At 39.1% G+C, this 72,089-nt stretch overlaps 1 long non-coding RNA gene across 2 annotated transcripts; it reads right to left on the bottom strand.

Annotated features, from left to right (window-relative positions):
* Positions 1-29,580: 29,580 nt before the first annotated feature.
* LOC121102279 lies at positions 29,581-53,988 on the bottom strand. Of its 2 annotated transcripts, XR_005834374.1 has the most exons (4): positions 53,735-53,988; positions 48,355-48,449; positions 38,858-39,173; positions 29,581-30,477 (listed from the first exon to the last, which is right to left on the bottom strand). It is a non-coding gene; the product is annotated as an uncharacterized LOC121102279 (long non-coding RNA). The 2 variants fall into 2 exon arrangements; XR_005834373.1 differs by lacking the exon at positions 38,858-39,173.
* Positions 53,989-72,089: the final 18,101 nt, after the last annotated feature.

Raw genomic sequence — 72,089 nt, 5'->3', positions numbered from 1 at the left:
GTATCTGATGGTGAAGTGAGAGAGAGATCTCCTTCCCCATTTTATTACATTCTCTGAAGTCCTGTTAGTCTTATTTCCCAGATCAGAAATTGTCTAGCAGCTATCCATTGACCAAACCCTTATTTCTCGAACATCTTCATGGCTGCAGATATAGAGGTTGGCTCTGACCATTCAACTGTCACTAAGACCTGTTATAAAAATAATGGCTTTGTCTAATATTTTCAAGTGATAGAGACATTCCTTTGATATATCTAAATGTTTTTAAAATATTTTTAAGCATATACATTTTAATTCTGCATATGTTTTCAACTTGTGCGATTTCTTAGAATAATGATACCATAAGCTTATTGTCCATTTTGTAAATGTAGAGAAGAGAGATTTGGGGTAGTGAATGGTCCTAAAGGAAGTTTTTGGGCTTGTTCCAAATGCTGAAGGCTTGATGGAGTCATACAAAAGTTATGGAGAAAATGAACATTTAGTTAATGTTCCTTCCTGAGACAGTTTGTGACTGGAGTTAGACAAGAGAGAAAAAGAATAGTTTTGAAAGTCTCAGGGTTATCTGCAGGATAAAGTTATCTTGTGGGAGACACGTAATTACTGAGCACGAAAAGTAGCCCAGCACTCACTTATATACCACACTTCCATGCCAAGTGAAGATTCAGTCATACCGAGATGATATTTAAAGCATCCCAAACTGTAAAACTGGTGTCCATTGTTTAAAAACTTGAGCCTGACTCTTTTTGCATATGGAACAAATTCTGTATAAATATTAATTTGACGACTGTCAGTGCAAACACATTCAGAGTTAGTGTTACATAAACTGTCAACCCACAGACAGGTTGAAGAGGGGGTAGATATGCTCTGGGGAACCCATCTTATCAGTCTGCCCCACAGCCTTTTTAAAGCAAGGTTGCTGACAGAGTCAAGGGCAAAGTAAGGAGAGCTGCAGACTTTATGGATCCTCTCAGGTTAGAATTTTACTGCTTCAGCACAGATGCAACCTTGGCTTTAAAATTCCCCCTTCACTAGCACCATGATTTTACCACTGAGGCCTAAGATCAGTAACAAGTTCCAATTCAGGACACGAAGACACTTCCCGGGAATAAGGATATGATACTACTTGTAGACAACGAGGCGTTTTCCCAACATTCTGAACCTTTTAGACTTGAGAATTCCACTGCATGGGGGAGCAGGAAAAGCAAGAACAGAGCAACCCTTAACCAAAAATATCAAGGTCAAATACCCCTCCCAAAGCCATAGGTTCATGGAGCTCTTGCCATGCTTGCCTCTGCCCCACCTGGCTGACCTACTTGACTTGGTGCCAGTTCAAATCTTTCAAACCACCTGCTCAGTCCCTCCCTAGAATCTTGATCTAGGCCGACTGCAGTTTCCCAGCCCCAGGCAAGAGGCTAGACCAGCTCTTTAGCTCACACCAAGGAGCAGCTGGCTAGTCAACACTCGCCCCTAACTCCTGCTGCTTCCCATCCACTCGAAGCCATCAAAGCTGTGGGTGCATGAACTCGTCCTAGCTTTGAAAGCCATAAACTCAAACACAGACAATTCTTTGTACAGAGCCTTACCCTGGGCACACAGCTCGACTTTATACACAGTTGTATCAGCTCAAAACTTTTCTTGAAAAGAGCTGGTTTGTATTTTGTGCCTGTTCTTCTTTCTGCCAAGGTTATGTTTTAGCTGCATCTTACTGTACCACATCACTTCTGTTTATTTTTCATCAACTCCTGGTGAAGCTTCTCTACCTCAACCCCCTAGAGTAGGAATTTAGAGACCCTAAACTTATTAATTACCCATATAACACCCTACCTAACAAAGTAGTGTGCGATAGCATCATTTCTTCGCCCAAAAAGTGTTGAGACTGTCACCACTTGTCAGTTCATATTAATTGTGGTTTGGAGATGACAGTGATAAAAATATATATATATATGGTATATTTAGCAGATACGGCTTACTAAAGCCTATACAAGATTAGAAAGTACTATACTATCCAGCCTGAAGTGTTACTTCCCTGCATGAGTGGCTATTTGCAAGGCTGATTTACAGTGTGGCAAATAAGAAAATGGCATGATATACAGCAGGCGAGATGCTGTACGAATTCCCACGCAGGCTCCGTTCTCAAGTACTACCTACCATAAATTCTCACAAGATAAAGTATATACCAGAGGAAGCAGTGAACCATTTTCTTTATACTTCTTCCATTCTGCCAGAACTTGAAAATTAAAAGAGGAAAAAGTGAAAAAGAGTCTCTACTTTGAAATCAGAGTGGACAGTATCAGACAAAGAACAGCTCTGTGACTGGTGTCAACTCTGTATGGGTTTACGTGACCTTGGGCAAGAGTGAATCTTAATCATTTAAAAATATGTCTGAAACCAATAAAAACATACCAAAAAATAGAAATTAATAGTGATCTGGTCAGTTGTCCCTCAGCTCTTGCTGATATATCCTTGAGATGATCTTGATAGAAGGAACAACCAAAAGATACCTTCCTATTTCAAACTGGTGAATGTATAGTACATAGAAGTTATTAATACTAGTCGTGTTGGTGAACTTTGATGCTCACTTATATTCTAAATTTTTTATATAAAGATATAAGTAATCCCAAATGTTGGGTGGAATTTTGTTTCTTAAAATTCCTAGGCAATAATAAGTCAACGTTCATATAGCCACATTTCAAACAAATCTCTCAAAAGCTGTTAGGATATTACGCAATTTTAAAATAGTGGATAGGAAAATACAGTAAAATGTGCAACGAAATTAAAAATTCAGGCTTTCTTCAAGTTCGGTGAAGATTGGCATGTAAAAAGTAAATTTAAGGAATACATTATTTGGGAAAGTCCTACACTGCAATAATTCAACAAAATGTCTGATATGCACAGGGCAAAATGTTAAGTGTGGGATGTGCATTAGTTAAAAAGACAAAATTCCTACCTTCCTGGAGCTTATACCAGCAGGGAATGTACACATTAAACAGATAATTACAAGAGTTGAATAATTACAAGGGTTCAAAATGCTGCAAACGGAGTGGTTGAAATACATAGATGATCACTACACAGCAAATGAAGTTTTAATTGGATGAAGGGAGTTAATAACAGGGACTATGAGTCACCTGAGCTTCTTGGTTCATGAGATGAGAATTACACCACTAGGAGTAAAGATCACATCAGAGAGCAAAACTGGCCAGTGGATGCAGAGACCTTTCCAATTCAGGTAAGAGCTGAGAGTCTCTTTCAGCAAGACTTCTCAAAACCTAGTGGGAAAGGACCTATTGCCATCTGTATCTCCAGATTTATGTTAGTACAAAATCCTGAAATTTAGTGATCACAAGACAGGACAACTATTTCCTGGATAGTGAAATTTATATATGCAGTCAGTTGTCTTTAGCACCGTTTTCTGAAATTGATAAACTTGATGCAATTGCCCCCATTAAAGCAGAAACATAAGATTATTCTTCGCTTGTGTGTCAATGATACTTAAAAATTTTTTTTTTTTTTTTAGGGGCGCCTGGGTGGCAGAGCGGTTAAGCGTCTGCCTTCCGCTCAGGGCGTGATCCCGGCGTTCTGGGATCGAGCCCCACATCAGGCTCCTCCACTAGGAGCCTGCTTCTTCCTCTCCCACTCCCCCTGCTTGTGTTCCCTCTCTCGCTGGCTGTCTCTGTCTCTGTCGAATAAATAAATAAAATCTTTAAAAAAAAAAAAAATTTTTTTAAAGATTTTTTTTCCTAATACTAAGTTAAACACAATTTTTATTTTTTTTTAATCTTTTTAAGAATTTATTTGAGAGAGAGAGAGTGTGCGTGCAGGTGAGGGGCAAAGGGAAAAGCAGGCTCCCCTCTGAGCGGGACGCAGGGCTCCATCCCAGGACCCCTGGATCATGACCTGAGCTGAAGGCAGACGCTTAACCAACTGAGCCACCCAAGTGTCCCCACAATTTTTATATTTTAAGTAGCATACAAGAAACTACCTTTCCAGACACCCTCCAAATACATGCTTACACACACAATTTCCCATGGAGACATAATTTCACTCTTCTGACTTTAGAGATACTGTAATTGAAAGTTTTCTAAGAAGAATTTTACAGTCTATATCCACCTTTGCAATTAGGTGGTTTTTTGACCTTCAACAAGTTACTTACTTTTTGAGTCTCAGTATCTTCATTTGTAAAACGGAGTTAATAATCCCTCCACAGATTTGTGAGTTTCCAGCCGTGAAATGCTAACCCTTGCCTAATGTAAAACAGGTACTCGATGGAAGTTTCCCAGTCTCTTTTCTTATCTCTGTCCTGCTCGCTTTGCTAAAAACAGACAAGAGAAAGGGGGAAAAAGAGAGAGAGAGAAAAGGAAAGACTAGAGTAGAAAATTTGCTTCTCTTTCTAACAGAGCCAGAGTCAGAATGAGAGACACCTTCCAGGCACAGGAGAAATTAGTGAAAACAGATTTGCATTTTAGGTATCACATGGTGATTGGGGGAAGAAGCTCTGCCCTTAATTTAGTGCCAAATACGAAGTAGGTGCTTAATATTGAATTAACTGAATGTAATGAGAACGACTAAACCGAGTGCCTAAACTGCAGGAATAAATAAATGAATGGCATGGCATCCGTCTCAAAGTGTCTTTGCACCTCTACACATTTTTTTTTTGGTGTTGTTTTCTCTTAAATCAGTGGCTTTTCACCCTGGCTACATAATAAAATCAACTGGGCAACCTTTAAAATTGCCCAGACCGGGGCACCTGGGTGGTTCAGTCAGTTAAGTGTCTGACTCTCCATTTCGGCTCAGGTCATGACCTCAGCTCAGGTCATGATCTCAGGGTCATGAGATGAAGCCCCCACATCAGACTCCATGTTTAGCAGGGACTCTGCTTGAGATTCTCTCTTTCCCTCTCCTTCTGCCCGTCTCCCTCACCTTGCATGCTCACTCTAATAAATCTATAAATCTTCAAAAAAATAAAATAAAATTTTCTTTTTTTTTTTTTAAAGATTTTATTTATTTATTTGACAGAGATAGAGACAGCCAGCGAGAGAGGGAACACAAGCAGGGGGAGTGGGAGAGGAAGAAGCAGGCTCATAGCGGAAGAGCCCGATGTGGGGCTCGATCCCAGATTGCTGGGATCACGCCCTGAGCCGAAGGCAGATGCCCAACCGCTATGCCACCCAGGCACCCCTAAAATAAAATTTTCTGATCAATTGCCTTGGAATCTTGGGGGAGGGGGACATCAGTTGTTAATGTTCCCCAGGTGATTCCAATGTAAAGTCAACGTTGACCACAATAAAGGCTCAGCTCTTTTATACCAGTCTGCGCCCTACCTCATGTATACTAACTTGATGACAAACCGCACCACTCCCTTTTCACCCATCTTTAACCCGTGCCTTTGAGTTAATAATTAATCACTCTGTTTTGCCCTAGTTTACTGCCCAGTGAGCACTAAATGATGCAGTCCTTGTTGGATCTTGGCCCTTCTAGAAACTAAGCTACATGTGGAATGGTGTGTAATAGCAGACACATTAGATAGATTTGAAATTGATTACAATTCTACAGTGCCAGCTGAGCAATAAAAGGACCTGGGGATTAAACTCTCCGTCTCTCCATCTCTGGATTACTCTATCACTATATCTCAAAAACCCAGCCCCAATCATCATACCAATGGAATCAGAATCTCTGCATTTGGGACCCAGACATCAGCATGTTTTTTTCAAACCTAGCAAAACTTTCTGCAAAGCAGGAATTTGTTCATATTCTTGCACCTAGATGGCCACTTGTCAGAGCCCTTCCACACATTTGGCTCCAGCTGTCAATGGAGAAAGCAAAGCAGAATGATGAGACCCTTGTGTAAATATAATCCTGTTGGTTACTTCTGAAATGTGTAGTTTCTCCCTTTGGAGAAACCCAAGCCCTGAATCCATCACTACTGTTCCGGGTAAGGTAAGGTCAAAGTAAGGACAGCATCTTGCCTATGCCCTCTCTGATCTGCAGGTACGAATGTAGCCTAGACATACCACACCCTTCTTAAACCCAAATTTTCCATGTAATTCCACATTCTTGGAGCCTGATATTCTGATAAAGTAAGGCTGCCCGCTCATTATTGGGGCTTTCATTGCATCTATAAGTAAGCCTATTAATGGTGAAATATCAATCTATCTCTTCTTCTAGAAAGCTTAAGAATAGATAATGCTAATTTACATAGAGGAATAAATGTGACCATATCTTGGACACTTGGGTTTCTTATGGTCTGTTATTGTTTGTTTTTCCTTTTCTTTGTTCTTTTGTTTTTTTAAGAGTTTATTTATTTGACAGAAAGAGAGAGAGAGAGCACACGAACAAGCACGGGGAGCAGCAAAGGGAGAGGGAGAAGCAGGCTCTCTGCTGAGCAGGGAGCCTGATGGAGGGCTCAATCCCAGGACCCTGGGATCATGAGCTGAGCTGAAGGGAGATGCTTAACTGACTGAGCCACCCAGGCGCCCCTCCTTTTCTTTGTCCTTGATACCACCTTTCCCTCCCTCCCTTCTTTACAGCATTTATCCTATCCTTCCTCTCCAAGAAAATCATGTTAAAATGTAGTACTATTCCACCATATTTTTCAGTACATACATGCATAGAGAGATTATTTTCATGATTTGCTACCAAAAAAATCTTATTACATATACTTTTCTGATTCTTTTCCTTTTAACCCAATAATACCACATAGAAATTCTGCAAAGTACCTCAATCTAGCTCTAATTCATTTTAATAACTGCAAAATAATTCATTACATGCAACTACAATAATTCAACCATCATAGTGGATATTTGCCTTTTTCCCATTTTTTTTTTTAAGATTTCTTCATTTATTTGAGAGAGAGAAAGAAAGCTCAGGAGCAGAAGGGGCAGACAGAGAGGAGGAGAGAATCTCAAGCGGACTCTCTGCTTAGCATGGAGCCCAACACAGGGCTGGATCCCACAACCTTGAGATCATGACCTGAGCTGAAACCAAGAGTCAGATGCTTGACTGACTGCACCACCCAGGCGCCCCATTTTTTTTTAAGTAGGCTCCATGCCCAGCATGGAGCCCATTGTGGGGCTTGAATTTACAACCCTGAGATCAAGACCTGAGCTGAGATCAAGAGTCAGATGTTTAACCAACTGAGCGACCCAGGCACCCTTTTTCTCCTGTTTTCGTGGTACTGTGAACAAGTTTAATTAATCATCCTCGTATATTTATACTTACATATTGTGCCTTTAATTCTATGGCCTAAATGCCCAGGATGAAATTGCTGGGTAAAAGGGAATATGAGGGTTTTTTTCCTTTTTAATTATGATAGCTGTTATTAGATATCCTATCCCCTCAAAAAGGAAGAATTCACACATCCATTAGCAATTTCTGAAAATACTTTTTTCCACCACAAGCAGTAGGAAGATACCAGTGTTTTGGTATTGTTTTGCTTTTGTTTTTTAATTTTGGCCAATCTAACCAGGTTATAATGCTATCTCAGTTCATTTACTTTGCACCTCCAACTCCTAGCGAGTTTGATCATCATTTCATTCATTGACATTTGGGATTTGCTGTCCTATGAATTCTCATGTCCTTTGTCCATTTTTTTCATTAGAAACACATACCTTCAATGATTTTGGGGGGGAATTTTTAACATTTTATTTTATTTTATTTTTTATTTTATTAAGTAAGCTCGACACCTAATGTGGAGCTTACGCTCACTCACGACAGAGATCAAGAGTCACATGCTCTACCAACTGAGCCCGTCAGGTGCCCACTTTTCAGGGATTTTTAGCCTTTCACCATTTAGGAAAGAAATAAGCTTCAGCTGTGTTTTTGGTAAATGGTCTTTTTAATTGTAATGTGGTGGTTTTTTCCGTTTTTTCTAAATGTTTTACTGGAAATCCCTAATAAATTTTTTAAATGCTGTGTTCAACATCTATTGTTATGACCATGCTTATTCTCTTTAAGATTGCTTTATATTAAATCATGGATTAAATTCTGGTGGCAGATCTCCTGATAACAAATCACCATCCATTGCTAAAATAAAACTTTTATCATAGCATATTACTTGATAAATTGCAAAATTCTTTTTCTAATATTTCATTCTTTTACCCGATAAAATATAATATATATAGGATATAATCTTTTCTTTATTTAAGGGGTATAAAAATTTTATATTTATGATCCCACACATGTACACATATGTACATGTTTTACTCAAAACAATTTTTATTTTTTCTCTACCAGACCTATTGAAGATTGAAAATGGCTAAAATTTTGTTATAAATTCTGCTGGATTTAGTTTCGAATACATTTTAGTTTATCTATGTAGTTGCTATGCTGGGTACATAACAGGTATCAGTATATCTCCTTTATAAATAGTAATTTTATTATTATAGAATATCTTTCTTTATTCTGATTAGTGCCATCATCCTTAAATTTCAGCTTTTCTGATATTTATAATACTACTCCTGCCTTATTTTGTTTGAATTTACCTCATATCTCTCTGCTCATCCGTTTGTTACAATGTGTTTCCTGTAAAGTCGGTACAGAGCTGTGCTTTTTTTTAACCTCAATTTGATGGTCTCTTTCTTGTAAAGGGAGTGTTCAGTCAATTAACATTTAATGTAATGACAGATAGAACATTTTATCCCTTATGTTACTTGTTTATCATATAGAGTCAGTTCTGCTATGGTGATTATTTTAAAATATGAATTTGTTCCAACATGCTTGACATGTTAGAGGAAAATTTGGAAATAAATTTCATGTTTTCTTTTGAATCATTTCATGAATATCCTTAAAGGCAGAAAACTACTGGTTGACCTTAACCAAAACTAAATGAATAAATGTTTGTGCCTGGAAGGACTCCAAGTGCTATGAAAGTCAGTAAGAACAAGAAAGAGAAAGAAAGAAAGAAAGAAAGAAAGAAAGAAAGAAAGAAAGAAAGAAAGAAAGAAAGAAAGAAAGAAAGAAAGAAAGAAAGAAATTGAAAGATTGTTGAGCATGTGAATTAAAGATCAAATAGTACAATGAGTAATCACAATCAAAGAGAAAGCATTACTATATACAGAGACCTCAGTCACCACACCAGGCAGAACTGGCTCCTTCTCACACTACTAGCAACTGTTTTGGTGGTTCCAAACATCACTACAATTCCCTGTCGGTAAAGCTGTGAGTGCACGTGAGAAAACCACAGATGGTGTCCAGCAGTGATACCCAAGTCAGTCAAATAGAAGGCCGGGCATTGGATCAAATTTTGAATAGTGATGAAACAAGTATCTATTATAAACATGTACCTTGAAGGACCAACATCTCAGAGGCAAAAATTCTGTAAAAGATTCAATGCTGTAAAAGACTGCCAATGTTGATAGCCCTCCTTCGACTCCTTCACAGAAACTCAATCAGCAGCTATGCCAGCTCCCACTTTCACAAGCAAACTGCAATCTTTTTCAAGGTAATTTGACATATTTATTGTAGTATGTATTATTTTAACAATTTGACATGTATAAAGCTGTCCTGCCCATTTTTATTAGGTTCTAATCTTCTTGTTATCGCTGATAAAGGTTTTGAGTGTGGTACTCCTCACCCCACGTTTCCCATAAGCCTTGCAGTTTTTTAATTCCATGATTTTGCAGAAGGCAGTCATTTTGGGAACAAATATGTTGAGTCACAGAACTGACTGCATTTTTATATTCTTTTTCCTTTTCCTTATTTTTGCTGGTTAGATTATGAACTTATTTCTGCTTTTATTCATGTTAATTGATCTATATTTTTCCACTTTTTAATGGTTATATGAATGAGACTCTTAATTAGACACATATCTTTCCTATCTTTCTACTACTATTAAAAAGCAGATGGCTAGGGGCACCTGGCTGGCTGGGTGGGCAGAGCGTGCAACTCCTGATCTCAGGGTTGTAAATTTGAGCCCCACATTGGGTGTAGAGATTACTTAAAAATTAAATTCTTTAAAAAAAAAACCCACAGATTTAGTATTTGTGCACTTGTCATATTTGTATCTCTCTATAACCTAAAATAAAGGATGAATATTTAATAATAATATTTTTTTAAAAAATCAGATGGCAAGTCTTTTTTCAACCAAGATGCTGTAATTCCATCCTAGCTCCTGCTTTTCTACCCTTACTCATAAACATACACACACACACACACACACACATACACACACACACACTCAGACCCACATCCCACACCAAGGAGCTGTGCTTCGCTTCCCCCCTCTTCTGCATGCCCCAGATAAAGCTATTTAAATGCTTTTACTTTCTCTTCTCCCACCCACTGCAAATTCTTGGGTTTTGCTCACATAATGTAGTGCTTTGGGTTGTAGGCTAATATTCAGTCCCCATATTTCCTTCAGTTTCAAGACTCCATAATTAATACTTACAAATCAATAGGATACTATTATCTATACAGTGCTAGCCATATGGCTACATACCCTCTCTATCACAGAGTCTCTCTCCTATTTTACCTATGGTTTGAATACATTGTTTTCTCAAGTATTTTCTTCTAATGCAGCATATACTCCATGGTTTGCATAGCCATAAGTATCTTTCTCACACCCTGAAATATGAATATGTTTTATGAGTACATTAGGATTCCTGGCTTGAAGCCTTTCTCCCTTCAAGATGTTATTCCATCTCTTCTATATTTACCTCTTACAGATGAGGAGTCCATTGATAGTCAGATCATCTTTCCTTGTAAGAATTATTTTCCTTTTTTTGGATAGAGGCTTATAAGGATCTCTCTCTTTTTTTTAAAGATTTTATTTATTTATTTATTTGAGAGAGAGAGAGACAGAGATAGTGACAGAGATAGTGAGAGAGCATGAGCAGGGAAGAGAGGGAGAAGCAGGCTCCCCACTGATCAGGGAGCCCTGATGTGGGACTTGATCCCAGGACCCTGGGATCATGACCTGAGCTGAAGGCAGATGCTTAACAGACTGAGCCACCCAGGTGCCCTATAAGGATCTTTCTTTAAACATTATACCATGACCTTAATGTCCATGTCTTTTCTCATCAATTGTAATTGAAAATAGCTAAGTTCTATTGGGTCTCTTCATCTCAGAGCAGTTTTTACTATTGGTTTAACCATTTCTCTCCTCTCTCTGTTCTTTGTTCTCCTTCTAGAACTCCATTTGTTTACATTTTTTTAAAAAGATTTATTTATTTATTTTAGAGAGAGTGTGCATGAGTGGGTAGAGGAGCTGAGGGAGAGGAAGAGAATCCTCAAGCAGACTCCCAGCAGAGTGCAGAGTCTGACATGGGGCTCGATCCCAGAATCCTGAGATCATGACCTGAGCCAAAACCAAGAGTCAACTGAGCCATCCAGGTGCCCCTCCATTTATTTATATTTTATAGTTATCTTCCAAATGTTGTACAATTAATACAAATCTACTTTGATAAAGTATACATTGAGATATTTCTTTCCTTTGATCTTTCAGGTCATTATTTTTCAGCTCACTGTATTCATTAGGGTATTCTTGAAACATTACAGATCAACTCAGTTGCTTAATTCAATTAAGCATTGTATTTCTTAATCATATAAAGTGTAAAGTAGGGGCAGTCTGCTCTGCTCAGTCAACCTGGTCTGATGGAGATTAAAAAATTAAATGATGGAGACTTCTCACCTTCTACATAGGGCTTCCTAGGTCACCTCAGGCATCCAGCTAAAATATAGGGAGAGTGGGGGATCACCATTAGAAGTTGGCATGTCAGTTCTATAATTGGTACCTGTTACTTCTACTCGCTCTTCATTGGTAAGAACTCGACTGTCTGTACATTTGTAAGTGCAAAAGTGGGTAGGGAATGAAATCTACTGTATGGACCAAGGTCCGGCTGTCCCAAGATGGGCCACTTTGGCATGAACGTTATTATGAGCTAAAGGCAATCAAAACCCTGCAGATTCAGGAAAAGCTATTTACCTTCCCCTCCATTGTCTGCTTATACCAGGAAGAGAGCTATTAATAAATTCTGCTTTATCTAGGAGAGTTATCTACATAATATGGCAACTTTTGTTTTCCAAACATCTCCTCTCACCTTCCCACTAATGATCTTTCTCCCCTTTGTTTCCCTCAAATCCCTACCCCTCTCCTTAGCTCATATAAGCATCCTGTTGCCTCACTGTCTTTACAATTCCCATGTCTGTGTGGATTCTCTGTACGTATGCCTAGATTTTTCTCCCATTAATCTGTCTCATGTCAATTTAATTCCAGATCCAGCTAGAAGGAATTTAAAGGGCAGAGCATTCTACCTCCCCAATGCTACGGTACAAGCCCAGAACAAAGAGAGGCTGGGTCTTATGGGATACGTAGCAGTCTCTATCACCTTCACCAAAGACTATACCACTTCCTCAATTCTTCTGATAAATTCTTTGGTGAAAAAATCTTTTTTGGGGAGGGAGTGGATTTTATTTTTGCTTGTTTGTTTGTTTTAGCCCCCCAAAAAAGATGTCTTGAGAAGTACTTCAATCTCCTTGAGTATTCTGTATTTCAGTTCAAATTATTGTCTACCTCTTCCAGGAGCTCACTTTCATTTTCCATGTTTTGTTTGTTCTGAGTGATCTTCCTCTCCTTGGCTACCAGGACTTTTTAGATGTTTTTGGCTTGTTTCATTTTTTTTCTGCTCAGTGGGACTCGAGGCTGATTGGAGTGTACCAAAGTAGAGAAAGGGGCACAAATATCAAAAGCCTCTCTGGTGGCCCACCAGCTGTTAAGAAGTCCTTGCTAAAGCACCTGTCATTCTCTCCCTGGCTTGAGTACATGGAAGAAGTCTGAAGATAGTCCAATTCTCTTTTATTAAAAAAAAAAAAAAAATGACTTCCTCTTTAGAAACCAATGAACATCAGTCCCACAAACATGTTGCTCTTCTCCCGGGTTTCCACTAATCTCTAAGGGTAACGCTCTCTACAGATTCCAGGGATTTTAACAGTTTAGCTCAAGGCTACTTTAATGGTCTTGAGTACTTGTCCCACCAGAAGGGGAGAGATGAAAACCTTTCCACCCACCTGTTCTATGGGTTCCAGCAGCCATTTGAATTGAGAGAGATAGACAATTTGGATGGAGTAGATAGTAGAAGGGAGGAACACCAGTTCAGGTCACTGTCTTCCTAGAACTTCCCGTTTTGTTTTTTGGGGGTTTTTTGCTTGTTTTTTTTTTTAAGATTTTATTTATTTATTTGACAGAGAGAGAGATAGCCAGCGAGAGAGGAAACACAAGCAGGGGGAGTGGGAGAGGAAGAAGCAAGCTTCCCACTGAGCAGGGAGCCCGATGTGAGGCTAGATCCCAGGACCCTGGGATCACGCCCTGAGCCGAAGTCAGACGCTTAACGACCGAGCCACCTAGGCGCCCCTAGAACTTCCTGTTTTGAATCACTGCATACTAACTTGCAGAGGTATTTTTCCCAGCAGCAAAGATTTAATGTTAATCTTTTAAATGCTGTGTGCTTGTCCCTTGTTTAATGAAGAAATATATGAACAAATTGCAGAAAAGTAAGACTCTATGATATTTTAAAAGAAATGTAATTGCATCCACCCCAAGTATGTATAATAATAGAAACTCAATTATTGATGTATCAAATCCTATATTTACATTGGTAAATAACTACAAATCCTCTGTTATTGACATTAATTTCATAAAAAGGACTATGCATTTTTTTCTTTTTAAACACTAAGTAGGGGCACCCAGGTTGCTCAGTCGGTTAAGCATCTGCCTTAGCTCAGGTCATGATTTCAGGGCCCTGGGATTGAGCCCTGCATCATTCTGTCTGCTCAGCGGGGAGTCTGCTTCTCCCTCTTTCTCTCCTTCTGTTCTCTCTCTCTCAAATTAATTAATTAATTAATTAAACACTAAGTAAATAAAGATTCTGAAATTTCATCTTTAACATCAACATCTTAAACTTCAGACTAAAATATTTGACTTATTGAGTCTAAATGATTACCAATTTAATGAGATTTACTCTGAAAATAAAATATAAAATAAGATTCTATATAACAATGATATTCATATATCCTCATATTAAATTTTAGTAACTAGTACTTCCTAACTCTACTTGTACTAATTACTTTCTGGAGTAATTATGGATAACAAAGGAATTTTCTGTTCTCTATTATTTTAACAATCATTTATTATAATTAAAATGGCTTGAAAATATCTTATTTGCCCTGAAATGAAGAGAAAAGCTTAGAAAGAACTAAAAGAGCTATTATTTTGACTTGAACAACAATTACCCTTTTGCTCCCTTCACAACTCTTACTTCCAATCTAGGGTTTGGTCATTTAGACAAAAGAAGAAACAGGTAATGAAAAGAACTGTATGAAACTACCTCTTTTTACCAACAATTCAAAACTTCACTTTTAAAGGCCAAATGACTACTGTATTTATTATTCAATAAACTTGTAATTTCTAACAATGACTCCAAATTTTATTAACTATCAGGCCACTTGTTTTTCCTAGGAAGTTTGCCATAATGGAATTACCTTTCAAATTGCATACTGTTATATTCAATAGCACTAAAACACTCCGACTGTGAGCATTAATTTGCACAAACTACCATCACTTGCAACAAATGAAAATACAAATGACAAATTATACACTTTAAAACTACATTTGAGTTTGAAAATCTGTCACTCATTATTCTGAATAGAAGGAACTGTCTGTAGGAACTGGGTAAACATATGACTGCTTATATCTGATATGTTTTCTATTTATTTATTCATTCATTCATTCATTCATTTGTTTATTCATTCATTTATTTTTAAGTAAGCTCTGTGTCCAGTGTGGGGCTTGGACTCCCAGGCACAAGATCAAGAGTTGCCTGCTCTACCAACTGAGTCAGCCAGGCATCCCCTGATATGTTTTCTAATAAGAGAATTTCATGTACAAAAAAAATCTGGTTACTTATAATTATGAGGATTGTTTTGTTTTTATGAAACCGACCCCCAAAAGATAATTTGAGAAAAGGCCAATATAGTAAATCATGGCTCTCACATAAAATTTAAGTTTTGTATTTTTAAAACAATCTATTTTGTACCAGATATTAGGGGACATTAATAGAGATTATGTCTATAGGACAAGCACGGTCGAGATGGAAAACAAACATATCCACCAAGTATTACAGTCTAACATAATGAGTTATAACGGAGGTACAAGATGCAATGAAAGCTATATGAATTCAGATTACATTAGTAGTGTGGGGCTAGAGAAGTTTTCCATTCCTGCCTTCTAGGTTCTTTGGCTGGTTTAATAATTAAATTGGTATTTGGGACGCCTGGGTGGCTCAGTCGGTTAAACAGCTACCTTTGACTCAGGTCATGATCCCAGGGTCCTGGGATCAAGCCCTACCTTGGGATCTCTGCTCAGCGGGGAGCCTGCTTCTCCTCTCGCTCTGTCTGCTGCTCCCCCTACTGTGCTCTCTCTCTCTCTTTCTGTCAAATAAAATAAATAAAATCTAAAAAAATTTTTAATTAAAAAGAATACACATACACAAAGAATATAAACACACACATATAAGAATTTCACTAAATACTATATATTTCATGTTACACATGCATATGTTACTTGTAATATGTATATTACAACTTTCTCATCATAATTGTAATATTGGAATTTATTTCTTGTTTACTATGTTAATATTTGCTGAGCACATGTTATTACCCTCTCATTTTAATTCTTACAATAAATCTGTGAACTATAAAAAAATAAATAAAATAAAAGTAAAATCATCCTCTTTTCCAAAAAAGATAGACAAATTAAGACGAATTTGTTTGCCAAGTACATTGAAGTTTCAATAAACTTGGCCTGATTATGTAAGTGCAGCAAGAATAGCAATTGTCTATATAGGTCCTTTTTAAATCTGCTTTTCTGGAACTTTTCATAAGGGAGTCTCAGATTGAACTTTTAAAAGCCTCTCGAGGCCAGGAAGCCAAGCCAAGGATCTGCTGTTAGACTCACATGCAATGCATATAGATTGGGTGAATTCGAATCTTTTCGAGGTCCCCAAAATATCCTAAAGTTTCCTGCACCTGGCAGGAAGTGACTTTCCTCATCTGGTAAGGGAGATAGAAACCCTGTAAACAAGGTACCAGGCTGTTTTTCCAAGGAGTTTTATTGGCTCCATAATGTCAACCTTAGTTCCTTAAAGGTGCCTGTCTCATTCTTTAAAGAGCATGTCTCTCTCAAATACAACATTCCATAAAGCCTCGGTAACATAACCAATGTTTCCAATTGTGTTCTATTATAAGGAGAACAGATTCTTACTGAACTTATACAAATAAATATATAACCATGAAAATATGAGTCCTCACTGAAAGTTCCAAATTCTGGAGGGATAAGGTAGGGAGAAAAAGATAAATGATTGATTGTTCACAAAGGCATATTTTACCAAACTTCTGTAAGTTATAGTCAGCTTAAGAGAAAAATTTTCCTTAAATTGAGAAAAACAAAACATTTTAAAAATCAACAAAAAGTCAAAAAAACTACAATCATCTTCATTAGTTCATTCAGTCCCAGGTACCCTCTAGAATATCCCAAAGTTTTTTCTAGGTCCAAAAGACTTCGTTTAGTATTTATTTTGGGAGGGGTGCCTACGTGGCTCAGTTGGTTGGGCAGCCAACTCTGGTTTTCGGTTCAGGTCGTGATCTCAGGGTCGTGGGATTGAGCCCCTCGTCGGGCTCTAGACTCAGAATGGAGACCACTTGTCCCTCTCCTTCTACTCCTCCCCTTGCTCTCATGCTTTCTCTATCTATCTCTAAAATAAATAAATATAATCTTTAAGAAAAGAGAGAATTTCTTTGGGGAACCTTGTCGAAAATATGAAAAGTTTTGGAAGCTTGAATAAATGGGATCATAGGCCACTGTGAAACAATACTTAGTTATCTATTTAACCAAAGCAACAAAGACTTCACAGGTAAATATATCATAAGGCTAAATTATTCTGAGCAAAGCTTAGGTCTTTTAATATCGAGAGAATTAGGTTTACATAAGTAATTAAAGCCCTGATGATAAAGGTAACATGAAGCATAGGTAATTATTTTGATAAAACATAAAATCTTTGCCTTTTAGGCAGATTACTTTAAAAGGTAAAAAAAATAAAATAAAATAAAATAAAAACCTTTTCCAATCTCTCATCAAATGCAGACCAATAATACAAGGCAATGTTGTCCTTTTAACAAAGAGAAAACCAAATTCTAATTTTGCACCAGTTTACTTTTGATATTAAAATTCTTTCACTCAATTAATTTAATTGAGTCTGAGCCAGTCCTGAGCATACATAAAATTCCTTTCTAAGGATTTCTTTCCACAAACCTACAACTTTCAGATTTTGTCCCATGGTGTTCTTTCCCATTTTGAAATAACCAATTTTATTTTAGCACAAATTTACTTTTCTTTCCTCCAACAAAAATGTGTTTTTATTTCTCATGCTTTCTTTTACTCAAAACACACATCCTAATTTCCTTGCATATGGAGATGTTTCCCTTAATATTTCTAATACTTTTAGTTATATATACTAATGAACACTCTTAACTCTTAGAAACCTTAATATCTAGTAAAAACTAAGAAGTAAGCAATTGTAAACTGTTTGCTATACCAGTATTCTTTAGATTGGCAAATTTATGAATATATTTTATAATTTCTAGAGGCATGTGCTACTTCATAGTATAATCTTCCAATAAAGCAAAGGCATGTTTACCTTTAGTTTCTCTGTAATAAGGAAGCCAAATGTAGATAAAGTCTTTGTTCAGTAATTAATGGAAAGTAGAGTAATTGGAAATGCTCTAGATAGTCAATGATTTTCTATTATTTAACTTAGTAAAACTCTAAAGTTTCAAGTTACCAAAAAGATTTTGGAACAGCGTGAAAATTAATTAAGAGAAACCTCACTAAAATTGAGCCTGGAGATTTGGCAGGGCGAGCTCTCCCGCCTTACCACTCATCCTCAGTTACAAATCCAACTGGAATAGAGGGAGCTCGCACATGGTCCTTCTCTAGATCCTATTATACTATCCCAGCAGGAGGGAGAAACGGTTTCCTCATCCCTCCAGCAACAGACCAGCCAATGATAGCACAACTCATCCGGTGAAAAGCCACTATACCTCCAGCTCCCAGTTTACTCCATTTTGTCGATAACCTCCTTCCCAACTTCCTGCTCTCCTCTATAAGAGCATTCCATTCCTTTGTTTTTTGGCAGACTTGCCTGTGGTTTTGCCACAGCTTGCTTGTTTGGATTGCAATTCTCTGCTCTTCCTGAATAAACCCATCTTTTGCTGGTAAAATCACTGGCAGTTTGATGTTTAAGTTAACATTACTTGCTGGCCCATCTGAGGATCCAGAAAAGACCCCCAACAGCTCTGAGGCTGGTGAACAAACAGGTTACTGTACCCAAGAGGCAACTGGGCTTACTGCTTTCCCTCCAACCCTAGGGTTTGAAGGTAGGTTTTCCTCCAGATGTTGAGCTCCATGCTTTGTGTCTGAGTTGTCCAGGCTTTACTGGGGATCTGCTTTAAGGCCTTTGTTTTGTTTTTCTCTCTGAGAGTACTCATTTGGGTTTAGTCCCGCTCCTCTTTCGAATCAGACTGCTCCTGATGGAACGGGGCTAGGTTTTGATCTGACTCCTTTGGGGGACTAGACTATTTCTGTTGGAACTGTGCCTGTTCGAAGAGTGCTAGCCTTCCATCCAACTCCTGCTTGGGATCGGACTGCCCCTGCTGGAACTGTGCTGCCCTTTTGTCCGATTCCTTGTAGAATCAGCTTGCTTCTGAAAAACCTCTAAGACATGGGATCCCAGTCATCAAAATGCCTTGATCGTGTCCCTGGCTGGGAGTCCGGCCAGTTTTATGTTTAAAAACTCTAGTCCCTCTGTATGCACATTTATAACTAGTGGACTGACTTAACCAAAAGTAATTTAAAACTTCAAAGGCTACTACAGGGAATTTTTGATCTCCCCACACTTGTTTTACTCAAAGTTAAATTAGAAAGCCACGGTTCCTTAAAAAAAAAGAAAAGGAAAAGAAAAAAAACTGAATATGATGGCTATTTTATTTTTCTAAATATTTTATTTATTTACCTTTGTTTGGTGGGGGAGGGGCAGAGGGCGTCACAGAGAGAGAATCCCAAGCAGGGTCTATGCCCAACACAGAACCCAACACCCCACTCAATCTCACAACCCCGAGATGATAACCCAAGCCGAAATCAAGAGTCCAATCGTAACTATGGAGCCACCCAGGTGCCCCAGAATGTCTACTTTTATTAAATGCTACCTCAAGGCTTCCAGATGTTTTCAGGATTCTAAGTTTGCCTTTTTGCAAAAGACTATTTCTAAATTGACTGAGGCAAACAATTGAAAGAGGCAAAAATGGCTTCTGAGGCCCCTTTCCCCCCTTTTCCATCTTTTTTGTCTGCAGAGAGGCGGTGGCCACCTTGTGCTCAGGCCCCACCTCCAGGCCATTTTGCTCTATTTTGTCTGCTAAACTTACTTCTCTGAATCTTTCCCCACCCCCTTGTCTCCTGAGCCAAGCAAAACTGCCTTTTTAAAGTTAAGTCTTCTGAGGAGCTAAATAAATCTCAAATTTCTTATGTTGCCTAGACTAGGGCCAAATTGTGGGTCATAGTTAAGGAGTTTCCTAAAGTGACTGAGGACCTCCATAAATTTGCTGAAGAATTTAACACAGTTATTCAAACCGGATTCTCAGATTTAAATTACTTAGTCCACATGCTTGTTGGTGAGGACACGGCCAAACACTGGATGAAACTAGCCTGAAAGAAACATCCCAAAGGGGATTTAGAGAAATAAACCCCTCACTTTTGGCACACTCCCTGGAAATCTCCGCTGATCAACTATAGGAGCTTTTTCCACCTGCTGATTGGAACAAAATTCAGGCTTGCACACAGAAGCCTAATGACCTGTTCATGACTATTACAATCAGTTTTAAATTCTTTTAAGAATGTTCTGATCCTCCTGGAAAACAGTGTGGAGGTCCCTTAAAAAGTTAAAAATTGAGCTACCCTATGATCCAGCCATTGCACTACTGGGTGTTTACCCCAAAGATACAGACGTAGTGAAGAGAAGGGCCATATGCACCCCAATGTTCATAGCAGCAATGTCCACAATAGCTAAATCGTGGAAGGAGCCGAGATGCCCTTCAACAGATGACTGGATTAAGAAGTTGTGGTCCATATATACAATGGAATATTACTCAGCTATCAGAAAGAACAAATTCTCAACATTTGCTGCAACGTGGACGGGCCTGGAGGAGATAATGCTAAGTGAAATAAGTCAAGCAGAGAAAGACAACTATCATATGATTACTCTTATCTATGGAACATAAGAACTAGGATGATCAGTAGGGAAAGAAAGGGATAAAGAAAGGGGGGGTAATCAGAAGGGGGAATGAAACATGAGAGACTATGGACTATGAGAAACAAACTGAGGGCCTCAGAGGGGAGGGGGGTGGGGGAATGGGATAGACCAGTGATGGGTAGTAAGGAGGGCACGTATTGCATGGTGCACTGGGTGTTATACGCAACTAATGAATCATCGAGCTTTACATCGGAAACCGGGGATGTACTATATGGTGACTAACATAATATAATAAAAAAATCATTAAAAAAAAAAAAAAAGAATGTTCTGATCCTCCTTTATTTTTTTTTTATTAAAGATTTTTATTTATTTATTCGACAGAGATAGAGACAGCCAGCAAGAGAGGGAACACAAGCAGGGGGAGTGGGAGAGGAAGAAGCAGGCTCATAGCGGAGAAGCCTGATGTGGGGCTCGATCCCAGAACGCTGGGATCACGCCCTGAGCCGAAGGCAGATGTTTAACCGCTGTGCCACCCAGGCGCCCCTGATCCTCCTTTAAATGTTGAATCCACCCAGGTAGCATTTAACTCTATGTTTATTAATGAGCTGAATGGTGATCTTTCTCTTTTAGTTAAAAGGACCAGGATGGGAGATGGCCCACTCCAGATTTAGTTAATATGGTAAACCAGCTTGCTCACATGCTAGAGGACTCACCTAAAAGAAAGACCACTAACATTCTCAATTTTCAACTCTGGCAAATGAAGGCCCCTAACCAAAAACAAAAACCTTCTAGTTTTTGCTGCTATTACAAAAGGCCAGGACACAAGAAAAAGACTGTCACAAATGTAAGTACTTTGGTGTCTTCAGCCCTCCAGCCAGCCTTTCCAATGTCCTCCTAATCCCCAATGATGAGGATCTGAGAACTACATGGGTTTTTTTTTTAAGACTTTGTTTATTTATTTATTTACTTATTTGAAGAGGGGAAGAGGGAGAAAAAGAATCTCAAGCAGACTCCACGTTCAGCATGGAGCCCGACACGGGGCTCGATGCCACAACCCTGAGATCATCACCTGAGCCAAAATCAAGAGTGAGACCCTCAACCGACTTAGCCATACAGGTGCCCCTACGTGGGTTCTTCCCAGTCCTTTCTCTGAATCAGCTTAGAGAATCCAGTCTTCAGATTGGGAATGAATGTCTGTATTGACTCCAGAGCTAGCTCTCTGTGCTCCACTCCACTGCTGTCACCCTGCCTCAGGGCCCTGAAGCAGTTCACCAAGAGGAAGCCTCTACTGAACCTCCACAGGTTCCTGTTTCTGAACCTATTCCCTTTGGCTTAGGCTTTTTGAGAGATGCTCATTGTTTTTTCCTTAATTCTTCCATCCCAATTAATTTACTGGGCTGAGATTTCATAGAAACCACCATGCCAGAATTTCTCCAAAAGGGAGAAATAATTCTAGAATCTGACAGTAGTAATCAAAATAACCAACCAGGAGAGGTAAATGTCTCTTCAGCATCTTTTCTATGCTCCATCTTTGATGGCACTCTACATGAGTCTGGGGACAAAGATCATTTGTTCCTATTGGATCAGCTACCATTCTCTTTAGAGGCAAAATCTTCAACTGATATTGGTAGAATCCACAGTGTACCTCCCATCAAGATTCAAACAGATCCCTCAAAACCTCTTCCCAGAATTAATCAAGGCCCTGTGGTAAAGAAGCCCTTCAGGCCATCAAGCCCATAATAGAAGATTACAAGGCTCAGGGCCTCATTATTCCCTGCACTAGTCCCTGTAATGCTCTTATTTTACCTGTGAGAAAACCCAACGTCTGACGATGGGGTTTGTCCACAACCTCTGAGCAATAAATAACAGTTATCTCTTAGCATTCTGTTGTTCCTAACCTCCAGGTGCTACTAATATCCAGTTCCAACAAAAGCAGGTTTCTCACTGTAATTGATCTGTGCCTCGCATTTTTAGTATTCCAGTTGATAAGGATAGCCAACTTCTTTTTGCTTTCCCTCGGGAAGGATAGAAATACGCTTGGACAGTAATGCTCAGGGGTTCTAGAGTCCTTATTTTTCACAAAACGTAGAAGCTGATTCGGAGGATATAAAGGTTTCTGCAGGACCTACCTTCTTACAATACATAGACGATTTGCTTCTCTGCTCCCCTTCTCAAACCTAATCACAGGAGGCAACACCCACCTGTTAAAACTTTTGGCCTTAAAGAGACATAAAGTCTCTGAAAAAAATTGCAGCTTGTTCAAGCTCAGATTAGATACTTAGAGCATCCGATATCGGAATAGGGCTACATTTGCACCCAGGTGAAACCTCTCATACCCGCTTAACACTGACAGATTGCCTTTTGACTCCCCATGGTAATTTATAGAAAATTTTCTAACCAATGCAGATTTTTCATGGTTTACTGAGGATCCTTATTTAAAGTATAAAAATGGTAAACATCATGCTGGGGATACTATTACAGCTTCCTTTGAAGTCATTGATGCAGCACTTTTACCCTTGGCCACTTCAGCCAAAAGGCTGAGTTATATGCCCTTACCCAGGCTTGTACTTTAGCCAAGGGGAAAACTGCTAACATTTATACTGATAGTGGGTATGCCTTTGGGGTAGCTCATGATTTTGGAATATTATGGACATGAGATTTCCTTACCTCCAATGGGAATAAGATTAAAAATGGCTCCTATGTCCAAAATTTATTAGGTGCCATACTTCTGTCAGTGGCTGTAGCTATTATTAAGGTCATGGACACTCCAGACTTAACTCCCTGGAAGCCAGAGTAATCCAACTCACTGATATTTCCACTAAAAATGCTGCTCTCAAGGAAACCAAGAGCCAAGCCTCTGTCACAGTACAAGAGGATGTTCCCCTAAATGATAATTTGGACAAACTGACCACAGCTGCCCAGCAATTGGCCCCAGAAAGGAAAAACAGTAACAGAAATCTAATAATTGTTGGTTCAATAAAAATGAAGAACTATCCAAATACCAATCTGGCTCTACCAGAAATCCTAAGATCCCCAATACTTACAACTATACATGCCTAAAACCATTGGTCTGCAGACAAAATTATAACACTCATGAATCAGTGTTGGTTAGAAAAGCTAATAAGACCACAAAAAGTACCTACCTTTGCTTGTCCACCTGTCCAAAGTACATTCTTAGGAAATCTGTCCATAGCACCCCTGGGTATTTTTTTTTTTTAAAGATTTTTTATTTATTTATTTGACAGAGAGAGACAGCCAGCGAGAGAGGGAACACAGCAGGGGGAGTGGGAGAGGAAGAAGCAGGCTCATAGCGGAGGAGCCCGATGTGGGACTCGATCCCAGTACGCCGGGATCACGCCCTGAGCCAAAGGCAGACGCTTTAACGACTGCGCTACCCAGGCGCCCCACCCCTGGGTATTTTAAATTGCCCAATGGACCATTTGAGTTTTGGCATATGGATTTCATGCAGTTCCCCCATCTCATGGATACAAATATGTTTTAGTCATGGTTTGTGTGTTTTATCACTGGAGTGAAGATTTTTGTTTTTAGATAGGCCAGTACCTCTTCTGTGGCTAAAAGTCTTTAGAAAAGATTATCCCTACCCGGGGAGCCACTCTCAGACCACATAGTGATCAGGGAACCCACTGACTGGTCAGGTGCTTTGACAAGTCTGTGCTACCTTCACAGCACTTTCATTGCACATGCCATCCTCAGTCCTCAGAGTTAGTCAAATGCACTAACAGCATTATTAAGACTCAATCGGCAAAAATTTGCAGAACCCCCCACCCACACACACATACTGTGGACTAAAGCGTTCCTACTGGTCCTCTAAATCTTGGGGCGTCTGGGTGGCACAGTTGTTAAGCATCTGCCTTCTGCTCAGGGCGTGATCCTGGTGTTCCGGGATCGAGCCCCACATCAGGCTCCTCCGCTAGAAGCCTGCTTCTTCCTCTCCCACTTCCCCTACTTGTGTTCTCTCTTGCTGGCTGTCTGTCTCTGTCAAATAAATAAATAAAAATCTTAAAAAAAAAAAATCTCAAATTCACCCCCCTTGGAACATGTGGACTCTCAGCCTTTGAGAAAGTCACAGGACATCCAGTATACCTGGCAACTGCCTCCTTTTATCCATAGTTAATAAAAGGAGATAGACTTCACTAGCATGAAGACCCAGTTCCACCTATAAAAAATAACCATGCTTTGGCAGAGCAATATTTTTACAGCACACTCTTGGGAGATGATGACAAGCATCACGCCTTGCAACCTGGAAATATTGCGTGTTGAAAAAGACATCTCTTGAAAGACACTTCAACGTCACCGGAAAGGCCTTTACCAGGAACTGTTAACCAAATTTGTGCTGCCAAACTCCAGGGAATAGACTCGTGGATTCACATGACACGTGTAAAGAAAGCACCAAACCCTGACTGAACTCGCACCCCACCTGCTGACCTGAAAGTAAGGATTTCCTGGAACTGAAGCAGATGACATCTGATGAGGCAGCTTTCTCAAGATGTTCAGACCAGGCCTTTTTCTCACTGTTGCTTCCGCTTCTCTTTCATGGAAAGGCAGGACCCTTGTCTGTGTTTCCCAAGCCCTCGTGAAAGGGGGAACCTCTTCTTTTGTTTCTTTTTTAAAGTAAGCTCTACACCCAATGTGGGGTTTGTACTTAAAACCCTGAGACCAAGAGTCACATGTTCTCCCAACTGAGCCAGCCAAGTGCCCCAAGAAACTCTTTCTTTTGTTTATGAGATTTGGAAATGGCCTCATGTTGATCTCAAAACAAGTTAATTTTTCACTTGCTTTTTCCAAAAGCTTAGAACATTCTGAATTCACAAAAGTCTTCTTTCATCTGTACTATTAACTGGCTTTGGATTCTTATCCAAATGTATTGTCTCTGAATTTGTAAACTTACACGTTCTATTATCCATAACACATTTTTTCCCAAATAGTTCTTTTGAAATAGCAATACTGTTTTAAAATATCTTTGAAATGTTGCTCTCTTACCAGAAGTTCATCAGCTATTGCTTCCTATTTATACCTACACTGTATCTTCCCACATGCACTCGGTTAATTCTTCCAGCGTGTTCTTGCTGTATTCACCATTCTGCTTTCATCATTGCTCTTAGAGCTTTCTTTGGGATGCCAGGTTTGCCTTTATAGGGAAAACCGTTCTCCTCCGTGTCTGAATAAGTGCCAATAAATATTTCAGTTGGTTGCTTTCACAGCTAGAGTCCTGGTTTAAAACCATTGTACAATTTTGAATTGTTCTGTTACTTCTTCTGTTTCGCAAAATTATTTTAAGTGTCACATTTTGTTGCCTGTTGATTTTTTTTAAGATTTACACTGTATGGTGATACTAGCTCAGTGTTTCAAGATGATCCCCAATACTTGTAACCTGAGAAAAAGACTTTAGGTGAGAAGTACCTAAGGCTTCTTCCTCTTAACCTTCCTTGTTACTCAAATACAACCTTAAGTGGTTTCCAACTGCTAAGCACTTTCCTCTGACATAGGTTGGACATAACAACCAGCAAAGGTTCATCCTGGCACTGAGGTACAAAACCACTAATATAAAGAACCTGACTGGGTACCTGGGTGGCTCAGTTGGTTAAGCGTCTGTCTTCCGCTCAGGTCATGATCCCAGGGTTCTGGGATGGAGTACGGCATCAGGCTCCCTGCTCAGCAGGGAATCTGCTTCTCCCTCTGCCCCTACCCCCACTCGTGCTCGCTCTCCCTCACTCTCTCACACACAAAAAATAAATTAATTTTTTTTTAAATAACCTGACTACTGATCACCAATACTTTCAAAAAAAGATCTCAATCAAAAGGAAAAAATGTGAAAATTTATTAAGAGAAACCTCACTAAAATTGAGTTGGGAGGTTCGGCAGGGGGAGCTCCCATGCCTCTCCACTCATCCTCAATTGCAAACCAACCAGACACAGACCTTGCGCATGGATGTTACCTTAGATACTACTTTACTATCCCAGCAGGAAGGAAAAAGGCTTTCCTCATCCCCCCAGCAACAGCCCAGCCAATGGGAGATGGTCACAACTCAGCCAATGAAAAGCCGCTATATCTCTAGCTCCCAGTTTACTCCAATGGACTTTTTGTTGATAATAGCCTTCCCAACTTCCCATTTTCTTCTTTTTTTAAAAAAAAAAATTATTTATTTATTTATTTATTTATTTATTTATTTATTTGCAAGAGAGAGTGAGAGCACAAGCAGGGGGGAAGAATAGAAGGAGAAGCAGGCTCCGCCGCTCAGCGGAGAGCCCAACGTGGGACTCCATCCCAGGACCGTGGGATCATGACCCCAGCGGAAGGCAGACACTTAACCAACTGGGCCACCCAGGCCAACTTCCCACTTTCTTCTAAAAAAGCATGCCTCTCCTTTTTTTGGCAGACTTATCGATGGTTTCCCCCAGCTTGCTTGTCCCAGATTGCAATTCTCTGGTATTCCTGAATAAACCCATCTTTTGCTGGTAAAATAACTGGCAGTTTAACTTTTAAGGTTAACAAAAGCTATTTTTAAAGATACATACCATACAATATAATTATTGCTAACAAGTTCACCTCAAGACTCTTATCCCACTTACATCTGTCTAAATCACTTGCTCCCAAAAATTGCATTTAGACTTTCCATGAAAACTTCATGAGGCATTAGACAAAGTCTGCCATCATCCCAAACTCTTTCTTCCTGACAAATTTCAAAACAGAGATGTAACATAAACTTATTTGACTAGTAAACCCAGACAGAATAAAAGTTGTATGTCTGCATTATGTTCAATGCTGGTAACTCTAAGGACATGTCTACTTTAATTAAACCAATGAACTTAAACTAGCTCTAATACCAAATATATTTCCAGATCACATAAACATGAAAAGCATTTGGGTCAGTTTGTTATATTTCTGAGAACTTTAGGAATATTTAATCTATAAGCACTTCAGTTTAAGCCAGTTAAATAGAGCTCTTTACAAATTAATTTTGGCAACATGATCTGGAGGTAGAAAAATATAACACGTCTAATTATACACAAACACACACATACACACTATATATATATATATATATATACATACACTAGAGAGAGAGAGAGAGAGAGACATACACATACAGACATAATAGAGACCCTCCACAGTTATTGCCTTGAAATTTTAGCCATGAGTCAGACACAACACAAAGCTCACTAGTTTACAAAGGAATAGTCGGATCCAATGTTTTTTGCTTTGTTTTTTGGCAGTTGGAATAAGTCCACTTTGCTCAGATGGCTAAAGCTTTTCCAAGTAACATTTGTGGAGAAGAAATTTAAGGTTTTTCTTTCTTTCTCTTTCTTTCTCTCTTTCTTTCTTTGAAAGAGAGAGAAAGCAGGAGTAGGGGGGAGGGGTAGAGAGAGCCCCATGCAGGCTCAATTCCAGGACTCTAGGATCATGACCTGAGCAGAGGGCAAATGCTTAACTGACTGAGCCACCCAGGCGCCCCTGAGATTTTTCATCAGCCTAATCTCTAAATACCTTCCTACTCCCCTGCCTTTTTTTTTCTTCTAAAATGAGAAACATCTCCCTAGTGTTTGCATTTCAAGGAATGGCTCTTAAGTCCTAGAGAAGAGGGGGTAGAAATTCTACATTACAGAGGTACAGAGAATATACTAATTTTCTTCCAAGAATTTTGAGATATATTTGCTTATTACCAGAGGTCTAGAGTAATTACTCTTTAATTTTTCCTTTCCTTAAATGTAAGACAATTCTTTTTCCAACATTCTGATATTTTACAGTATCTACAAGCATTTTGAGATGAGCTTTGGACTGTTTCTAGAACCACATTTTTGGTTTTGTAGAGATCTGAAAGACAAAACAGTTGTTTCCCATTCCCCAAAGACAAGGATTATTGCCTGAATAACAAGGAACTCCCCCCCTCTTCCCAACTAAATTTAATTCTTTGTATCAAGGAGATTTGATTCCCAACGAAAGGGCTTTATAATTTAGATCTGTTGATATCCAGGGAACATGAATTCCTTGTGGCGGGGTTCCAGAATACTTCCACAAAGGACATGGCATGGGAAGGCCTGAAGGAGGCAGAGCCTGGTTATAGAGCCCCGGAAAGTAGGAGGAATTAGAAGTGACAGCAAAGCGAAGGGCCACCAGTCTCAGGAGCTTCTGCTAAATTCCTTTCCTGGCTCTTAGTCTTTACAGGACTAACCTGTATAACTGGAACGGGAGGTCAGGCTGGAGGGCTCTCTATAAAGGGAAAGGAAGTGAAAATAGGCAGCTGAAACTAAGGGAAACTGAAGGGAACCCATGAAAAAAAAAGCTATTTTTTTTTAATTTGCTCTTCTTCCTGCTTCTGTTCTTGCTAAGACCCAACTCTCACCTCACACATGTCTTAATGTATGTCCTCCCTGTAAAGGTCAAGTTAATGATTCCTTTGGAGTCTTCCAGCACAATAGATAACATCTAAGGAGTTACCAGGCCAGGTCCTAAGGTATATTTTCCAAGACCACTGACTTACCAAGACCCTTGGCTCCAGGGCATAAGACACTTATGAAGGACACCTGAGTACTTGTCCTCATTCGACCGGCTCCTGGATGCCTGAGAGGACACGTACTCAAGACCACTATGCCTGAGAGGACATGTACTCCAGACCACTGTCTTCCATAAAAACCCCAGGCCCCAAGCAAAGATGAGACTCATTTCTTCTTTTCCTTTCTGAGTCTCCCAGATGCTCTGACCGTATCTGCTCCCCCTATATCTCCAATAAACTCTGCTCTCACTTCCTGCTGGCCTGTGTTTCATTTCTACCCTTAGCATAGCCAAGGACTCTCTTGGCTGGTCCTGTGGGACACCTCTGTGTCCTGGGACTTGGTCTGTCTGCATCAGAGCCAAATTTTGAGAAAGAGAATTACACTGGATGTGAATGTTAATTTTTGTTCTAAAATTGTCTAATTTCTGTTCTTTCATCTTAAGAGAGTCCTTAAGGTTAGCCATTATATTTCTTTTTAATTTAGCTTTTCCATAAGTATCAGTAAGACAATTATTTAGGTAAGAACACTCTTAAGAAGTTTTTTTGTGTGTCAAATCATTTCTGTTTAAAATATTTTTTTTAATTTTTTTATTTAAATTCAATTTAGTTAACATATAGTGTATTATTAGTTTCAGGGGTAGAATTTAGTAATTCATCAGTTGAATAAACACCCAGTGCTCATTACATCAAGTGCCCTCCTTAATACCCATCACCCAGTTACCCTATCCCCCCACACACCTCCCCTCCAACAACTCTCAGTTTGTTTCCAATTGTTAAGAGTCTCTCATAGTTTGCCTAAAAAGTTTTTTTTCAATCTAGAAGTTTCTCCAAAGGTTCCATCATCTGACCATTGATGACTAGGATCTATTAATCTAAATACGGACTCAAACCAATAAGCCTTTTTGTGGGTTAACCATGGATGTAAGAGGTATCCCAAAGGAGAATGCAAGCGATGCAGCCTCTCAAGATCCAGACAGGTCGCTCCCAGAGTCAGCCTAAGAAAGCACAGGCACTAGTTATAAGGGGCCCGCTTTTACACAGCTTTTCCAAACGCAGAGAATCACATGGGCTTCTGCCCCCCCCCCCGACCTTGTTTTTATTTCCTAAGTTTGGATTCACAGTCTATTCAGCTGCTCCTCAGATGAATATGATCCTTCAACAGGTAAAGACCAGAGAGGATGTTCTCCCTGGTCATAAAGCAGACAATAGAAAAGGGTGACCAACCGTGGGAAGGAAAAGAACCAATAGAAAACAAGAATACTTATTACCAAATCTTTACAAGAGTCACTATACCCAAGAACTAGTTGACCAACTGTGGGAAGAAAAAGAACCAATAGAAAACAAGAATACTTATTACCAAATCTTTACAAGAGTCACTATACCCAAGAACTAGTTCCACAAATATTTTCTCCTGCTTAGATTATCTACAACTAGAAAAGAAAAGAAAAGAAAAGAAAAAAACAACTCTCACTTCCACTGGCTCCTGCAGGCAGAGATGCTGGAGACTGACACGGTAAGAATTCTTACCTTCTGCCAGCTTTTTGTCGGAGGTCCCAGGTTCTCCTGGCTGCAGCGCCCCAGAGCCAGTAGTGTTCAGCCAGTGAAAATCCCATCCAGGTTGCCAAAACTGTAGAGGCAGAAAAGCTTTTCCTTCTTCATTTCTAGGTTCCTTGGCTAGTCTAATAATTGCATTGATATTAGACAGATGAACAGAAGAAAAACAAACAAAAGTTTAGTAACACATATACATGGGAGACACCCAGAAAATCTAAGTTCTGAAATGGCCAAAGGCATCACCTAAAGCCGTCTTCAGCTAAAGACAAAACAAGATACTGGGGGTGGAGAGTCAGCTATGAGAGGTTACCCAGAAAAGCTCAGTAAACAAGGGAAAGGTTGTTATGCACATCTAAGGCATTACCTTCTCCACTGATACGAGCTCTAAAGATTGAGTTATCCGCCTTTACCTGATACAGCAAGGGAGACACCCTTACAAATAGAGCTTTTTCCTTAAACATGTAAGAGTCTCTTACAAAAAGGTAATTTCTATTTGGTTTTCAGAGTTTCTAAGTTTGCAGTTTCTTAAAAAACAATCAGCCTAAAATAATCCTTATACCAAAGAGACATATTTTGGGGTGGCAAACAGTACTCCCTTATAGTGGCTATAATGGATAAATTCCAAACTCTCAGTGGTTTATCACAATAAAAGTTTATTTTTCATTCTCACCATGGTCTCATACAGGAGTTGTTGGTTGGGTAGCTCTCCTCCAACCAATGACTCAGGGACCTGGGTTCCCTTTTTATAATAGCCTCACCACCTTCAACATACAGCTCTGAGATCCCTTTGAGGGGTTCTTTAAACCAACCACCTGAAAGTCGAAAACTGTATGGAGGATGACAACAGGAAGGAATTTATGGGCTAAGCCTAAGAGTGTACACAATTTTTCCACTCACAGTCTATGGCCATGTCAAACAAGTGAGGTTGAGAAATATTTTGTCATGTGTTAGATAGAAAAAGAAATGTAATTGGTATTCTGCAGCAAGGTCTGCACAAAAGTAGGGCAATTTCACAGGGGCATTAATTCTTCTACTAAGTTTTCAGAAACATGGTCTGCTTTCTAGGTGGACAATGCATTGTGAAGAGCATCCCAGGCAGAAACAATACAAGGAAACATGTACTAGTACAGGGTATGGGAGGAAGAGTAGGTTGTATGGTGTGACTGGAGTATGAGATCCAAGGGTAGCAGGACATGAAACTGGGCAGTCCTTTAGTTCATCTCCACAAAACTTACCAAACATTATAATATGTTTTATATACTTTCAGGAGTTGAAATGAGGAAAAACATAAAGAACAGGTCTCATCCTCAAAAAGCCTCCAGTTCAGTGATATCACAAAGTAGAGAACTGTGATTAAGAAAAAAGATAGACTCCAGGGGCGCCTGGGTGGTGCAGTCATTAAGCATCTGCCTTCGGCTCAGGGGGTGATCCCAGAGTCCTGAGATCGAGCCCCACATCAGGCTCCTCTGCTGGGAGCCTGCTTCTTCCTCTCCCACTCCCCCTGCCTGTGTTCCCTCTCTCGCTGGCTGTCTCTCTCTGTCAAATAAATAAATAAAATCTTTACCAAAAAAAAAAAAAAGAAAGAAAAGAAAAAGAAAAAAGATAGACTCCAGACAAACTTAAGAGAAGAATCAATAGGACTTTGTGTCTGACTGGTTAAGAGGTGGCAAGAAAGGGGAGCAGAATTGACTGGTGGTGAATAAGAAATATAAAATAACTTCCAGACTTCTAATTTGGGAGACTGAGTAACTAGGAGAGAGACTATAGGAATAGAAATATGTTTGAGGATGGATAGAATCAATGAATGAAATTAATTTAAAACTTTTAGAGCTCCAGGGGCTTATGGGACATTCACAGCAAGACCAGCAAGCCTTCAAAATTACATACATGAGCACCATATATACTAAAACTGGAACAGTACAAAGAAGAATAGCATGGCCCCTGAAATGTTGTTCTTCGGTCTCAGCTGGCTAGAACCAGGCTCCACCAGTCGTTTCTCCCTATGCTCCATTTGCTGCATCTCCTACTTGAACTACTTTTCGTTTGGTCAATAAACACTTTTTATTGTATAATAATAATTTTAAAAAAAAACCTCCCATAAAACCTCATGTAGCTATCAGTCCATTAGATGAAAGATTTTTAAAGATTTTATTTATTTATTTTTGCGAGAGAGACAGAGAGATAGTGAGAGAGAGAGAGAGAGAGAGAGAGTAAGCCCGAGTGGGGGGAAGGGGCAGAGGGAGAAGCAGACTCCCCGCTGAGCAGGGAGCCCAATTCAGGACTGGGTCCCAGGACCTTGGGATCGTGACCTGAGCTGATGGTGGAAGCTTAACCAGCTGAGCCACCCAGGCGCCTTAGATGAAAGATTTTTAAAAAGAAAAGAAAGGACTTGCTTACTTCCTCTGCGCATTGCAGATTCCTGCCCACTCGTAAGAATGAAACTACTTTCATTATTGTATGCCATTAGCGAGTTTCTAGTTGGCAAAACTGGTAGATTCTTTTCATTCTGCCTACCAGATGTCTTTGGGAATATGACACTGGCCATCCCTCTCTAATTAACACTATCTACCACTTGGAGTGTGATGATAATGCTCTTTTCTGGTGTTCTAGCTAACCGACTAACCTACTAACTTCTTACTAACTGGTTAGATGTTCTTACTAACTGCTCAGTTTCTTGGATGACTCTTCTGCCTCTACATACTTCCATAATTGGCCCCTTTTCCTTCTTCATCCATGGGGCAATCTCATCTACATCTCTCTCCCCAACTATCAGTTTCATCAAGGGTCTCGCTCACATGCCTCCAGAAAGGAGGTGGCCCAAAGGAATGGGGAATATATGCATATGCATACCCTGAGTGAACAGTTGGATGCATGACCAGAAAGGGCAGCTACTCCTCAGTTCCTTTGGATATTTACCATATGCAAATGCCAAGCACTAATGCCCAGATCATCTGATTTATTAAGAAGAGCCACCCAGTCTTTTTTTAATGTAGTATAATATTAAATAGTAGCCTGTTTATTTATTTAATGTAGGATGAGAATGTAGGGGCCCAGGCCATGCTGTCCCAAGAAAGGCCAGTTTAACATAAAGATTTTATTTATTTATTTACTTTAGAGAAGGAGTGGGGAGGAGTACAGGGAGAGGGAGAGAATTTTAAGCAGGCTCCATGCCCAGCCCAGAGCCCTACTTGGGGCTCAATTTCACAACCCTGAGATCATGACCTGAGCTGAAATCAAGAGTCAGACACTTAACCAACTGAGCCACACAGGCATCCCATACATATGACTATTAAATTTTATTTTTCCTGTTAATCTGTCTCATGTCAATTTGACTCTAAATCCAGCTAGAAGGGCAGAAGAAGGTCTTCCTCCCCAACAATATTAAATGATAGCCCATTCATTTGTTAAAACCTGCTTAGGAGGGGGTGAAAATGAGTTCCTCAAGGTTGCTAATTTGGCATCACTGGCATAAACAAGTGACTCCTGAATTAATATCAACTGTCCTGACCTCTGTCCTTAGGTCCAGGATCAGGGCTCTAGCTATAAACTGGATATTTCCATTTTGTTATCACATAGACACCTCAAATTCAAGATACTCAGCACTGAGGTGTGTGGAATGTGGCAAGTATAATTTCTATTTTCTTCCCAAAATATGCTTTAGGATGACCTTCAAAGCTTTTATATCCATCACCTTCATTTGTATGTCAATGATAAGGTTAAGCTAAAAGCCAAACCCTGAATGACTTATATGCAATTAGGCCATTTTAGTGTGTTGAATGATCTATTTATAACAACAGTAATAGTAGATATAATGCAAACAATAGTAGGCAGTATCTACTATTTTTATTAATGTATTAGACATTGTGTTAAGAGTTTTACATGAATTAACTTAAAGAACCCTCACAACAACTGTAGGAGAAAAGTACTCTCATTATCTCCATTTCGTAAGTGACAAAACATAGATTCAAATAAGTTCCCAAAGTCATCTTGGTAGTAAATAGATGGTTTCAGTATCCAAATCCAGACACAATGGATCCAAAAGCCTTGTAAGCACTACGTGCTACCGCCATTCCAACCTGTACCAGATTGTGGTGGTGGAAGCTGAGGTTCAAAACCATTTCAATGAGGCATCTATCATCAACAGTAAACTCTTTTTCCAGAATGGTTCTGTGAAATCATGACCTTTGGGTCAAGGGAGATTAGTTACTCTCCATCTGTGGGAACATCACCAACTATGGTGTGTCCAGCATCATTCCCTCCTTTTTGGGTCTTGGAACCTCTCCTTTCCTCCTGAGGACTGCCTGTCTCCCATTCTGGAGTTCGGGGTTGAGCACCTCATCAAAGAGCCACACCTATCCTTTCACACCACAGGATTGGCAATGTGTATTTGTCTGCTAGGGCTGCCATGACAAAGTACCAAAGACTGAGTGGCTTGAATAATAGAAATTTATTTTCTCATAGTTCTGAAGGCTGGAAGTCTGAGATCCATGTATTAGTAGGGTTGGTTTCTTTTGAGGCCTCCCTCCTAGGGTTGCAGATGGCCTTCTCCCTGTGTCTTCACACGGTCTTCCCCTCTGTCCATGTCTGGGTCTAAATTTCCTCTTTTGGTAAGAATGTCGGTCATTTTGGATTAGAGCCCACCCTAATGACTTTATTTTAACTTAATTACCTCCCTAAAGAAACTATTTCAAGAAGTACAGTTCTATCCTGAGGGACTAGGACTTAGAACTTCACCATATGAATTTTACTGTAAGCAATGCTAGCCCGTCAGTATAGCTGATGCCCCTAAAGACAGAGGCTGGTCCTGGGGTATACTTTTCAAGCAAGTTTAAGCTTTGCCTTTTTGAGGACTGATAAGAATGTAGAAAAAGAAAGGTCTTCTCTGATATTCCTAATTCCAAGGATGATACAGATTTGGAAGCTTCTCCATAAGCTATAAAGTTTCTCTTTGCAGCCATGTAGAGAAAACCAATAAGGATCAACATAAGAAAGACAGACACAAGAGATGGAAAGAAGAGAAAATTCTGATGATGTCACTGGACCACAAATATCCAGCCATGCCTAAACCTAGGAAGCCCCCATACTTTTTACTTGAGGCCATATGTTTTTGTTTTATTAAACTAGGTTGAATTAGAATTCTGTCACTTTCAATTGAAAGAGGCCTAACAAACAGACCTTGGAAAAAATGGTACCTTTGGCAGAGTAAGTTACAAAGAATGACTAATGTCATATTGGCGTAAACATAAATCAGTCATAGGTTACCAAACAGTCAATTGTCAATGCCCTTAAGGTGTGTTGTTTATAGTGTGTCGCAGATCAAGTGATCACTACCCTTCAGAATATTTTCCTAGATGGAATTTCCTGGGGAAGGTGGGAGAGTGGCAAATTACTGATGTTAACTGGGGAACAACTTAAATTCCTCAACCAACTTTTTTTACTGGACTCCACCAACATACTCACTTTAATACATAGAACAAAAGAGCATGAACAAAAAATTCACAGAGAAACATTTCTCAACCTCTTGTAACATGAATGTAAAACAATTTGTCATTTTTCAGCTATGAAATTTGTAAAAATTTTTAACAATCCTAGTGCTGATTATGAAGTATTTCTAGCTGTCTTCCTAGTAGGAAGTCCATGGTAGATTTGCCTTACCTGGGCAAATTGTGGTTGGCTTCACCCATTAGTTATGGCTAACGGGGTTGTGAGCATAAGTGATGAATGTTTCGCTTCTAGGCCAAAACGTTTAACTGCTGATGCAAAACTCTCCAGAGTCTAGCGGGTGGGATTCCAGGAAGGATGGCAGAGCGGAGTGCCCATTCAGCCCACAGAAGGTATATAGTTTGAGCAAGATATAAACCTAAGTAGTAAATCACTGGAGTTTTGGGGTTGCTTATTACCTGGATAACATAACTTATCCTGACTGAAATGAAATGTAAAAAGTGATAATAGCCAATTTGGCAAGGTATGTTAAAATTGCACACTTTGTATGCTGTTACGGGCAGGCGAAACTGGGTAAACTTTTTGGTGTAAACTTTGGCAGGGTGTCCTCAGAGATTACTAAATTATTCATTTTTCTCCTGGTACTCTAACCTAATATAAAAAGGAAACAGAGAAGAAGGGTTAGCCCTTATAACAAAAGTTTTGTTTTCCAGGAAGTTCAAAGCCAAATTTGTTTTAATAAATTTTCAGTGCACTGTAAGTTAAAAGCACCACCCTGAGTTCAACCAAGAGTTAGGGTTCTCCAGAGAGACAGAACCAATAGGATACATATAGATATTTATTTAGGAATTTATCACAGGAGATTTATTACAGGAATTGGCTCATGTGGTTTTGGAGATGGAGAGGTCCCACAGTCTGCCATCTGAAAGTGGCAGAACCAGGAAAGCTGGTGGTATAATTCTATCCAAGTTCAAAGGCCTGACAGGCTTGAGGTTGAGGGTATAAGACCAGGTCTGGGTCCAAAGGCCTGAGAGCCAGGAGCACTGATGTCTGAGCGCAGGAGCAAATGGATGTGTCGGATGTGTCCGCTCTGTGCATTCACTCTTTTCCCACCTCTCTGTTTCTCTTCGGGACTCAACTGACTGAATGATGCTCACCCGCCTTGGTTAGGGGTATCTTCTTTATTCAAGTCTACGGATTCAAATGTTAATCTCTTCGTGAGCTCTGAGACACACCCAGACCTGAGACATACCCAGAAAGAATGTTTTACCAGCCTTCTGGGCGTGTCTTGGCCCAGTGAGGTTGACACATAAACCTAACCACCCCAGGCCACTTGATCCTGAACTCAGGCTTTACCTCTCTCTGACTGCTGTCATTTACACTTCTTGTGCTTCGGTTTCCTCATCTTAAAAATGGGACTTCTGGGACACCTGGGTGGCTCAGTCTGTTAAGTATCTGACTTCAGCTGAGATCATCATCCCAGGATCCTGGGATCCAGTACCACATGGGGCTCCTTGCTCAGTGGGGAGCCTGATTTCCCTCTCCCTCTGCCTGCCTGTGCTCACTCTCTCAAATAAGTAAATAAAATCTTAAAAATAAATGGGGCTTCCAGTATTACCAAAATGAATTGGGTAGTATAAACACTTAGCAAATGTTAGCTATCAATATGATCATTATATAAGATCCTATACTCTGTTCCCCACCTTGTCCAAGTCTATATTCTGTGTCCTAATTTATATATTCATACTACTGATGCTTTATTTATGCATATTAGTATTTTATTGCAAACTTACTTTAGTTCTATTCAGTCATTTATGGAGTAAAGTAGAATGTTACTGAGGGTATTGTCAAATAATATCTCTCCTCCATGTATACGATTGGAATTAAATAATCTCAAAATACCACTTTTATATCCAGCAAATGTGATTGCAGACTACAGGCAGAGTGAACCTAAGACTGTATCACTGAAATGAACAAACTGAAGAGATGGATAGAGACTGGAGGAATTACCCTGGCACAGGACAGATCTCTAACATTTAACAGCTTTTATTCACTTATTTCATTATTCTCAAACAGATCAGCCAGAAATGGCAACCCCCTTGCCAAAGGACCAAAATCTATGTGAAAAATCTTACTCCTCTGTTCTTAAGGACCCTCCCTAATAGCAACCATAGCTCATTTGTGCATTCTTCTATGAACACTAACGGATAGTTTACTTTATACCCAAGAAGGTCTACAACAGGTCAGATTCACTGAATAAATTAGCTCCAAATCACACCATACCCTACACACTTCTTACGTTATCTCCTATTTCAAGTTCTTTCCAGCCCAATTGTTCAACATGGATCTTTAGAAGTTCTGCAGTAAAACTAAATGACAACACAAAGATGCTGCAATGGAATGCTGCAAAAGGAATATACGCATTGAGATCTACCTCTCTTATGAAGTACCCTGGAAGAAACTAAAATAAAAAAATTAAATTTCTTTACAAGTGGGGTCCAAAGAGTTAAAGTATGAAATCCAATTATCTTCCCCTTGTGAGTTAATTTTTTAAAGAAATAAAAGTCCGTACCTATATTTCTCTACAATTACTGTTGTGTCTCCGCAGAAACATCTTACTCAGACACTAGGATGGGTTGTAAGTTCTTCAGCAGCTGTAGCCTGGGATTTCTTATTACTGAAATACACGTGGTCTCTCACTCACATTGATAAATTCGGAGTTAACAGATGATTGCACAAGATAATCAAGGCGTGCACCCTTTAACGGTCTCACCTGTTTCTTAAATTGGTCTCTTTTCTCCTCTATTTTATGTAGGGCTCTTATCATTTGCAGGCTTTCAGTGACTAATTTCTGCCCCATTTTTATGATCTCTCAATTTCTCTCTCCAGGCCTTGCCATTTGATTTTCCACCATCCTTTTTAGATCTCCGGAGTAAGCACAGGAAGCCATTAAGTTCTTTATGTTCAAAATCATCCATAGTTTACCTTCACCATCCTACAGTGGATAATCTCCCCAAAATAATAACAAACCCTGCCCTGAATGTAATCTTCTGCCTGGCTTACCTTTCATATGGTTCAATTTGTCGGTCTCCCCTTATGGTCCCAATTTTCTCACTTTTTGAGCATATTCCCTCAGGATGCAGGATTCTTCATGGGCACTATTCTCCAGTAATAGTTTTGTCAACTCTGAACTCATTCAGCAATTCTTTGAAGAGTTTATGCTGCTCACCCCCTCTCAAATCTATTCAGATTTTCTGTAATCACTTGTAAATCACTGCCCCATCTTCAAGGGGTGGTTCACCACTCTGTCCTCCTATATGTATCACTGAAGTGATTGATAGGTAAGTAAATAGATCCCAAGACCATTCCCGCCTGGCAGCTGTGAAGTAAGACAAAAGACATTAGTCATGCAGGCCAGTTCCAAATCTGCTTTAATTTCCAGTTGTTCCCATTTCCTTCATCAGAGGTCTAATCCAAACCAAGCCAGGATCCTCATCACATTTCAAAGGAAGTGAAAAGTTTCAAACTTTACCAATTTGAGCCTTGGGGCATTTAATTAGATTAACAGATGATATGCAATATGATGGAAAATACATCAAATAAAAATGGGGCTGGAAATTATGGGAGTTTTGTGTTGTGTTTTTTATTTGATTCAGTTAGGGGCAGTCTTTATTTGCAAGACCCAAAGCCTTTAGACTTCAAGCATAATAAAAAGAGACTGGGATTTACCATATAGTTTGAATTAAAATCTTTTTCAGAGGTAAATATAGTAAATTGCCTCAATTTATTGAAATCAGGTGGTAGGTTCATTATGTAGGTATCTACATGTTTTTGAATATTTGAAATATTTCATGATAAAAATATGAAGGTGTTTTTTTTTTTAATTCCAAACTTGGGCCCAGCAAAGCACCAAGATGTTAGGTTTTAAGATGCTAAAGGTACCCTTTTCTCTCTCCAATTCAGAAAAAGTTGAGTATACACAGAGAAATCAGATGAAGATTATGACATCATCTTTGTCATTTGTGAAACAGCTTGGAGAATGTTGCTTTTGATCTTGAGCCAAATGCCTTGCTAAACCTGGTCCCTGCCCCCAACACGGTAGAGGCCTGCAGAGGCAGAGCCCCTCCACAGCACAGAGGATAGATCTAAGCACACCCTCTCTGTAGGCAGGCAGATCTGAAAATACCGGCACAAGCTACTAAAGTGAGTGGAAAGGGACATGAGAGTTTCCTTAGGTACTTAAAATAGTCGATTTCTTGATCTGCAGTGATTTCATGAGTATATAAATATGTAAACATCTGTCAGGTTATACACTTAAGAGTTCTGTATTCTCCACATGTAATAGTCCACTAGGGCTGCCATAACAAAAATTCAAGAGATGGGGGTGGCTTAAGCAATTGAGAATTATTTTCTTACAGTTCTAGAGGCTGGAAGTCCAAAGTCAAGGTTCTCCTGAGGCCTGTCTCCTTGGCTTGCAGAGGGCTGACTTCTCCATTGTCCTCACATGGCCTTTTCTCTGATCTCTTGATCTTCTTATAAAGAGACTAGTCCTATTGGAATAACGTCCCTCCTTTGTGACCTCATTTAACCTTAATTACCTTTTTAAAGGCCCTATCTCCAAATACAGTCACATTGGGGGTTAAGTCTTCAACATACTAATTTGAGGGAAGGGGTACGCATTTCAGTCCATTGCACCATATATGGTATATTTCAAAAACAAAGTTTAAATTAAAAATAAATAAAAGAAGCAAATGTTCATAAAATGAGAACACTAATAAACACAGAGACTGAATTCACTGTATGAGTTTAAGATGTCCTGTTCTTTCTGAGAAAATATTGATAGGGAAAAGAGTACAAGAGAACTGGAAGCCTATGGAAGAAAAGGTAGCAGAGGGACCAAAGCAGGTTGGGAGGGATCTGGAAGCAAAGATTAGTTTTTCCTCCTTACAGGTAGAAATTAGTTTCGGAGAGACTAAGCTGCCTTGTCCTAGAACCCGCTGGGTGGTGTCCACTTTGTGATGAGAGGGAGGGAAAACAAAGGGGGAATGGGGCTCGCCCTAGGGGAGGCAGCTGGGGGACAGCAGCAAGAAGGAGATAAGAGAGAGACCAACCAAGAATGGGGGAGGAGAGGAGAGAGGGAGGAAGGAAAGGGAGAGAGGTGGATAGGGAGAGGGGTGAATAAATATAATTCCACAAGAGACCAAGATAAGGCTTCATGTTTAAGTAAATGAATTGTGGAGGCTGACCGCCTTGGTTTCTGTCCCAGCTTAGTTACTTAAGTGCTATGTGACCATGGGGAAGTCACGAAATTTCTCCGAGCCTCAGTTTCTTAATCCATCAAATGAAGATTACTACCTACCTCATATGATAATCTGTAGACTCGAATGAGGTAACGCGTATGGCTTGGCACATGTGTAAGCAAGTACTCTGTAAACGTCTACTGTTAAAGACTTCCATCTGGGATCCAAGGTACAAACGGGAATGAGGACCTCCCTGCCTCCGAAGACCTAGCGAACACGCACGGCTTGGAAACAGTCTGATCCCGTGTACACTCCCATGCTCGCTTCTCCTGCTGGGCCTAGATTTGTATAATTACAGCCGAACATAGCAAGCCTAGACAGATGGCTCTGCTTAGCTGTGCTGAGGCGGCTGGGAAGTGCACGGTAGTTCTCATGTGATTTTATTTAAGCCTGCTATCTCCCCGCAGAGACCTAATTTCCCATCTAGGAAATAATGATATCCCGCCTTCTCATGATAAGGCTAAGTAAGAAGTCTGCAGTCCTCAAATGCGATTTTTCTACATGGGTTATCTTGCTTGCTTTTTTTCATTGAAACAGCCAAAGAAAATCCAGCAAAGACCATTTTATTCCCCTCCGCTGTGCTACAGACTGATAGATCACACGAACCCCTGAGGGGGGAGCCTTTCTGAAATCTGAGAGTGCCGGTGTTTTGCTTATTTTCTATGTGGGTGCTTTTTTCCTTGCCAATGCATATCTCCAGAGACCACAAGACCGTGCGGTAACTGGGAGCTGAAAAACCACAGGTTATGTTTACTGCGTGTGTTTATTAAAAGGTGTTAACAGCTAATTGCATAGCATCGCCCACTTAAACCTATCTCACACGGTATTATTACCTTGCGTCTGAGGAATGTCTCCTTGGCATAGATTTTTAATAGCTTCCATGAAGAATATGGTCCTGTAGGAGATGCCAGATTTGTGGCTTCATCCCCTGCAATTCAGATGGCAGACAGGATGTGGTTCAGCAGTTATGGGGGATGCAGTGAGTCAGCTATGGAGACAAATGTTTCCATGGTGACCTTCCCCATTCATTCAGTGCGAGGCCTCCGTATACCCATGAGGATTAATGACATGGCATTAACACTGATAATCATAATGAAGAGAGCTGTCTGAGAGTGGGGCAACCCAACCCTGACATTTGTGAGGAAACAGGACGGAGGAATTTAGCCAATGTGTAGAGGAAGAAAATATTGAACTACAGGGAAAGGAAATCCATTTCTTTTCTCCTTTATAGAATAGTTTTCCTGCCAGCATAGACTCTGCTGCTGACAGACTTCTATAGTCTCCCCTCTGGGAATTCTCTTAGTATCACAATAAAATAGGGGTGAAAATAAATAACCCAAGAAGTGATTCACTAAAAGTCAATGGAACCAAGATGAGAGAATACGGAAGGGATGCACGCTAAAACTCTACTCAATTACCATGTTTTATTTGTTCAGTCGTTTGTTTAAATACTTTTAAATGTTTCTTAGGAAATCCTTTTAGGAAAAGTCTTTTGACTAGGAGACTTCTCTTTTTCTACAGCTTCATGGCACCACTTTTGTTCCTTTCAGGGGAAAAACATTCTTTTCATATTGTGCTAATAGAGCAACGTGTTATTTCGGTTACAGAGATGTAGGGCATTATACAGACTGATAACGTGAAACATTAGGAGCCTACACTCCAGCTCAGATGCCAGCCTGGGTAAAATTATAGACAGAAAGATTACGTTTTCCCAGCGCAGGATGCAGATACTCCCAGGCTCTCAGAGGACCGGGCTTTGTGATTTAGTTAGAGGTTTGCATGGTTATCTCTGTTATTAAATTTCAAGATTCCATAGAGCAGAAACTTGATCTTGTTCATGTTTGGCATTGCCAGCTCCACTCCCAAAACACACACACACAGACAAATAAACACAGGCACACACACACACTAATCTAGCCTCCTTCTTTACACACCACACACCACATGACCACATTTCTGTTAAATAAATGGATTTGATCAGCCACATAAAACCTCAGATGAAGCAATGAAGTACTTTGTATATGAAGTTCAAGAAATCCATAAAGTCAAATTACGATGGTTTTGAAAACTATGTAGCACTGTTTTGCTTCCTTAAATGTTTAGACAAGTGCATTTGACACAAATACAATAACGCCTAAAAGGCAGTAAATGAAAACATGTGTGAAAAAAACCAAGGGGCTCTCAGGGCAGCCCAAATTATTCAGATTGATTATATGATGTCTGCAGCATGCTGATGCCCGGACCTACCGTGGCATTTATTAATCCATCAAATATTTATTGAGCACCTACTTTAATAGCTATTTCCTCTGTGCCAAGCACTATCCTAAGTGCTTTTTGCATATGAACTTATTTAATCTTCCCTAAAAGGTAAACACTCTTACTAAAATACCTATTTTTCAGGCAAGTACACCGAAGTACAAATAATTTAAGTAACTTGCCTGAATTCGCACAGACAGCAGGGGTGGAGTCATCAATGGAACCAGGCAGCCTGGCTCCAGATCAAGCTCTCAACCGCTGCTCAAGACTGCCGACCTTTGGGCTAGAAACTGGGAATAAAAAATAATCAAGAGGTACGTACATTTTCTGTGTTTTCATAAAGCTTAGCATCTGGAAGGAGAGATATGCTGAAAAGAACCAGTTCAATCTGCAGCAGCAAGTACTGTAAGAGGCAAGGAAGAGCTCTAGGGGCAGGGCATAGGGAGTAGGAGGCTTGTCATTATGAGGAAAAGATAAAGAGAGTAGATGAGGTGAGTGCCATTTTCCTGATGACCTTGTTCCCGATGGTCTTTGGTGATGAGGTATGAATGGCTCAGCCAGAGCGTTGTCAGATTCAGGAGAGAACCTTTCCAAGTAGTTCCTAAGATCAGCTGATGAAATGTGCAAGACATACTCTAGTCTATGTGCCACAGAAAGAAAGCATCTGATGGACAGGGACTGTCACACCAGGTAGGATCTGTCGACAGAGACTGTTGGAAGGGACAGTATCTCCATGAAGCCGGAAGTGTAGGTACAGACATTCTAGAGAACAGCATAGTCAACAAAGGATACGGATACATTTTGCTAGGGTTAAAGAGAATGCCATAGATATGAGACACCAAGGAGCCCAAGCATCTGCTAAAGTCCCTCTAAAAGTCAGTCTAACTCTTGACAATTTATTACACATTTTTGCTCATCATCATAAGAGTAATACATACTGAGGGCTTTGTATGCACCAACCTCTATGATAAGAGTAGGGGAGAAGTATTATTATTGTTACCCTGATTCAAGTTATAGTAGAGTTAGGATATAAGCCTAGTTTATTCCAAAGCTACATCTTATAGTAACTATGGTTTGTCTCCCAAATTCTTGTTGTTACTGGCAAATGAGATGAAACTAATACCAGTTCACAAGTAGGAACCAGTGACTAACTGGATCTGAACGGAGGGCTTGATTGTACAACCCCCCGAAGTAATTTGTCGCTTAATGCCACTGATACCCCTGTGTAAAGGGTGATAGTCAAATCTATGGGGACACATTGAAAAAAAAATTGCAAGATTTCTCACTTCGTTTTTATGAATTTCAATTACTGGTTGGTTAGTTTCTTTCATACAACTGTTAATTACAACAGGATATCCAGGGGCAGGGCAACATGGAGGTCAAGAGAAGCACTAAAATTGGGGAGAAACATATCTTAAAGGTAACCCATTTCCTTAAATGGGTTAACAAAGAAGAATCAGGAGAACAGAAATAAATACGGGAAGTCACAGCAAGTCAGGAGGACCCGGCCAACAGCTTTCGGATGATCAGCAGAAATGAAAGGGGAAAAGCAAGATGTGTTGACCAATGAGCAGGCTATCAGGAGAATCAAAGAAATGTAGACAGTGGGGAAGAGACCAGGCAGGACTTATCTGACATGAAGCCAGGACTGGACCCTGGGCTGAGTAGCCTGCTCCCCACCTCTGCTTCTTTCGTTCCCTCTCCCCCTGCAGCTACGGCATAGGATGAGAGCAAGAAGCACGAACCAGGAGTCAATCTGGGGGTGGGGGCACTAGGTGAGCCTACTGAGTTAGTTTAAATGGTTAATAGAGGCACCAAGGTGGTCCTTGCATGTTTCTTATGAGTCCCCTCAAGTGGCTGATGTCTTTTAAGACTAAAATACTTTTATTTTTAAGAAAGTGTTGAAAAATCATTCTTAAAGTCTTCTGGCTCGCTTGGGAGTCACGAACGTTAATGCTACCCAGGACTTTCCTCCTGCGGCTTTGCAATTGCAGTGTAACTCACTTTCTGCATGCTGTTCTGACCATCACTACTTTCCCGCTCTTCAAACAGACCAAAAGGTGGCATCTTTGGGGATCATGTCAAGTACATATTGCCCCTGACATCCATATTTAAAGGCAAACCATACATGCCCTGAATTGTACCTTTATATGTGATTATAGTTACTTTACAGCATATCAGCTTGTCCCTCCTGCCTCAAAGCTAGGATTGCTAAATATTGGGGAAAGGGATTCTAACATTCTTTATAAAATAGGGCAATGCTTGGATAAATATATGTTTAACATCTAGGCACATTACCTAACTCTACCATTCCTTTTTTAAAATATAGGTTCAACATAAGATTGTTTCACTCAAATAACATACTCACCCCTTTGAATACCTATACCTGAAAGCGTTTCAAGAAGAGTCCTCAAAACTAACCAGTTCACTAATATTGTGGACTAGAAAATAACTTCCTTATTTTAATAATGGGAAGCATTTTTATGACCTGTAGTACCCTGGGTGGTACTTTTGGGAATTATGAAACAAGAATTTCCTTCCCTGTTTGCAAACCTCTAGCTCTAAGTTATTGCCCTTCGTCTTGGTGCTCCTGGCTGGCTTATTAAGGATTTGATGTATTGTCTTTTGTCCTTTTGGCTCCTGTCACTGTCTTTACTTCCCTGTTCTTTTTCTGGTATCTACTTGGTTCTGGAGTCTCTTTTTGGTCACTTTTTCTCTTTTGTACAAAATGTTGTCTTGTCTTTTCAGCATTTCAAAAGGCCTCCCCAGTGACTTGAATTTGAAGAAAGCTGCAGGGTCGTAGCTCAGTGGAAAGCTTAGAATGACAGCGAAATCCCTAAACAGGGACTACTCTTTCTGAATAGGGAAACCTAAAAATAAAAGCTGTCTGCAGCTGGGACTGTGTGCCAAGACAACTATCACTGAAATGCAGAGGAAATCGAAAACGTAAATAAAAAATAACCTTGCTAGAAAGGACTAAGGTGTTAAATTGGTGCCAAGGTAGAGACCCGGGAAAGGCCGACTTCCCAGTAAGTGGTTTATCGCCCACAGATAGTTTAATGTGGTGGAAGTTTGACTCATCCAAGAAATGTCATCCCCAAGAAGGAAATGCAGGGAAACAGCAAAGAGGCTCTAAGTCAGTCTAACTTCTCCAAAACTGAAGGGCTCCACCGTTCCCTATGCACCTCCCTCGGCTTTTCTTACTTCCACACAAGCAGCTTGGAGCATTTATTGTTGGTTTTTCCACCAGCTCTTGCTTCCTTTGAATGGCAATTCTTTTAAACAGTCAGTCCCAATGCCGAGTGTCCTCCTCCCGACTCTGTTCTTCCTTGGACTCCAATTTCACTTCTTTCCAGTTTGGGGCTCCTTTCATCCCACCCTAACTGACATTTCAATGCATTATGCCCTCCCGTTTTTCAACCCCTCCCTCTGAATCGCGTCTGTCATTCTTGCATAGTTTCACTTCCTTTTCTCCCGACTTTGGACCACCCGCTGCCTTATCCCCTGTTTGTACCCATTGGGCAAATCCCAAATCTAAATTTAGTACCTACACCCAGGCTGTGATGACATTGGAGGAGAAATAAGCATAGGTGCGGCTAATGCTGAGGCCACTAACGGTGTACCCTTGTCTCTGCAGCTGGGCCATCCATATGCTTGGCAAGCTCGTGTGGCAATCCCCCTTTCAGCTCCCCCAACTATAAGCCACCAGTGTTGTCCAGATCTTCACCAAGTTTTACAATCCTCTTTCTTCTAGATGTGCTATTATTTTATTAGCATGTGCTCTTATGTGAAGCAAAGTGGGACTCTGCCGCACACAGGACCACGGAATCATTTCTACCCACCTGGGCCGTCATGCTGTTTCTACCGCGTAGTCGATCGCCTCCTCTGGCTTTCCCTCAGATGGTAGCACCATCCTTCCTCATTTAGCGAGAAAAAACCATCTCTCAAAACTAAGTTCTCCTCTAGCTACGTTCCGTGTTTTCTCCTTTCATGGTTAAGAAAACTTCACTTCAGGGGCGCCTGGGTGGCACAGCGGTTAAGTGTCTGCCTTCGGCTCAGGGCGTGATCCCGGCGTTATGGGGTCGAGCCCCACATCAGGCTCCTCCGCTATGAGCCTGCTTCTTCCTCTCCCACTCCCCCTGCTGTGTTCCCTCTCTCGCTGGCTGTCTCTATCTCTGTCGAATAAATAAATAAAATCTTTAAAAAAAAAAAAAAGAAAAGAAAACTTCACTTCACTTACCATCTTCGTTTACTCATTCACTTCTCATTCATTTTAAATATAATTCTCTAACATCATCTTTCAAAGAATACGTGTGCCTATTTTAAAAGACTTACGTGGTACCCCTGAAACTAATGTCACACTGTGTGTCAACTCTACTTCGATTAAAAAGTAATTAATTAATTAAACCTTTAGAAAGATTAAAAAATAAACGTTAAAAATTTTTCAAGATTTAAAAAATAATACCATAAAAATAAAAAATAAATAAAAAAGACTTCCACTAAAGAATAGTAATTTCCAGATACGCCTCTGGCCACCTCCCAGTTTAGCTACTCCTGGGCCCCTCTTTTAACACTTCAGGCCAACTGAACACTGCCATTCTCTTCATCAACGGATATTTTGTCATTTCTCATGTTGATAGCAGAGATTCTCCAGTGTCTGACAGAGAGGACACACTTTCTGAATTCTTGTGTATCTGAAAAACCTTGCTCTTCTACCCTCATACTTGACTAATAGTGGTCTGGTTATTGAATTCTGTGTTGAACAGCAATTTCCCTCAGATTTTAAAGGCACTACTCCAGTATCTCTAGCATCCAGGGCGACTACTGAGAAGTTCAATGTTATTCATTCCACCTCGGAACACTCAAGTGAGGCATCGTCTACACCCACAGGTTTCTGTTTCCTCCTCCCCCGCCCAGAGGGTAAATACCAAACCTTCCTTTTGGCCCCAAGCAAGACCTGCATATTCTGCTGCCTTTGTTCTCTTAACATTTAAATGCACTTACTTGTTTCCATGGCTTCTATAAGCACTTCTTAATCATAGAACACCTCCCTTTCCTCTTCTTACTCCGTGTTGCTAGCACAGTGTCAGCACTGGATGCTGTTGAATGAACAAATGACTCACTGAACACATGAGGGAAGGATTATAAGAGTTTGTGCATTTTAAGTTGAGGTGGGCAATTTTAAGGTGGTAAATCTGTTCAAAAGGAAGTGATATCTTAAACCGAGAAAGTTAAACTGAGATGAAAATGTAAAGATTATATCGTAAAGAAACATCTAAGAATTAGCAAAAAGATCCCATCAAGATTTCTAAATATAAATTGGATCGCTGTGTACACATTTTTCCCTGTTTTCTGGGGAAACCTAGATTGTCATGCAATCTATAGCTGATTGGCACAGGGCGCTCACCGACCTCTGACCAAGCAGGAGAGGCCAGCGTGAGAGGGTCTTCTCTGGACAAATAAAATGCAAATGCAAACATGTTTGATCATTTCGGAGTAATGGATTTAAAATTCTAAAAAATATAAGTCCAAGGCAGAAAAAAAAAAAACAGTCTTTTAAAAATCAGTGTTTTAATGATGAACAGTTTTGGTCAATTAAAGTTTAGACTAATTGCTATGGTGATTTTGGAAAAGAATGAAGTTAATGAGTTCCTGAATGTCAACTGCAATTTTTGAGTACTTTTAATTTGCAATCTCTTTATTTAATGGAGAAAGCATTGAAGACTCACTCTGAATGTATTCAAACTGCATTTTAGATTTTACAGCTGTACTTTAGCATAGGAATTTTATTTTACTATAATATCCACTCGTTTTTAGAAGTCAAGTCTTAGAAAGTCTCCTTTAGGAGTCTCAAATCATGCACTCTCAGATTCCAAAAATAACTTTGCTCCACGTTATACAGGATAAGAATCTGGCCTGATAGACGAATCCTCTGATCTAGAGGAAAACAGTTGACAGATTGCTTGACCTACCAAATCATTCAGATAACTCTGCTAGGAGCAATGGCCCTGCCATTTTTTTTAAATATGAATTTTTGATTCATATCAATTCTCACTGAAGGAAACTTTGAGGAAAATGCCTAAGGATTTTTGAATTCACTCTAGTTTAAATGTCTTATTTCAAGTAGAAAGCAATCCCGTCTCTTTCCTACTTTTGCAGAGGCAAGTGGGGGAAGGAAGAAGAGTGACAATTTGTCTTCTCCTTCCTGCTTTAGATATTAATTGCAATAAATGTAAAACTACAGCCCAGCCACCTACACATTTCAATCTTCTTCAGCCTAGACACCTACCTGCAGGTCAATAGCTAGGAATCCTCACAAACTATGTGCATACATAAATAATTGGTGCCTTTCCTCACACTTTAGAATTTTGCTTTTCATTTCCTAGTATTGATGTCTGCAGAGAAAGGAGTGAAATGACAGTACAAAGTCCAAGGCACCAATCACGTGAGCCCAATCACACACGGGAAAGAAGTAATGAGCTGATTTTTCTCGTTTTTTTCTGCCTGCATTTTCCCCTCTTGATTTTTTAGCACCAAGGTAATATTTGAAATATCAGGGGGAAAAATGCACCAAAATAAAAACATGAAAAGCCAAAAAAAGGCATCAAATCAAAGGGTGACTTTCTGCGTCTGCATTTTAGATTCACGCTGCCAATTATTTCAGGCCCAGGAAACACAGAGATGCAAGGTTTATCTACTCTACAAATGCATTATTTTCCCCTTCGTTGTCAAGGTGGCAGACAGCCCTCAAACAAGCACAAAAATATGTATTTGCAATGTTTTTATATTCCATTAATGGTTTACTACTCTCACAATCTCTAAATCGAACTACTATAGAAAAATACCTGCCCTATGGTTCCTCTCTCTCTCTGTACCTTGCAATTGAAAGGCTCTACCAAGAAATGCCACTAGTTCTGAGGCTTTTAGTTGATGTACATCAGACTGATTTAAGAGCTTTGACCTTTTCCTGACTAACTCGGGGCACTGATCTTTGAGGTAAACTTTACTCAAGATAAACAACATACACAAATGAGAGGTTCGAAACAATTACTCGAGCGCTAGAGGGCATTACATTTAACAAGTAATATGTAGGTAATGGTCCCTGTTATCTACCGATCTATTATGATAAATTACATCTAATTGTCCGTGTTTTTACAATGGACATTCGTGTACTCTTTCCTCTATCAGTATTTGAGGCAAACAAACCAGTTTTAAGAGAGAGATGGCACCCCTCTCTAGTAGTGATTGGTTCAGAACAATGGAACGTTCAGTGACACCTCTGAAATGGTCTTAGACTCTTTCCACACAATAGCTCTGTAGATGATGTGTGTTCACAATCTCTTCCTGTAAACATTTAAATAATTTTTAAAAATAACATCATGGTGTCTAAATGATAATTTTACATTTTAGAAACAGAAGGACCTTCAGATTTTGCAGACAAATATCTTCTTTTGACATAAGAGAAAGAAGGACCTGAGCAATGAAATGATCCACCCAAGGTCAAACCTGGAGTCAGTGAACAAGTCAGACCCAGCAAACAAAGACTTCCCATTCAGCACATAGTCATCAATGCTCCATCACATTGAGATGTCAGAATGTTGTTGTTGTCTTTCAAATCTTATTTTCTCCCTAAGAGTTTACATGTATTTATTTATTCTTAAAATTTACTTATTTATTTTTAAGCAACCTAGACACCCAACGTGGGGCTTGAACCCACGAACCCAAGATCAAGAGTTGCACGCTCTTCTGACTGAGCCGGCCAGGCGTCCCTCCAGCAGTTTATATTTATTAAAGCATCCTTTCATGGGTTCTGTCCTCACCAATTCTCTAAAATATAAGCTTTTATTTTCAAAATTCAAGGTTTTGGGTTTGGTTTTTTTTTTTTTTATTAAAATAAGGACTTTCTGCAGAAGACTTAAAGGTTTTATACATTATGAAAGAATAACTTAGAATTTGGAAACTGGCTTTAGAACTGTAGGAATGGCAGTGTGTGTGTCCCCTGAAAATCCATTTGGCATTCAAGATGTTTATTCACCAAGAGTTTAAGGGTACTTCATTATACAATGCCAAAAGTTTACATGCATGATTGACATTTGTGTCTAGGTTTTTTTCTCCTTTCCTTTTTTAAAGCCCAGTTGGTATTTGGTGACAAGTAGAAGACTACAAACTCAGTGAGGAAAAAAATCTTTCAAAAATAAGGAAGTTAGTGACTTGATGTTTCCTCAGAGGTTTTTTAGACTATTTAAAGAAGAAGTCACAAATTTGTATTTTTGGGAACTGACTCTGGCCCATTGACCTGACTTATGTAATTGTGTTTGATTTACTTTTTAAATGTGAATATCTTTGTAAATACTGTTAGTTTTATTTTGGAAAAGAGTATTTTCGGGGCGCCTGGGTGGCTCAGTCAGTTAAGTGTCTGCCTTCAGCTCAGGTCTTGATCCCAGGGTCCTTGGGATTGAGTCAATATCTGGCTTCCTGCTCAGCAGGGAGCCTGCTTTCCCCTCTCCCTCTGCAGCTCCCCCTGCTTGTGCTCCCTCTCTCTCTCTCTCTGTCAAATAAATAAATAAAGTCTTTAAAAAAAAAGAAAAGAAAAGAAAAGAGTATTCTGTTGGTGATATTGGACCCTATGTCTAATGATTTATTAGACTCTAAGCAAAATATTAATGAAAGTTATTGAGACGACTGCAGGGGACTTTTTCATTGTACAAAGTATAAAATAGGATATTTTAAGATATATTTATAGATGCAAATGCCTCAATACTTACTGTGCATCACTAGTGAGAATAAAGACTACAGATTTAAGAGATCAAACCATAGGAGATCAACAAAGCCATCAAAATTTCCCCAATAAACAAATGTATTAATGGATCATCCTGTATAACCTAATTTAATTGTTATTCTCTTGTCATAAAATAAGAAGTGAATTACACAGATACACACACACAGGCCTGGTGTTCTGTATTGAAACATACGTGTAAGGGACTTCCACACTGAGTGATCATCAGTCCTGCCCTTATACAGACTGTACCCAGCTGTGGCTCGTGGCTCTGTGATGGAAGCTGCTCTCCATGGGGTACAGCTTTGTTTGTAGACCTCTGTTCTAACAGTTCTAATGATGCTTTTCATCATAATCGCAAAGCATTTAATTGACAGCGCAATTTAGGCAACAGAGTCTAGATCAAGACAGATTGAAACCTAAGACAGTTAATACTGATCTAGAAAACATAGAGGATATGCAAACAACAAAATCATAAGCAATGAGTAATTACAAAGATAAAGTTTAGCAGTTTCACTGTATTTCTGTTCGGGATAAGTACATTTTGGACAACCCACCTTTGATTGCTAAATGCTATAAAGGGCCATCAGGTGCTATTATTGCCTCCCTGAGCTCTTATTACTCCGAAACTCATGTTTCCCTGGCACTGCATCACTGGATAGGGGGGTAAGACAGGGTGGGGCATATACGGAAAAATAAATAAATCCAAAGAGTCACTTTCATACAACAACATTTAAGTCAGCACATAACATATACACAGCTAATTACCAAAGAACTTTCATCCTTCATACAATAACAAATGACTATAATTGAGAAGCGTTTTTTTACGTTCCTTAAAGACTTGATTAAAAATATAAGAATAAAAATCTTTTGGAATAGGGTAAATAGCATTAAGAAATATATATTCAAGGAAATAATAACAGTAATAATGATGGTAATAACAGCCTTTGCTATTAAATCTTCCTAATGTTATGTTAAACTCCTAATATTCTTTAAATGCCTTTTGGCTCTTATCAACAAACCTTTATTCCAAAAAGATAAGAAAAATTTGAGCATTTTCAGGTATTTGCATATTACAACGATAACTGGTTATCAGAAAGATGAAACTAAGGAGAAATGCAATGTTTTTGGAATGTTTTCTAATATAGACTAATATAGTTTAGTACCTAAAAGCTGCTATTTTAGATTCAAACAACATAGATCAATATAAAAAGTGGTAAATAATGTTAAGGCTGTTACCCTCTGATGGTGACAACTTTAAATTCAGTTTTGTGTGCCTTAACAAGGAAACAAAATAATTATGATTATAAAACAAAAAATTTGCCCTGAAATAAGGATTGCAACATGTCTAAGTTGGTAAGTTTTCTTCAAATTACACTCAGTTCTGCTTTAATGCAACATCTGTGTTTCTAAAAATCTCCACACTGTGGAAAAGAATGCAATTGGGGCATGATACTCAAAAAATTTGTCAAAAAAAAATTTTTTTTTGTCACGTAGAACATTTTATAAAAAAGGAAAGAGAAGAACCTAGTAAAAATGGTAGCACAGTTTTACACTTGTTAAATAGATAAGAAATACATATATACTACAATAAATATGGCACTTTACCTAGAAAACGCCCCGAGGTTGGTTTGTGGAAGGGCTGCGGCTTGTGAGTTACTGTGAGGTGTTGGAAGGAAGGTCTTCTGAATCAGTGGGAAGTTGCGACACCAGATGTGGATTGGGGGGGGCTACTGACTGCGTGCACATTTTGCGTGTTCGATGAGGCTCAGCTGAGCTGTGTGCTGTTCCTTATGTTAAGGTTGAAAACAAAATGGCCTGTCATTTTACCAGCAAAAACGGGTTTACTGGGGAAGAGCAGTAATTACAATCCGGGACAAGCGAGCTAAATCACGGGCATGTTCACCAAACAAAGGAGAGGAATGCTCTTTTAGAGAGGAAAGTGAGAAGTTGGGGGACTGTTATCAACAAAAAGTTCCACGGAGTTAACTGGAGTTGAGGTATAATGGCTTCTTCACGGGCTGAACTGTGCCTGTCTCTCATTGGCTGGGTTATTGCCGGGGGAGGAGCAAAGCATTTCTTGCTCCTGCAGGGAGAGCAAAGCAGTATTGGCTTGCAAGGTCTGTCTCTTCCTGTTGGGTTTACAGTTGAAAGTTCCCCCTGCCAAACCTCCTGACATTATTTTAGTGAGATTTCCCTTTATTAATGTGCACACCTGCATTCACCTCATTTTTCTGGCAGATGAAATCATGTATAAGCAAATGCAAATGCAAAGTTTGTCTCATGCTAAACTTCTTTCTTTTTTCTTAAGATTTTACTTTGAATTGATCTCTCCATCCAACGTGGGGCTGGAATTTACAATCCCCAGATCAAGAGAACGAACTGAGCCAGCCAGGTGCCCCTAAACTTGTTTCTTAATAAATCAATTGCATTGGAACAAATTCACATTTTAAAATATGACTATTATAGCAGAACTGGCTGTTGGTTGAATCCAAAATCTTACTGGTATATACCAGAGTATAACAAAGAAATAACTTATCTGAGACTCAGTTGTCTGATACACCCCAATCTCAAATAGGAATTAAATGAAAGTAAATGATCCTATCAAGTACACGTGGAAACTACAGGATAATGACAGTTGAAGTGACTGTTAGGCCAATGGGTCTCAAACTTTAACTTGATCAGAATCAACTGCAGTATTTGTTAAAACTCAGATTTGCCCCAGTCTCGGAGTTTCTTTTTTGGTCTTTGCATTTCTGAAGTTTCCCAGGAGAGGCCTGCCATGACTGGGGAGGGGGTGTGTGCATATTTTGGAAACCACTTGGTTACACCATACCAACTACTGTAGAAAGCAGTTGCCAACACTGTGTCTCAGTACTTACATAAAGGAGAAAATCTGTTTTCATCATGGTTACCATTAAGAATGTAACTTTCTCATGAAGAAGATCCCAATAACCTTCCTCTAAATTTCTTTGCTCCAGTATTAGTAGCAAAACAAACAACAAAGAAAATATAAACAAATTTCCTGTTTAAGTTCATGCAGTACATCGGGCATTTGGATCACTTCCCAACAAGTATCTGTCATTCTCCATTATATAGAAACCACGCATCTCTGGTGCAACTGACTTCCTCCAAGGATGAGCCTTGATTAGAATAAATCAGTTAGGTTAAATTCATTTCCTCTGAGCATCCATGGTTTATTCAGAGGAAAACTTCAATGATTTGGAAAGCAATGGTTTCATTCTTTTCTATAAACCTGAATGGAGAAACAGGTCATCCCAGACAGCTGCTGGCAGCCATTAATAATCATAAGACAAGCCAGACGGAAGGCAAACCTAAAATTTCAGGAAACCAGAGCCAAGAAAATAACAGAAAAATAGAGCTGGATTTTTCACTGGACAGAACCTGAAGCCCACACAACTACTAAAACTTTCAACTACGTGAGTGGATTAACCCCTTTTAATTTTTAAGCCATTTGGAGTTGAGCTTCTCGTAACTTTAACCAAATGTTATATATATATAATATAAATATATATTATATATATATAACAGAAACAAAAAACCTCTTACCTAAATATGTACAGACAAATGCAGGAAAAGACAAGAACTAGTAAGCAAATCAAGCAGCAAGCATATTGGAGGAATGTGAAGTCTCCATAGAAATCTACTGATAAACATTCTATGTAAAGTGAACTTTGGGGGCACCTGGGTGGCTCAGTCGGTTAAGTGTCTGCCTTTGGCTCAGATCATGATCCCAGGGCCCTGGGATCCAGCCCCACATGTCCTTTGGGCTCCCTGCTCAGCAGGCTCTCTCTCCCTCTGCCCCTACCCCTCTGCTTCTGTGCTCTCTCTCTCTCACTTTCTCTCAAATAAATAAATAAAATCTTTTAAAAAATAAATAAAGTGAATTTTGGCTATGTTTACATGCAAGCACCAAGATGTTGTTAGTAAGCATTCTAAAACAAAATATCAATTTCAGGTAGTATAACCTGAAAAAAATCACCTAAAGGGTGAAAAGATACAAAGCATCCAGAGCAATTAAGTGTAGAAGTTATTTCCATGGTCCCCTAGTTAAACTTGAGTTATCTATACAGAATATGAATATAGTCCCCAGTCTAGAGTGTAATGAGTCATTCTTAATAATTCTTTTATCAACATCATAAAATCTCAAGGAAAAGAATCGTTCCAACATATTCTTACATATAGATATCTGGACTGAGTAGAATTTGCCTATTATAACAGAGTTTTGGGCAAAGAGTGAGCAGAAACAGGCAGTCTTACTCCCACCCCAGTTACAAAAATTCATCTTAACCAAACTTAACTGGATATGCTGTACGTTTACCAACAAAAACCAAACACCTACCTTACCCTTACCCTAAAGACCTCAATAGCTTCTTAGAACAAAGTATAAGATGGTTATACTTTATCAGATTGTTTAGACTATTCATGGAGAAGGGCAATCTGAGTCCTGCTGACCATATGAGCCTCAAGGGCATTGCTATATTAGATGGACTGTAATTTTGAGGTTTCTTCAAAACAGTATTGGGCAAGGGGCCCTCCACTAGGCTATCTACTGGCAAAGGAAACCATAAAAATATCCAGGGCAACCAGGGCAACATTCATGTATATACAAGAAGGATAACAAATGGTTTCATAGAAACAAAGTGTTTCCTATTAACAAAGTGCAGACGCTCTTTATGTGCCTCTCAACACGCAGCTTTCACACTTGGCAGATGGACAAGAAACCTAAGGACTGAGTGTGTCCATGGAAAGTAAGTCATCAAACAATGAAGCTGCAGGAAAATTACTGGCAGTCCCCTGGAATATTTCTACAAAGCAGGTGACACTGTGGTCCCATTTACTCCTGCTTGCCAAACAGTAATAATGTCAAACCACTAAGTTTAAGAAGAAAGAGGATACCAGGCTACCTGGGTGGCTCAGCTGGTTAAGCATCGGACTGTAGATTTTGGTTCAGGTCATGATCCTAGGGTCACGAGATCCAGCTCTGAGTTGGGATCTGTGCAGAGCGTGGAGCGTGCTTAAGATTCTTTCTCTCTCTCTCTCTCCCTCTGCCCCTCTTACCCCCCCTCGCATGAACACTCTCTCTTTGAAAGAAAGAAAGAAAGAAAGAAAGAAAGAGAGAGAGAGAGAGAGAGAGAGAAAGAGGATACCTTTACAAGCTTTTGCGTGTATCAATCTGCTATCTTTTATGTAATAAAAACTGCACCATTAGAAATCCCATCCATTGAAAATAACATACTATGTACATTTGGGATAAAAAGTACAGCACAGGGAATATACTCAATAATATTGTAATAACTTTGTATGGTGACAGATGGTAGCTACATTTCCCATGGTGAGCATTTCATAATGTATATAATTGTTGAATCACTATGTTCTTCACCTGACACTAAAAGTATATGTCAACTATACTTCAATTAAAAATTTAAAAAAAATAATGTACACTTCTAGCTCTATGTTTACAGGTATGTATTAACGGATGGGTGGCTAGAGTCATGCTTTGATTTTCTGGATGTTGTTGGGTTTTTTTCTTCTGGTTATTTTAACTTTGTTTTGGCATCTGCGATGTACTTTTTTAAAAGCCTTATCTGAATGATAGGTTCACCTAAGAAAATTGTAGAATATACTCTGAAAAGCAGAATGTGTTGCATAATATTTTTGTGATTTTGCTGCCTGCCACTGTCACTTCATTATTCAAACTGTATACCTGAGTGTTATTCAGAATATGAAATACTATTCAAAAATCGATTTAATGGGATATTAATCCAGAAAGTATTAAACCATTTCTGTCATATTTATGATGAAATTTAAGGATTCCATTTGCCTAAAAGAATATAAAGAGATTAAGGAAATATTTGTCTGGTGTTTAACATAGAGATTTTTTTTTTTTTTTAATGAACATCGTTGGATTCCCAGTTCTACCATTACCAGCTGGATGACCTTGGACAAATAACCCAATTCCACACTATCAGGTACCAAGATCAGAGAGGAATCAATAAGTGCCACATAGACCCTTGTGAAGAACACATTAAATAATGACTATAAAATATTTTCTAAATTAAAAAGTATTGAGGCAGTTTTATAATATTTAAATATCCTAGATTCAAGCAGCTCAGCTACTTATACCTGTGACCTTGAGAAGTCATTTACTTTGTTAAAGCCCAACTTCTGCATTTGTACATTGCAAAAGTAAAAAATAGTAATAACACCTACCCACCTATCTTATCTGTAAGATTCTAATGAAATTATATTCTCTAAAAGAGCACTGTCAACTGTAAAATATTACAAAATCTTTAAATAATAGGTGTTCTTGTCCCAATTGCACTAACATACATCCTTAAAACAGAGAGATTCTTCAGTTATTTATTAGATCATAAACTAAATGAAGTTAGGGATTCTGACTGTTTTGTTTCTTGATGTATCTTCAACTCCTAGAACAATGCCTGATACATAGTGGGTGTTCAATAAATATTAACATAAATATATGGAAAAATATATTAGTCTATATGTTAATAGTGACCGGTTGAGAAAAAAAGATAATGATTTTTGTGCTACTGAGAAATCAGCTGGCAATGAGAGTGAAGAATTTTCTGGAGGATAAGGAAATCATTAGAGAGAAAGAGGTGTATTTTCATTCCATGATTCACTTTGGAGGGGTGCCTGTGTGGCTCAGTCAGTTAAGCATTCCACTCTTGATCTCAGCTCAGGTCTTGATCTTAGGGTTTCGAGTTCAAGCTCCATGATGGGCTCCACACTGGGTGTGGAGGCTACTTAAAACAAAACAAATCAAACGAAAATTGGGGAAAAAATAGCCGTATTATATTTCCCTTGGAGCCAAGAAGTACACTGGTTTTCTTCTACATAGGTGAGAAAGAAAACAAATACATGAAAATAAACTAAAAGTAATCATTCATTCAGCAACCTAGGGATCTCTTCAAGAAACAAAATGTGAGGTACTTCCTCATATTGTTACCCTCCTATATCTCTATCTGCATGTACACCTAAAGTTTAATTAAATAATTATTATTCATAATAGTGACGCTCTATTCTCAAAGAAATGATAGTTATATGCAGTGTTGTCCTTACTAATACAGAGAGGTATGTAATATGTTTTATAAATACTTTTTCTTCATAAAAAGTATCACTACTTTTTACAGTTGTGGTACTTCCTCCAAACATTTTAATTAAGCATCCATTATGTGTCATGAAATATAAATTATTCAAAGATGAAATAAATATGTCCCATACTATAATGGAATTTATAATTCAATGAGAGAGAAAAAAAGATTAAACTTCTTTTATCCAGTCAATCGATTTTTCTAGACCATCAATAATTACATACTATGTTCATGTCGTATAAAACTAAACACAACTAAATCATATGATGTGCATCTGGTCAATATTCTGGATTTTCCTTTCTGGGAAGCTTTGCTATTTTTTTGGTCTTTTGTTTGGTTTTGTGTATTTTCTGTATGCATGAATGTATCAGTCCGAGTACTAGCATGTTATCATGTATTGTTTTCTAGCAGCTTCTATCCAAATATTCATCCACAGTTTATTATAATTATTAATTTACTTGTCCATCTCCCCAACAACTGTAGTCTGACTTTACTAAGATATGGATTATTGTTTGACTTTGTTTCTCTAATATGTGACACAGTACCTGGAATATTATATATACTAAATAAATGTGGAAAGAAGAAAGGAAGGAAGAAGGGAAGGGGATAAAAAGCCACGTGAATACATGTTACAGTTAACTGCAAATGATTGTGTGATCTGAACCTAGAAATTTTTATTTATTTATTTATTTTTAAAGATTTATTTATTTATTTGTCAGAGAGAGAGAGTGCAAGCACACAAGCAGGGGGAGAGGCAGAGGGAGAAACAGGCTCCCCGCTGAGCAAGGAGCCTGACGTGGGGCTTGATCCCAAGACCCTGGGATCATGACCTGAGCCGAAGGCAGACGCTTAACCAACTGAGCCACCCAGGTGCCCCAAAACGTGGAGAATTTTTAATAGAACTAAATATATTGATGCCAAATTATGCTGGAGATTTAAGAACATAAAAAAAAACAAAAGAAACAAAGCTATAGGGGTAAGTTTTATACCAGGAATTAGATCACGTCTATCTACATACCTTAGAAAACATTATATATTCCTTTTGCCATAGGAACACCTGGGTGGCTCAGTTGGTTAAGTGTCTGACTCTTGATTTCAGCTCACGTCGTGATGTCAGGGTTGTGAAATCAAGCCCTGTGTCAGGCTCTGTGTGGGGCATGGAACCTGCTTAAGAGTCTTTCTCTCTTGTCCCTCTGCCCCACCCCCACTCTCTAAAAAAAATAAATAAAACACTCTCAGAGATGTTTAAAATACATATATTTAGGTATATATATATATATTCTTTTGCCACATAAAGAGAAGTCAGAGCCTACTGAGCTGGACAGAGTCTAGTCTACAATACAAGTCACCATGAGCCATGAGAGGCTCAGGTTCCCACAGCCAGACTGAAGCAGAACATTGCAGCAATTACCTCGAAGACACAAGCAGGAGCGGGAGGAAGCGCTTAATCATCCTCTATTTATATCTTTTTGCCTAAACTACCTGGGCAATTGCTTTAACTCTCCATTTCTCATAGAATGTGGAGAGTTGGTGGACCTACAAATGGAAATTTGCCCAGTCTTAACCGAGGGTACTAGTCTCTTCATTATTAATCACCCCCACACTCTAAATAAACAACAAAACAACTAGAAACTCACCGAGAAAGGTTCTACCAAAATTACATGCCCGCTGCTTCCAGACTTGAGAAACAGAAACTGAAAAGAGATTGAAAGGAAAACAAAAGCACAAATAAAAAACTAGCCTGGTGTCGTCCCACAGAGCAGGTTTTACTGGTGTAGCAGCGATCTCACCAGCCCTCCATGCGAGTGCTCGAGGGTTCCTCTCCAAGGGCACACCCCTGGGGATCTGGGACGGCTTCCCACCACCGTTCTGTCCACAGAGGGCATTTCTCATTCGTATCTGTTAGGACAGCTGGAAAGATATTATCTTACCAAAATAAACTTTTTTTTTTTATTGAAAGTTATGATTGCACCTTCAGTACGGCCCAGAATGTGGTGTGTCAGCTGTGCTGTACGTTATTTTCCTATTACTATTCCAGGAAAGATCTCTATCAGTAACTGCCTGCAGAGTAGAGGGAAAAATCCAAAATGGAGCATTATAACTTATAGCCCAGAGGAAAGAAAAAGAAAAGAAAAAACAGCAACAACAACCTGGGATCCCATGTCCTCCTTACCCTTAAGAAAGGAAAAGATTTATTTGCGTTTGAAGTAGCTTAGCTCACAAATGCAAGAATATTTTTATTAAGCCTACAAGAAAAGAAAGCGCCACATCCAAGCAAATGTAAACGTATTTTAAATGTGCATGTATGTTCAAATTAGATTCCCAAAAAATGCTTTACCTGTATGACCTCTGCAGTCTTACAAACTACGTGTGATTCGTCCTCCACATCAGCTTGTGTGAGGGACTGGGAGGCTATGGGTGCCCCTATACTCTCTCCCTGCCCCACTATTTGTCTTTCTAAAGACTTAATTTAAGTGGCACCAACTCAGAAACTCTTTCCCTGAANNNTTCTTTCTTCCTTTCTTTCTTTCTTTCTTTCTTTCTTTCTTTCTTTCTTTCTTTCTTTCTTCTTTCTTTCTTTCTTTCTTTCTTTGTTTTTTAAAGATTTTATTTATTATTTTTAGAGAGAGAGAGAGAGGGTAGAGGGAGAGGAAGAGAGAAACTCAAGCAGACTCCAAGCCAAGCGTGGAGCCCAATTTAGGGCTTGATCTCATGACCCACAATATCATGACCTGAGCTGAAACCAAGAGTTGGACACTTAAGCGATTGAGCTACCCAGGCGCCCCTAAAGATTTCATTTTTAAATAAAATATACCTCTACACCTAAGACAAACTTACAAACCCGAGATCAACAGTCACATGCTCTACCAACTGAGCCAGCCAGGCACCCCTATTTCCCTGAACTTTCTACTTGGAATACCTTTCTTCCCTACTGGGGTTCCTTTTGTTCTTTAATCAAAATTTTTATGAATTGTTAACTACTTTTTTTTTCTTTTTAAATTTTTGTTTAAATTCTAGTTAGTTAACATACAGTGCAATATTGGTTTTAGGAGAAGAATTCAGTGATTCGTCACTTACAACACCCAGTGCTCATCACTGTGTTAAATACTTCATCTATTTCCTTGCTTGTATCTATTCCCCTCAGTAGAATTTATGTTCCCAAAGGGCAAGTACCTTCCACAGGGCAAGTACCTTCACTGTCTTGTTGATCATTGCATTCTCAACACCAAGCTCTCTGCTTGAAATATATTAAGTACTCAGATATTTTGTTGAATGAATGAATGAATGAATTGGGCAAACTAGTATTAAACGATCATAGTTCATTTACTGGATTTGTGATTTATGTACTCTGTCATCTTGAGAGTTATTTACTTCCCTAATGTTCTTTGATTTCCTTCCTTTGCAAAATAATGATAGTTCTAACCACGTCAAGATGTTGTGAGCATTAAAAATGAAACAACGGAGTAAAGAGCATCATGTCTAAAAAGAATTTACAAGTTACCTGTTATTGCCTAAACCAGGAAGGGGAGCAGAGACAGGCAGTGAGTGAACCCAACCAGGCACTCATTGGGAATTGTAGAAGCACTCATGACAAGTGGAGCCAATTTGAGTTATTGGTTGGCAGTTTCTTGGAAACAGAAGACCACCATCTACTCCGCCACAATTTGATTAGAAGGTGCACGTCTGTCTCTAGAAAGAGGAGACCATTAAAATTCCTTCTCCCTCAAGACATTTAAAGGATAGAGTCCCACGAAATATCTCTATTCAACTTGTGGCTCCTGTGGTGTGTGTTTGGTTTTTGAATTTGTTTTTGTTTTAAGGGGGGGAGGTTTCCCTGTGGTTTCCTTGAAGGAACCAACAGTGAAACTGTCATGACAGAGAGGATTTTCAGGACTTTATGCTCAGCCCTGTCCTACCATCACCCCCATCACTACATGACCAGAGAAGGGAAAATGTTGGGAGAAAAAATCTGAAGCAGGATATGGAGTCCTTCCATTGTCTTTATGAAGTAAGCCAAAGAAATCTGTGAAAGGCTCATCTTTGGCTCGTAACATCAAAGATGAGATTTACTCCATTGGAAAATATAGAGAATTAAAAAAAACCCAAACTTTCTAGCTTAATATATAGTCATATGTAAACTATCTTCATAAAATTAAGGAATCCTTTGGTAATGAATTTCATTATAAATCATATAAGTAAAAATTAAAAGTGACGCAAAGAATACAATATTTTAATTTTGAAAATGTATTCACATTAGCATTTGGTAGTCAACATACAATTAAGATATATTTTAAGTTTTTATCTAAACAATTTCTTAAACTAGCCCATTTTTAGTTTGAGCTATTTAGTTAATTTTCTTAGTCTTCTGCTATTGCTTTGTGAAGACTTTAACAAATATATTAGATGAGCTGTATTTCTCCTCTAGTCACAGGTCTGCAAGCAGAGGTTCTTTATAAAATAATTATAAATAACAAACCAAGGTCAATTTTTTCACTGACAGTAATTCTAGATCTACTTGAATATCCAAAGTATTTGGAGGTGTGTATTGGGGGTGGATGAGGTTTTTATGGTGTTTGTTTGTTTGTTCGTTTGGGGTTTTTTTTTTGTTTTGTTTTGGTTTGGTTTTGGTTTGGTTTTTTGTTTTTGTTTCTGTCTTTGGATAGGGGCACTTCAATTAGTCTTGAAGAGGTTTCAGTCTATTGTTCAGACTCAGCTTCCTACTTCTAACACAGTGGCTCTCAGTCTGATGGTAACAACCCTCCTTCTTGTTGTAATTATTTTGTTACACTCTCTCTATGATTCTAAAATAAAATTCATAGGTAATGTAACCTTCTAACACCCATAATTTCAAAAAAGGAAGGGAGCAGTGAAGGAGGGAGAGAGGGAGGGAGAGAAGGAAGGAAAGAAGGAAGGAAGTCCTAACTATAAAATTTTAGAGTCGTATTAGGAAAATAAAACAGTAGGAACTCAGGGACAAGTACACCAGAAGACATACGAAAATTGTCAGATACTTGCACATACATGAAATGAATAAGATATGATTTATGACAAGTAGGGTGAGGTGAACTCATTTCGTACGAACATGGGAAAATGAAAACAAGGCAATAAGTATGGACAGTAGAACAAAAATTGGTGTCATGAAAAAATGTAGTAGGCAGAATAACGCCCCTTTTCTCCCCAGGATGTCCACATCCTAATCCTTGGAACATGTGAATATATATATTTAGCTACATGGCAAAGAAAAAATAGGATGGAATTAAGATTGCTAACTGGCTAATCTTAAAATAGGGGGATTATCCTGAATCATCTGGGTATCACAAGGGTCATTAAAAGTAGAAGAGAGAGTCAGTCAGAGGAAGAGATGTGGAGACAGAATCAAGGACAGAGTGGGGTGACATTAGAAGGGCGCAGCTCCCCTGTGCTCGCCTTTGCTAGCTGTGAAGATGGAGCTGGACATAGGAATGCTGGCGTCCTCTAGAAACTGGGGAAAGGAAAGGAAATGATTCACTCTTACAGCCTCCAGAAGGGAACATTGTCCTGTCAAAACCTTGATTTTAGCCCAGTGGCAACCATGTCAGACTTCTAATCTGTAGAACAGGAAGATAAGAAATTTGTGTTGTTTGAAGCCACTAAGTTTGTGGAATTTGTTACAACAGCAATAGAAAATGGATGCAGTAAATAAACACACCAATCTTACCTATATGATAAGGGNNNNAGGGACACAACCTTAATTGAAATAAGGATGACAAGTCAAGGAAATTACAAACTTTCATAGGGGAGGAAAAAAAGGGAAATATGCTACCTTCACAAATGGCCTGAGCTTTATAAATATGGAGTCAAAATAAGACCATATTTTATGGCATGGAATAAGACAAAGACATATTATCACAGAAAATATATCTCAGGGGTGCCTGGTGGCTCAGTTGGTTAAGGGTCTGCCTTTGGCTCAGGTCATGATCTCAGGGTCCTTGGACTGCATCCCTCATCAGGCTCCCTGCTCCTCAGGGAGTCTGCTTCTCCCTCTCCTCCCCACAAATGGTCTCTCTCGCTATCTCTCTCTCTCTCTCTCAAATAAATAGATAAAATCTTTAAAAAAGAAAGAAGGAAGGAAGGAAGGAAGGAAGGAAGGAAGGAAGGAAGGAAGAAAGAAAGAAAGAAAGAAAGAAAGAAAGAAAGAAAGAAAGAAAGAAAGAAAGAAAAAGAAAATACATCTCATTTCCTGGTAGCCTGCTACCTACCAAGACGTGTTTTAGGCACCAGTACTTAGAACTTAAAGTACATCTTTCTATTGGTTTTGTGAAATGATGGATGGATTGAGACAAGATAAGCAAGCAAACAAACTATAGAGTTTTGCTAGCTCTATAGACCCTAGTTAGAGGCTATGGAGATGTACCGTTACCTCCGGGGACAGTACAAAAATTTGAAAAACCTAAACGGACAACCTAAAATTATATAAACAATTTCACTGTGCTTTTTCAAAACAGATTTCCTACTGATAGGTTACAAAATAAATTAAAATATATAGGTTGGAAAGTGTTGTGAACTAAACTGTGTTCTCCCAAACACAATTTTTTTGGTCTGTAGGTTCATAGCCTTCATCAAATTTAGAAAGTTTTTTACCATTATTCCTTCTAATGTTTCTTCCTTCCCCCTTTAGAAACTCCAATTAGCTGTACACTAGGTCACATGAAATTGTCCCAGAGCTAACTGATATATACCATTCATTTTCTTTTAAAGTCTTTTTTCTACTATTTCATTTGAATAATTTTTTACAGCTGTATCTATAAATTCACTATTTTTTTTCTGCAGTGCTTAGTATCCAGTTAATACCACTTAGTATATTTTTTCATCCTTGACATTGTATTTCTCATGTGCAGAAATTCTCCTTGGTTCTCTGTTATATCTTCCAACTTTCTTACTATCATAGTCAATCTTTCTTCTACCTACTTTAACATATAGAATGGAGTTATAAGTATTTTAATGTCCTTGTCTGCTAATTATAACATCTTTGTCAGCTCTCATTGATTGATTGATTGATTAGTTTTGATCACCTGATTTTTCTCCTAACTATGGATTGTGTTTTTCCTAATCTTTTTATATCTAGTAATTTTTTATTAGATATCAGGCAAGATGAATTTTCTCTTGTGAAGTGGTGGATATTTTGCATTCTAAAAATATTTTTAAGCTTCTTCTGAGATAAAATTCAGTCTCTTAGAAACAGTTTGATCCTTTGGTGTCCTGCTTTTAAGATTTATTATGCAAGACTTGAGCCATGTGTGGTCTAAATATTCCCAGTACCAAGACTAGACCCTATACCCAAAGCCTTGCAAATTCTGTAGTTTTTCAATACAGCTGGCTTCATGAATGTTGGGTCCTGTTTTCTTTAATCATTTTGGGTGGTCCTCAATTACAATTGAGTGAGGTAGTTTTCTTAAATGCATGCCCTGATCAGTACTTTGGTGATTATTAGGGGATGATTCTCTGTAGTTGTCAAGAGTTTTTTACCTTTCTGTGGCTATCTCCTCTCTGGTACTCTAGCTGCCTTGTGAAACATTTTTTTTTTTTTTTAAATAAACTTTATCCTCAATGTGGAGCTCAAACTCAAGCCCAACATGAAGAGTCCTCCAGGATCAAGAGTGGTATGCTCTGTCAACTGAGCCAGCCAGGCATCCCTGGGTGCCGTGTGAAATTTAACTGTATTCTCCTACTTGAATTCTTAGTTCAAGCTCTTCAAATCAGGGAGTCCATTGATCTCTTACCTGCCTTATGATCTGGAAATTCTTTCAAGGTTGAAGTAATCATAGAGCTCACCTCATTTGTTTCCTATCTGCCAGAAATCATTGTCCTTTGTTGTTTAAGGCCAATGTTTTAAAAACCATTCTTTTCTGTATGTGTCATTTTTTAGTTGTTTCAGATAGAAAACTAAATCTGGTTCTTGTTGTTCTATCTTGGACACAAATAAAGTCGATGTGTCTTATAAATAATATATATGGAGTTTTAAATATTTGATTTTTAAATATTGGAGTTTAAATTCATGAGTCTAATCTAGCATCATTATTATTGATATACTTGGGCATGTTTCTCCAACCTTATTTTTGTTTTCCACTTCTGTTTCTTTTTAATGCTTTCTCCTTTCATTTTTTAATGCTTTCTCTGTTTGAAAAGAAAAAAAAAAACTAATCCTCCCTTTTAAGACAAAAAATTAGCAAATTCTGAAATTCTTTCATTTTCCTCCACAACAATGCCCATCATGTAATTTTTTTTTAGACTTTTTATCCTGGAGTATTATGGACATATTTCTTCTTTTTATTTGGTCTCAAATAAATGGCTACAATAACATAAGCTATTTAATCACTTTTAATCAGACATCTTTTGCAGCATTCCTTGAATTTTTCTCACCTTCTACTTTACCTAAAACTATTGTCCATATAAGTCTTTGCATGGCAATTCTCTTAAGGCTTTCCATGCCTGAGAATATTCTTTTTTTTTTAATTTTGCTGACATACCTGAAAATAGTTTGGCTTGAAAATTCTATATTTTAAATTATTTTCTCTTACTACTTATAAAAACACCCCTTCATTATCTTCTTGCAGTTAGTGTTTTCTGTTGAAAAATCTGATTTTAGGGGCGCCTGGGTGGCACAGCGGTTAAGCGTCTGCCTTCGGCTCAGGACGTGATCCAGGCGTTATGGGATCGAGCCCCACATCAGGCTTCTCCGCTATGAGCCTGCTTCTTCCTCTCCCACTCCCCTTGCTTGTGTTCCCTCTCTCGCTGGCTGTCTCTCTCTGTCTAATAAATAAATAAATCTTTAAAAAAAGAAAAATCTGATTTTAGATTCTGTGTTAGTGCTTTGCTCTGGAAATTTTTGTATATGTGTATGGTGTGAATTTGGCTACTCTCTCTCTCTTCCAAAGATTTATTTATTTATTTATTTATTTGAGAGAGAGCATGCCACGAACAGGGGAGAGGCAGAGGGAGAGGAAGAGAATCCCCAGCAGACTTCCAATTAAGTGCGGAGCCCCACAGGGGGCTCCACCCCATGATCCCGAGATCATGACCCTAGTGGAAACCAAGAGCCCGACGCTCAACCGACTGAGCCACCCAGATGCCCCCCTCTCTTTTTTTTTTAAATCTTCTTGATCTTTTAATATCTTCCCTAATTGTATTCCGTTTCATTTTTTAAGTTATCTCTACACCCATCATGGGACTCGAACTCATGACCCTGAGCTCAAGCATTGCATGTTCTACCGACTGAGCCAGCCCAGTGCCCCTCTTCCCTAATCTTAAATTCACAATCCATTTTTAAAACTTAGTATTTCTACTCTACGGATGTCTGCTATCTAGAATATGTTCTGAAATGACTATACTCCTCAAATACCCTCTTGTATTATGAGCTCTTTTTCACTAGGGCTAGTTCCCAAGTTTGCTGTCCATTAGAACTACCTACGGAACTTTTAAAAATGCCAAAGCCGGGTCTGACACCAAAGCAATTAAATCAGCATATCTAGGACCAGGATCCAGGTGTTAGTGTTTGTTTGTTTGTTTGTTTGTTTGTTTGTTTTAATATCTCTAGGTGATTCCAACAGCCAACAAAATCTGGGAACCACTGGTCTGAAAGCATCAGCCACGCTGCCAGGTAATGCTTATTTCTCAATGTGTCAGCTTGATGAATCAGGGAGTGCAGGTGGCAGGGTGGGGGTGGGGAGTTGATGACTCCTAAAATGAGGAGCTCCAAACACCGGAATCACTCCTTATCCCCAAAATATCTCAGGTCAGATCTTCACTTTTCAGAACATCTGGGAGAAACAGCATTAGCCGGGGATACTTCTGAGATTATAATTCCCTAGTTCAAAACTGTACCACCTCAGAGTCATCAAGCCACACCCTAAACCAATCAAATCTACGACTGTTAAGGGTGGGACCCCAGGCATTAGTATTTCTTAAAGTTCCATAGATAATTCCACTGTGCGGCCAAGATTAAGTACCACTGTCCCAAAAATCTGGAGAATGAGGGGTGGAGACACAACTGCCTGAAGTCAGATTGTCTCCACCTGTTTTTTTGTTTGTTTGTTTTTTTGGGGGTTTTGTTTGTTTTGTTGTCATTGTTTTTTTAACCTCCTCGGAAGGGAAGAGCTGTTTTACTACCCCAAATTTATTCTTAAGGATACTGGCACAGCAGTTCTAGGCTGGGATTTGGAGCAGGTGCTGTCTGTCCCAAGATAACGAGGGTGGGGGGCAGAGGAGGAAGAACAGTATTTCAGCTCTTCTTTTTCTATTTTATTCTCTAACTGCTTTATTGGGCTGAATCCTAGCCCAGGCTAAAACCATCTACATGCATGTGTGCGCGCGCGCACACACACACACACACACACACACACACTCCAACCAATTGCCAAGAAGGCAACAGAGGCAATACCCCAGGGTTCTCTCAACAGTGTTGTTCATTTTCTTGTTCTGGTTCCTGGAAGTTGAAAACAGGAGAGGCTTCTAGCAGTTGAGCTCCTTTCGTATCTTGGTTGGAATTACCATCAAAATAGTGCATTTTAAAACCACTCCCCCAAAATTAAATAAAATAAAAGCTTTGTCTGTAATGAAGAACAGAGTTAGACTCTGGGTTCAGATGGAGTTTTGAACACCTTGTGGGCATTTCAATGTCATGCAAGAATCTTTGTTATATAATTCCTTGTTTTTTTAGAGCAGCCCTGCATATTGCAGGACATCAATCAGCCCTGGCTCTGGCCTTTCCTTCTAAATTATAAAATACTGTGCCAAAATGTGAAGGGTCTTGCAAGCCCTGATAAATCTGAACCTTATACTAAAAGTCATTGGAAGAGTTAAAGGTTTTTAATGAAGAAAAATACAAGGTTCACCTGAACAGTAATGGACTAGACTAGGCTGTCAGTTCCTTAAAGGAGGCTCTACTTTGGTATCTCCATCGTATCAACAGAGATTAGTCAAGAACAAGGGAACTAGCAAGCAATAAATAAATGGGTAGACGGATGGATGGATAGAAAGAAAAAGAGAGACAGAAAGAAAAGAACATAGAAAGCAGGAAGACCAGGGAGGGGGCTACCATACAATTATCTAGTTAATTATTAAAGAAAGCTCAAACTAAAGTAGTAATAGTGGAATAGTGGAAGTTGTACAGATGAAAAATATTTAGAGGAATTAATCAACAGGTCCTATGAACTAGTGTAATATAGTAACCAGAACACGGATTCTGTAGCCCAACTAATTGCTGATTTAAGCAATGACTCCTTTGAAGCACAGAGAAAGCATAATAATCCAAGAATTCCAAAGATAAAGCTAATGAATTGCTCATTTTTGTAAGATATGCATGGTTTCTCAAACACACATATATCTTTCATATCACATAGGAGCACAATCAGGTGTGTAATAACATTTCAATAGGGACGCCTGAGTGGCCCAATTGGTTGTGGTAAAGGATAGTTGGAAGGCAGGCAGGCAGGGACAACCTCCCCACTCCCACCCTTACCCCTCCCCCCTGCCCTAAGAGGAAAGTACCCTTAAAAGGACTTTACACCACCCAGGAAGGAGCCCTCCACTCTTTCCCATGTGACAAAACCTGAGGTGCAGGGAGTGTTAATCAGATTAAAATAGCTCGCCGACAAGCCCATAAAACCCCTAGACTTAGGAACTCCAATGGCAACCCTCTCGGGTCCCCTCCCTCCTCAGGAGCTTTGTACTATCACTTCGCTATCGCTCAATAAACCTTGCTTTGCTGCCCACTGCTCTGTCTGAACTACCTCTTCATTCTTGGAAGCGGTGTGACCAAGAACCACGGGCACCAGCGGAGAAAAAAATCCTGTAACAGTTGAGCACCCAATTCTTGATTTTGGCTCAAATCATAATCTCAGGGTTGTAGGATCAGCCCAGTGTCAGGCTCCACACTCGCACTGAGTCTGCTCCCTCTCCTCTGCTCCCCCCTCCAACCCTGCTTCAAATAAATGTATAAATAAAATCTTTAAAAAAAACCCAAACTTAAATAAGTACCCGTTGTGTTTATGTAAATAAGCAAGGCTTTATTTTATTCATGTAATTGAGCTACTCAAACCCCAAGAAAAGCATGATGGATTATAGAGAGCTTGAAAAAGAGAGACAAACAAGAATGAGCAAAGGTGTGAACATCTTAACAGAACTTATGAATAGGGATTTCATGAGGAAAAGAAAAAAAAATTAAACTCACAAAATATTTATTACATCATTATTCACAATAGCCAAGATATGGAAACAACCTAATGTTGGATGTAACCTAGTGTTCGTCCACGGATGGATAAAGAAGATGTGACACACACACACACACACACACACACACACACACACTGGAATATTACTCAGTATGAGAAAGAAGAAAATCCTGCCATTTGCAACAACATGGATGGAATTTGAGGACATTGTGCTAAGTGAAATAAGTCAGAGAGAGAAAAATACTGTATTATATCACTTATATGTGTAATCTTAGAAAGGCAAAGTTACAGAAACAGAGTAGAACGGTAATTACCAGGGGCTAGGGAGTGGGGAAATTGGGGAGATATTGGCCAAAATTGAAAAAACAAACAAGCTAGCAAAAATAGTAAGAAAAGAAGGAACTAAAAGACACGTTTTTAAAATTAAAGTCACTGTGTGAAAGTCATTGGAACAAAACTGAGGGTTGTGCTATGGAAATAGTCACTGAACTCAGAAAGAAAAAAATTCTTTCAGAGGAGTCAGATATGATAAAACCCAAAAGGAAGACACAAGTATTTATGATGAATGTTTCATATCATAGCTCCTCCCCTTTATTTTTTTTTTGGAGAGAGTGA

The sequence above is a fragment of the Ursus maritimus genome, unplaced genomic scaffold (assembly GCF_017311325.1).
Source record: "Ursus maritimus isolate PB19 unplaced genomic scaffold, ASM1731132v1 scaffold_13, whole genome shotgun sequence".
NCBI lineage: Eukaryota > Metazoa > Chordata > Mammalia > Carnivora > Ursidae > Ursus > Ursus maritimus.
The sequence above is the reverse complement of the archived record's forward strand: the minus strand, read 5'-3'. Positions and strand labels throughout refer to the sequence as shown.